This window comes from Lycium ferocissimum, chromosome 12, assembly GCF_029784015.1.
Source record: "Lycium ferocissimum isolate CSIRO_LF1 chromosome 12, AGI_CSIRO_Lferr_CH_V1, whole genome shotgun sequence".
Taxonomy (NCBI): Eukaryota; Viridiplantae; Streptophyta; class Magnoliopsida; order Solanales; family Solanaceae; genus Lycium; species Lycium ferocissimum.
This window is the reverse complement of record NC_081353.1, coordinates 54,117,389-54,189,477: the sequence shown is the minus strand read 5'-3', so window position 1 is coordinate 54,189,477 and position 72,089 is coordinate 54,117,389. Positions and strand designations below refer to the sequence as shown.

Sequence of the window (72,089 nt, the reverse complement as noted above, 5' to 3'; positions counted from 1 at the left end):
AGAAAGATCCATTCCGGAATCGTTGATTGTATGAAACTGATGTTTGATAAACTTTTTTACTTGAGTGATTGTGAGAAAGCCGATGTCGGAGGTTCAATTTCGAAATCATTGATAAGTGCATTGCATACATTCCCTCATATTCATGATGCATGGCCACTAGCCGGTAATTATCCAGTATCGTTAATTAGGCGACTCTTTTACTTGAGTGATTGTGAGAGGCCGATGACCGACGATCTATTCCAGCATCATTGTTGCATGGCCGATTCGGATGTTATTCCGGAATCGTTGTTAGTGTATGGGCTCCGCGGGTCCCCCAGAGTGGTGCCGGTGAGACTCCCCCTGTGACCAATTAGCCAGGGTCCCGTTTGTCTGTTGGGCAAAGATCCGGGGTGGGTGGCACTTAGACTTCGCGAGTCACACTGGGTTATGCTACCGAGACGTCGATATTTCCGTCCGGAGTACATGTGTACACCTCATTTGCATGGCATTATATCTCATCCATTCTATTATTGTATTGCACTGCACTATGACTTGATTGAGGTGTTGTGATGATTGGATTGTGATGACTCTATTATGACGATGGATTGTGATGATTCTATTGTGATGAGTGAATTGGATATATACATATTTCGGATTTGGTGAACTTGGGTTTAAAGGCTTTACGTAGGCAACGACGAATACTTGGTTGTGATCTTATTATCTTTTACTTGTTGGATTTCTTGCTATCTACTTATTTTCTGAATTGTGTTATCTATGCTTAGTCAGCCGATGATGCCTACCAGTACTGTTGTTTTTACTGACCTGCACTTGTTGCATTCTTTTGTGAATGCAGAGTATCAGGTCGGATCTACTTCTCTGACTCATGGCTGATCGACTCTTCAGCTTCCACTTGAGTTTTCCAGGTGAGCATGGCGTCCGCTGACCTCAAAGACTCTTCTATTGCTTATGTCTTGCTTTCCATTCAGAGACATGATTTGAGACTACTGGAGTGGATTTCATTTACTTCCGCACTTGTTAACATTATATTATATTGTGAGACTTGCGTTATTTTACTTTCTTCCACTATTTTCTATTATTGTGAATGTTGAGTTAAGGGTTCGCCTACCGAGATGGGAAAGGTAGGTGCCCGCATGACCTAATCTTTGAAATGGGTCGTGACAATTCAAGACCAAATGAGACCATGTTCTAGTCGAATCAACAGCATTCAATTTTTTTTTATGTCTATCACCAAACATGAACTAAAAAAAATTTCCATAATAATCAGAAGGAAGCTGGAAAATAACTTACTTATCACTAGCAACAAACCATTCAACAATAAGCAAAAGAAAAGCTGGAAATTAACTACCTATAACTAACAACAAACCATTCAACAATAAGAAAATGAAAGCTGGAAAATAACTACTTATCACTAACAACAAACCATTCAACAATAAGCAAAAGAAAAGCTGGAAATTAACTACTTATCACTAACAACAAACCATTCAACAATAAGCAAAAGAAAAGCTGGAAATTAACTACTTATCACTAACAACAAACCATTCAACAACAAGCAAATGCAAGCAAAGTTGACAGGAATTAAAAGGAAAACAATAAATAAAAAGAGTATTACCTTTCTTGGGCACGGTCAAGACCAAATGGGGATTTGAAAGGAATTCCCTCTCCAAACACAAGCCCAGCAACAAAACAAAATGAAGAAACAAGAATTTAGACTAGGTTTTTGAGCAAATCGAAACAACCTTAAAAGAAATTAAAATTTTAACTTTTGAGAACTTTTAAATCTCAGATTTCTTAACTCTTTTCCAGTCCCGACCTCCTTTCTCGTGGAAGGGGGGGGGGGGGGGGGGGGGGGGGGGGGTTATTTATAGAAACTCAGAATGCACATCAAGCTTACAACAATGGTGTGGGACTCCATAAATCCAAGCCCAAATCGCAAAGGAAGGGCTCAGATTCAAAGGTCACATGAAATCAACGGTCACAATCGCCTTTCATGACTGCAAATGAAGTAAAATAACAAACAAAATCGCAAATGGTACCTCATAGGGGCTATTTTTGATGAAAATCGAGCAAAATCGGGGGAAAAAGGACGAAGCTTTTAATGCTTCGTCCTCTCTCCAACCACCCACCAACGTTAACAGCCACAGTACGATGATTTTACCCGACGAGAGGGGTAGGAGGGGTAGGGAGTAGGGAGGCAAACCTTAGCTCTTTCGTAAAAAAATAACATGGAGGCCCCTTTATGTTGTCAATATACCGAGGGATTATTATATTGCATCTTGGGCTGGGTCAGCCTCTTTGTGGGCTGGTCCTGGCCCTATTTTTTTAAAAAAAAAAACTGAACCCTTTTCGTATATTATGCACGTATACGCGCATATATTGAGTGTGTACACACTCATAGGGAAAAACAAATAGTCCAGTAAAATAGGTTGCTACTTAAAGTACGCAATCGTAAAAAGAGATAATTAAAACGAGGGCGACAGAAGAAGTAATGAAATTAAAAAGAGTTTTGAAACCCATTTTGCAGACGATAACCTTAAATTGCTCTTTTAGTAATGAAAGATTGCAATTACAGTCAATCATTGTAATTAATTGCACAAATGCCCTGGCAATCAATTATTCGCAAGCGTAGCCTTATTCTGGTAGTTAAAAACCAATTAAGACTAATTTGCATCAACGTCCTTAATTAATCCGCCCATGACTTGGACATCTCAATTAAGGCTGTCCGGAGTTCAGAAATTTGCAAAATGATCCCAGCCGTATTGAACCATGAGTTGGCTAACCACGAGGCGGTCACTACTGCACAATAATAGTAACTGGGCTAGAAATCATAATAAAAAGTAATTTTGCTACAAGTGGAGAAAATATACCTATACAACAATAATTCAAGCTCGAGGGGTAAGAGCAACGAATTCTTTTAATTACTCAAGTCCCTTGGATAAAAATAAATGAATATGCCTTTTGCCTAACTTTTCTGATTTTTTGCTGAATTAAAGAACAATTATTTGAAATTGTATTGGCTACCAGGGAAATTATAGCAACTATTGTAAAATGCGGTAAAATGCAGGTAAACGTCTGGAATTAATAAAGCTTTGAAAAGTGTCTTCATTAATTTACGAAAGAAAAATGTTAACCTGAATAATTGTTTAAAATTATTCAGAAACCTCTGCGGGTGTATAAAATTGTCTTTTTCATTACGGAAAAGGGTCAAAAATACCCCTGAACTTTCAAACATTGTTCACTCATACCCTTCGTTACACTATTGGGCTAATTATACCCCTACCGTTATACTTTGGTGCAAATTTACCCCTGATTTAGATGGAGTGACACATGTCAGCCTCCTAATAAAATAACCCATCCCCAATTTTAATTAAAACCCACCTTTTATTTGACCCACTACCCAACTCGATTGCCCCTAAACTTATTCAACTGATAAACAACCAACCAAACACATCACAAACGTAGGACCCACACCAAACCCCTCATCATCTTCTTCATGATCAAGCGCCACCATCTTCTTAAAATAACCCGGGTGTTAAATGTTTTTTCTGGTTGAAATTAAATTTCATACAAACAAACAAACAAAAATAGCCCACTCAGAATTACTTTGTCAATCCAAATAGCCACTCAACTTCTCCCATTTTCCATTCTTTACAATCGTCACAGGTTAGTTATCGTTAAACCTTTTCTTAATCTTTCAAGTTCTTTAACGGAGGAACCAAAGCTCTGGAATTTCTGGAGCCAAGGTTTATGATGGAGCATTCATTAGTACCAGAAATAAGGATTTTGAGCATTGTGCTAAATGGGTTGATTCGAGCAGTGTGTTAATTCTAGTACTTCGGATGTTATGCTTGATGCATACAATTTTACAACTGTACTTAAATGTTTGTTTGTTGAAAGACATCTTACAACATAAACATTTCAAGCACAAAGTAATGGTGGCTTTGAAGTGACGGATGTCTTTGCAGAATCGCCGGTGGTGAGCGGCGGAGGATAGTGGCACTTGATGATAAAGAAGATGATGAGCGGTTTGGTGTGGGTCCTACGTTTGTGATGTGTGTGGTTGGTTGTTTATCAGTTGAATAAGTTTAGGGGTAATCCGGTCGGGTAGTGCGTCAAATGAAGGGTGGGTTTTAATTAAAATTGGGGATGGGTTATTTTATTAGGAGGCTGACATGTGTCACTCCATCTAGATCATGGGTAAATTTGCACCAAAGTATAACGGTAGGGGTATAATTAGCCCAATGGTATAACGAAGGGTATGAGTGAACAATATTTGAAAGTTCAGGGGTATTTTTGACCCTTTTCCATTTTTATTATCCAAGGACCTTGAGTAAATAAAGTAAATTATGGGAGGTCAAAAATCAGGTGTCAACAACACCCAGCCTGGATAAACAATTGCAGTAGTGAATTCAATTCTAGGCCATTATTCCTTCCCTTTAAGGCATAGGCAAACCACTCTCCCTTACCTGAAACCTTTGTGAATCCCAATATTATGAGGGGAAGGTCCAAGAAAATGGAAGCAAGAGTTTCAGGCCTTTGAAAGGGAAACAGGATAGGGTGGGTTCATCACCTCCCCATCTCCTTTTCTTGAGTCTTCTTTCAGCAAAAAGGGATCTTGGGCTCCACTGGTCACTACCTCCAACTCATGCCCAGGCTAACCTTTTTCTCTCCTAAAACCCTTTCCCCTATCTTAATGTCCTCACCCTAATCATCCAATGACAATATTAGACGTCTTAAGCAGACTTACACACATTCAACCCTGTCACCCCTTCCTACTTAAACAGACTCAGTGGTCCAGGTCTATAGGCTCTTGATGATTAAAGTTAGTGGTAAATGCTAGGGGCAGACTTCTCAGAGGCACAACATCAAGCAGTGGCAAACTAGCTAGCTCATGAGGACTAGATTCAGGTTTCAGAGACTGCTGACATCAAATCCAAATGCAAGCACTTGGCACAAGCATTCTCTTAGACACACAATAGGTGAGAACCAACTGATCAATCTTAACATCTCTAAACTGAACCAAAAAGAAAAAGGCAAGGGGAGAGACTCTTGTTCCTTATCATAACAGAATTCAAAGGAAGGACACACCCTTTTGTTTATCAGGATCAGACCATACAAGTAAGACAAAATTCAACATCAAGTGAAACATGGAGGCCACACGATAGTTTAGGAGGATTTTGAAAGCAAAAGAAGTCAAACAAAGAAAAGAGACACTATCACTGTTACGCCCCTCGTTTTCGCCATAGTAGTACTTATGGTTCCTAGTCGGGTGTGCCTTGAGAATAGAGACTCGTGTCCCAGTTTCGGAGGTAGAAAGTGCCTTACCCTGTGTACAAATGTACTCGCATGTATTCCTGGTAACTTACAGGATTATAAGTTGAACGAATCGAATCGACGCAATCTGAACTGAATCAGAAAATTCTGCAGACATCAGTCAGTGTTGACGGCCCGGCACTGTGCACCGTCAACATGTTTCTGCAATCAGAGATCTGTAGCTGTAAGTCGACGGGTTATCGACCCGCTCGTCAAACCGCCTCTCTGGAACTTTCCAGTTCCAGCTATAAATAGACGACCCTTGTTCTTATTTTTTATATCCCACCTTCTCCACAAGTTCTGAAAACTCTAGAATATTCCCTCTACTATATTAACACAAATCCAAGGGGGAAATCAAAGATCAAACACTAACAATCAAGTGTATAGGTGCTCACTAGGGTTTGTAGAGTGAAGGATTCCTTTTTGTGTTGATGTTAGGGTTTTCTCAAGTGGAGTATCTTCATCCAAAGACCATTCCTACATAATCAAAGGTGAGTTTTATACTTATTTCATGTTATTAAAGGTATTGAGTGGTTGAAAGAATGAATTAGAGAAGGAAGTAAAAATGTAAAAAGAAAAGAAAATCAGCAATCAAGGAGGTCCTCCAGCAGCTGATGTCGAGGCTTGGTTCGTTCTGGCCATCTTGGCCCTTCAAAGGGTAGTCTGGATATGAAGGCGTGCCTGATAGAGCTCTATTCTGACAAGTACCGGGTCTGTTTCTTCTAGGATTCTAGACAAATGCTTATCCGTGCCTTCCAAGCATTCTTTCATGAGTTGCTCTCCTTGGGCTTCCTGAGAAGGTGTGGGCTCTAGCACCTGTGTGAGAGCCAAGTGTCCTTGTAGCCACGCACGATATTCGGGGTCACACCCCACTTCGAACCTGTCAGAAGCCAGAGTTTCTAGGCCCCAACTCACTCGGCCATTCCGTTCCCTAAGGATTACTCCAGCGTGCCTGATTTTCTGCTCAGTTTGTTCGATGATAAATTGCTCAGAGTTTCCTACCTGAGGGATCACTTACCTCCTATCGAATTGCCTTCAAACCCTGGACGGGTAGTATGGATGGATTCCTCGAATCCCGACTAGTGGTACAAATGGACAATTCTTGCCTCGAACTACCACAGTCTCGCATATAAAGTCGGGGAACATCCAGCGGATTCGATCTTCAGTCAAGTCGGTAAAGAATTAAACCCAGTAATTTTTGGTCGTATAACCGAGATTGGGGCAGTAATTCACAAGGCGGTCTATTCGGTTCTGCCGGCTCTAACCCTGAACCTCTTTGGACATGTTAAGGTATTTGATAATCGACCACTGCAGCAGCATATTGCACCCTTGGAAGTATCAGAAATGATTTTGGCATTTGTCGAGAGCTCGGAAGATGTCAGCCAATATGATAGGTGCAAGGTCAAAATATCTCATCTCTTGATCTTTGGTTTTCTCGTTGAAGATTGTATAGGCCAGGTATATCACCTTGGTGTCTATAGCCAATGACTCGTCCTGTGGGAAAATTATAATGCCTAACAAGGCTATGGCGAAGGCTAAAGATCTAGCGGCTTCCTACTCTCCTCGGCTCCTGAATTCTATCTAATATAGGGTGTATCCGGTGACGTCTACGAATGTGCAGTACAGATCCCTGAAGGCTACAGTGGGCCCTTGTACCCAGGACGCTTCGATCAGGGAAAGAAATCCCATAATCTAGCCGACGGTGGGCCTGTGTGGCAATAACAGATTGTGGTCCGGCTTGTGTCGCCTCCTCATACAGGTTCCATTATTATCTATAGCGTCCCTAATCTCTTCTAGGGTAGGAGTCATTTCGATATCACCGAAACGGAACAATATTTCTTTGTTATCCCAGAATTCCGCCAATACCTCTATCTGCTTCGGGCGACCTTTCATCGTCATAAGAGAGGGTAAGTGGCCTAAAGTGCAGTTGATTGTCCTTTGGTGAGTATCCCCCAACCATTCAAACCAGGCCCTCAGCAATTCTAGAGCCTCAGTGACGATGTCAAAATGGATTCTTCGTTCCATCTAACAAACAAAACACGGTTAGGATTCCCCCTAACCCCATAGGATCAATGGTTCATTACATTGGCATAAACATGTTTCCACGTAACACATAGATGAGATGCGGTGTTTTTCGGGTCATAGACCGTCCGAACATGGGGTAGTCATTCTTAATGAGCTTTAGGCAGGTCTGAGATACCCAAGGCCCATCTAGGTATAAATGCTCTAGTTCAGTAGGGATTTGGCGTAGCTCTATCCTAGTTTTTCTAGAGTGGTTTTTCACGAATGACCGGGAACCCGAGCGGACAACTAGGGTTGAACCGTTAGGGCTGTTGGACGACCGCGTACCAACCTCGCCTCATAACGGTTCCAAGAGAAAATTTTGATTTTATAGTGAAGAAACGACCGCGTGCAGTCGCCTTTGGAACAAAGTGTAAAATAAATGCCAGAAGTGGCGGAGTTATGATATGCATGCAATGATAGCTAATAATTGCGGGAAAAGTAAACACATAAGGAGTTTATAACAGATATATTCATATTATCTTTATGGAATCCTTATGGTTAGAACCTTTAAGTCCCCAGTGGAGTCGCTATCTATAAGGATTCGCTTTTTTGCGCTGGTTTAGGGCGCAAGAAGGCTACTACGAACTCGTTGACGCTCTTTCGGGCTTGTTTTGAAAAAGAGTCGCCACCTAATTTTTAGGAAATTAGAAAAAATCAATTTTGAATGGTTTATTCAAATGCAGTGAGAAAACCTTCGTAATCCAGAGTTCTAGGTAAGGGTTCTGATGATCCCCTGGGGAAGGTGTTAGGCACCCCAGTATTAAGGATCCGTACTATATGGTTGACCTTCGAATTCCAGTGTATGAGTATTTGTTTAAATTGCTTATTTCGTGCTTATTTTCTTTTTAAAAAGAACTGTCATGCATATCATATGTTTTATGGAAAAATTTGAATATATTTCCTTTATATATAGGGTATCGTAGTTCCAAATTTATAATATCCGTGTATAAATATACTCCCTTTATGTATAAGGAGTATTTATGTTTATTATAAATGAGCCTTGATTTATAAATTAAGTCCTTATTATACTCATACACTTGGCTCGGGTTAATTCGTATCGGTACGTTCAGCCTTATCTGGAATTACGAATTGATTTTTATACGTTATAAGGGCGTTTTCATATCTAAAAATGAGAATATATTGTCTGAAAATACTCATTTATTTGGGTCTGCTTTGGTCCAAAACAGCATCACATCTCTGGAGTCCCTTTTTATACTTTAAACAAAAACAGATTTTGCAATTTTGTAGAAGAACACCTGGTTTTAGATTCAAAATTGATCCAATTCTTGTCAAAGATTTACCATTTTTATTTAGTGAGAAGTCTATAAGTTGGGGCCATTAACATTGAACCCGTTTATTGAAAGCTAAGTCGGAAAAATCCTTTATGGTAGAAAAAAATTGATTGAGTTAATAATTCACTTTTGAAACAATTCTTACTATAAGACGTGACTACCATTTAAGACTTTAGGAAAAAATCAATTATGGTTTAGGCCTTTTGAGGAAAAAACAGTTTGGTGAGATTCCAATTTTATACTTAGTTATATAAACGTCATGTTTAAGTCCCTGATTTTTTAAAACACGCACGGGGACCTAAAGTCGACTAAACGGCACAAGAACCGTTGTCCTAAGACGTCTAATTCCGACCATAAATTTTTTTCCACTATAATATGAGTTTGCATACACATCTTTATAAATACATCAAATTGAAAATAAATTTACAAAAAATGCAAGGAGACAGGGTTAGACTAGGGGTGTACCAAGCCCCCAATTGGTCATTTTCACTCGTGACTGGGCCTTCTACGTGCCTCACTATCTTCCTTTCGTCTTCTCGGACTCTATTTTGAAGTAGTATTCCTACTTAGGCCTTAGGCCCAAGAGGGTGATTTCATGCATTTTTTTACCCTCGCGTGATAGGAGAGGGGGGGGGGGGAGGAAGAAAAGAAAGAAAACACCGATTAGTTTATAATCGCTGAACTTATCACTGAGGTAAATCACTAAAGTTAAATACGCACACATGGATGATGTAGAATATCCACGTGTGTGTGTGTATATATATATATATATATATAAGGCAGCCTACACTTGTTCCATACTTGCCCCTTTTGCCTACTCTAAACAAAGCTCAAGTTATTCTAAGACTTAGGCATGGCATGGGGAGTAGATCTGGATCCCGTATATCCGATGTCGCACAAAGTTTAAAGGGTTTCGAGGAACCCCGGGCATGGCTAACACCGGGAGATTAAGACAACCCCGAATTACCACGCTTGGCCTTAGATTTATTGGGCCTTATTGAGAGTGGACAGAGAGAGTACAGAATCAAAGGCTATGGACACACAAATAATCTACTAATAGCTTAAATGAGCAGTCATGGGCACTGGACAGGCATATACATTGAAACAATTCTCTTAGAGAAAATTAGACATCACAACACAACACTTGACCAAATCAAATACAACTTCTTTTAAAAGGGAAAAGGCAAGCAGTACCAGCAGTTGTAACAGAAATACAGAGAAAGGAGACAAACAGTTTCCAAGAGAGAAATGCAACAAACCAAAACATGCATAGGCCCCCAAAACAGTCTAGCCAAATGACAGCCAATCTCAAAAAGATTTACAAGCATCTCATGTTTAGCAGGGAATTCTAATCTAAACCTCAACAGGACTAAACTTAGGCTGGCATGTCCAGCAGGCATATTAAAGTGAAAAAGGTGCACATGATCTAATGTAGGCAACAATGTTGAACAAAATGCAATACTCACTCATAAGAAAGCATACAAAGTTATTTCAACAGGAGGAAGAGAAGTAGAAGGGAGAGAAACAAGTAAAAAGCAAACAAGAAGGTCTTATAAAACACACAGGGAACCAATGACACAAAGTGGTATGGGAGGCACCCCGTCATACTAGAGATTAAAGAGGGCAGAAGCAAGGCCACAAAAGAAGTTTGCAGGCATAAGACAAATACAGGTCCTGGGGCCAGGAATCACACATACTAATGCAGCAGCCAAAACAAAATCAAAACATGATAAAGAAAAGGTTTCACTCCTCAGATGTAAAACAGGAAAGTTTGAATGACAATATCACATAGGTATAGGGTGAGTAAGATACACAGCTAGGGAGATGCAAAACAACTCATGACAGCTTGATTCTAATCCTATGCAAAGGGAGGGGTCAAGACAAGATACAGCCATGGACAAGTGGAGGTTCAGACAATACTTTAGACCAGTCTCAAACCAAAACAAAGCTCAGGAACCCCTAGACCCTGCAGGACAAAGGTCTTTAAGCTAGAAAAGAGCAAAAGAGGTCACACAACACCCAGCCTGAATAAACATTTGATGTAGTGAATTCAATTCTAGGCCATTGTTCCTTCCCTTCAAGGCATAGTCAAACCACTCTCCCTTACCTGAAACCTTTGTGAGTCCCAAGATTATAAGGGAAAGGTCCAAGAAAATAGAGGCAAGAGTTTCAGGCCCCTGAAAGGGAAATAGGATAGGGTGGGGTCATCACCTTCCCATCTCCTTTTCCTGAATCTCCTTTCAATAAAAAGGGATCCTGGGCTCCACTGATCACTACCTCCAGCTCATGCCCAGGCTCACCTTTTCCTATCCTAAAACCCTTTCCCCCATCTTAATGTCCTCACCCTAATCATCCAGTGACAACACTAGAGGCCTTAGGCAGACTTACACACATTCAACCCTGTCACCCCTTCCTACTTAAACAAACTCAGTGATCATGGTCTATAGGCTCCTGATGATTGAATTTAGTGGTAAATGCTAGGGGCAGACTTCTCAGAGGCACAACATCAAGCAGTGGCAAACTAGCTAGTTCATGAGGACTAGATTCAGGTTTCAGAGACTGTTGACATCAAATCCAAATGCAAGCACTAGGCACAAGCATTCTCTTAGACACACAATAGGTGAGAACCAACTGATCAATCTTAACATCTCTAAATTGAACCAAAAAGAAAAAGGCAAGGGGATAAACTCTTGTTCCTAATCACAACAGAATTCAAAAGAAAGGACACACCCTTTTGTTTATCAGGATCAGACCACACAAGTAAGACAAAATTCAACATCAAGTGAAACATGGAGTCCACAAGATAGTTTAGAGGGATTTTGAAAGTAAAAGAGGTCAACCAAAGAAAAGAGGCACTCTCAGTTTGAAGAATGTAAATCCGTGTAACACAAGAAGAAGCTTTAGACTGAAAATAAGCAAAGTAGAAGAAAAGCACAGGTCAAAACACATAGTTTTATACATGCACAAACCCAGACTCGGCAATGCTCCAGGTAGAAATGGAGCCCACCAATCAAAACTAGTAGCCGAAAGCAGCCTACTGTGGAAGATCCTCGTCCCGTCTATCTACACCTGCCGGCATGAACGCAGTGTCCACAAGAAAAGACGTCATTACGAATAACGTACCGAGTATGTAAGGTGAAAATGTAATATAATAAATATATACTGCAGGGAAGAAGATAAGCATCAACTTGGTACTTGTGACTTACTAATGAGAATCTAGCATATATATCTCTCCATACTCTCATATCTTCAACTACATCTGTGTATAATACTGTGATCCTGACCTACGTATCCTTCTGGTACTATCTGCCCAATTGATCAGTGGTAACTTCCCAACCGGACGTAGCTCGGTGGTAATAACCTATCGTCCCAGCGCGTAGCTAAGGGTGTGTCTACACCGGTCGTAGACCAGTGGTAATTATAATCGACATCATAACCAAACTTCTACAAGTAATATCTATACACTTCTCATGGTCATCACATAAACCGTAGAGTTTACATAATCACATAAGACTTATAAGCACAGCTCAGGCCATTAATACTTCTTTCCGCTTGACTAGACAATAACCAAATCCTAAGATACAACATAAACCTCTCTTCGAACATTAAATACCTCATTAAGGATCCTCTACTAGCACTCTATTCATGTCCTATAAAACATTATTTAAGAACCTGTTCTTAAACTCGTTGGATTATTATTATGGAGCCATCATCATGAACACATCTCACCTTGAAGGAACAAAATCATAAGGTGAGATCAACATCAATGAATAACATCAATAGCCATGACACAAGTTCAATGATATCACAGGAACATCGAGAACTGTAAGCTTTAGTATTTTAGAAATAGGATTATTGAGGATATCATATATAGGTTCACAACAAAGGGATCATTCCTTAAGAAAGAAGGGTTTAGCCTTAACATACCTGGAAACTCACTTCTCGACTTTCCAACCTACCTCTTGCCTTGCAATCTATTTACGATCGCTTGTAGTCTCGTAATCCACATATAAAACCATTCATACTATTGTTAGGCTCACCATTATATACTTGTCTTAAGCCTTTAATTTACATCCATTTTGAATCTGCCGAAATTCGGACAGCATCTCCCTTATTTATATGCCTAGCCCGAAATCACAATACCAACAACCAACAACAACAACAACAATACCAACATCAACAACAACATTATTAACACCAATATACTCCATAAAATGTCTCACACGATGTTTACCCCATTTCTCAACCAACTAATTCGTTATACGACGATTTAATAACTCTATTTTCGTAAATAAATCGAAATCAATATCAATAAAGAGAGATCCATACCTTATTCTTTCTAGAACCGCAATATCTTCAATAGCTACTTTGAATCCAAGCCAAAATCCACCACAAAACGATACTATAATCGCAACTATACGCTATCCGGACCTAAATCCCGAGATTTCACTTGATTCGCGATAAAAATTAGTGGACGGAAGTTGGGGGAACTTTCCAGAGGATTTGGGAGAGTATTAGGGGTGTGTTGGATGAAAAATGAGGGGTAAATCCCCTTTTATAAAGTTCTAGAGTCGGTTTCCACCGACCTAGAATTTGCCCTTTGCGTTCGCGACCTTGGGTCACGTTCGCGAAGAGTAAATCCTTGCTCCTATTCGCGTTCGCGGCCCTTTAGTCGCATTCGCGCAGGGTAAATTTCTGCTCTGGTGGCCTAACTTGTAACGTTCATAACTCTCTACTCCGATGTCCTATCGACGAACGGTTTGTTGCGTTGGAAGCTAGACTTCATGAACTTCAATTTAGGCTTTTGTTTTTCTTCAAAACTCCTTATATACTAAAAAATATTCTTTCTCCAAGTTGGGCCAAAATTTTCCCTCATTTTCTTCAAAGTTCCAACAAATTTAATTTTCTTGATTCACTTGCCCTTGAATCCTTCCATAGCTTATTATATGAACTTAAACCCTCACAATCATAAGATAAGCGCATATAATCTCATATACCTCCTGAAAGGTAGCTCGAATCTCAACATACAAAACTACGGGGTGTAACACAAGACTTGCAGGTGTTCAGAGAAAATGGGAGCTCATGGTCTATGTTAAGCCTAGGACAATGAAGACTTAGTTATTTTTTATCAAAAACTTATCAAGAAAAGGAAGTTTGAAGTAAAACAGTTTCATAAATCAAGATTAATCTACATGTACGTTCAAAGAACACATATATCACAAGAAGGTCTATCAACCAAACAAGTTTAAAGAGACAACTTCTTTTTGAAAGTTCAGTAACAAAGCAAATATCTAAAACTGTTTCTTGTAATTTTCAAACTTGATCAACATTTTGACTTAAACAGCCTGGTCATGTTGTGAATGCAGACTAAATGGAATGGCATAAAAGGTGAGGACAAGAATGGACAGTGAAACAGTCAAAGCACAAAACCAATTCTCTTTACTTCTAGTATTAACTAGATGATCACAACAAAAGAAAAACCAGGCAAAGTGACACAAAATCTTGCTTAATTCCAAGTTGCTTACAGGTTTTCAGTGCTAGGTGGCTATATCCAATGAGAGAGACTTTATCACAATTCAAACAGACTGGGGGAATACAAGCAAGACACCATTGAAACAGTAGTCTAGACCACACACACAACTTGATCCTGTTAAAGAAAATTGTTTGTCTTAAGTGGTCACAACACACATGGACAAAGATCCTCCTCTTTTAAAGTCCACTATCACTTTACACTCTTTGTTTTAGCCAAATGAAAAGACTAGGTACCAAACTTGTGCCAGCTTTGTCAAAACTCCTCAACACTTAGTAAAAAAAAAATGATTCAAGAACAACCTTGACTCTTCACCCTTTGGCTAAGAAGAGTGGTTCAATCAAATGAGTAAAACGAAAAACAACTAGAGTTCAGTCCACATTTCAAATCATCCTCCTCAGTTTCCCCTTTATTCTATGTCTAGGTGGAGTAATTTTATATGGAAAACAACCTTCTTATAAGGAAAACACTCTAGACCACTTAGAAGAATCCAAACAAGTCATGACTGAGTCACATACACTTAAGAAAAACTCTAAGTGAGTTATTTCAGGGAGAAAAAGCAGCAGTTATCAAACAAAGAAAGAAAATAAGGAATTTGGTTAATTAGAAACACACCCAACCTGCTCCAGTTACAGGTTTAGATCAAGTAAGTTCCCCAATTCCACTCAACATGATCAAACAAATTCAAGAGAAAGGGGCCAGAACCCCATCATGAACAGACAAACCCAAAGAAGAAAAGGAAACAAGTAAGTGTAAATACAGTTTTGAAAGAAGAAGAAGAAGAAGAAGAAGAAGAAGAAGAAGAAAAATATGGACAGCACCTATACCAGGCACAAGCAATCTCAACTCAACCAAAACCAACCTCTCATGGACCAAATTACACCAAACAGGACACAAACATGAATCACAAAGAATACCAATTCCTAGGGGCTAATTATCAGAGAGGCTAGACTGTAACCATAACTACCCTCGCCATGGACCATCAGTTGCAAAACTAAAAGTAAAGACTATAGACATTCCAAGTCAAGACATGAACCTATCTCTAATACAAGCCTCAGTCAAGCAGAACAAACAAGACATAGACAGATATCAGTAAAAGGAACTCCATTAAACTACTGTTTTTTTTTTCTACATTCAACGCAGGTCCCATGCTCACTAGCTCAAGAAGAAAGGCAAAAGCTTAAACTGATTCACTTCTTCCTCAAAGCCCATTTTTATCTATAAAAGAAAACCAAAGAAAAACGTAGGGAATACAATGGTCCAAGTTCAAACGAGTTCTACCAATGTCTATATCAAATTAGGCTAGACTAAGCTACAAGGATACAAACAGAAATCAACCAACAATGTCACCAAGTAGTTAACACCAGCTCCCAGCCTAAACAAACTACCATTATTTGCATAATCAGCTAGCAGAGAACATAATAACTATAAGACATAACTAAAACAAGTATTAAAAGGCTGAAATTAAAATAAAAGAAATAACAAGAGCAAGTGTTACCTTTTGTGGACATGGCCAAGACCAAAAGTGAACTTAGATAGCACCTCTTCCAAGACTCAAGCCCAGAATGCCAAGAAAGTAAAAAAAAAAAACAACAAATTTTAGATCTAGGTTTTCGAGCAAAATCAAAGAAACCTTAAGAACTTTGAACAAAATTTCAACTTTTAAGGATTGATATCTCAACCCTTAGTATTTTCTTAGTTTTTTCTGACCTCTTTCTTTCGTGAATAGGGGTTTCCATTTATAGAATCCCCAAAACGTTTGAAAACCACAAAAACTCGATGTGGGACTTGCAAGTTTGTGCAAGTCTCACACGTAAACCTGAATCAACAGCTCAGATCTAAAGCATAAACGAAATCAAAGGTTCAAACATCTAAAATCTACAGATTCATATAAATAAAGGGGGTGGGTATACCTTTGGGATCTGTTTCGCCTGAATTTAGGGAGAGAAGGACAAAGCATTGAATGCTTTGCCTCCTCCCTACTTCATATCGTTGGGACACGTCGTTAAACAGTGGCGGTAGGTGGTGGAGGACAGGAGCGATGCTAGGGTTTCACCCTAGCCGCCTCCTTTTCTCTTGTTTACTCCGAGGCCCCTATGCCAAATAAAAATGAGCGGGGGAGGAGTATAAGACTCCCCCCTTCCTTTTAATTGTTAAGTGGGCCAGGTCATGGTCCATTTGGACTGGGCCTAGTCCATCCGTTTTTTAAAAGGGCTTGGTCTCATATATATATACATGTGTGTATATGCACCATGTATATATCAATATGCACCATGTATATTGATATATACATGGTATATATACATACATATATATAGAGGGTGGGGAAAAAAACTAATACATAATTAAATAATGAAAAAACTAATTGTTAGTCCAATAGGACTTAAATAGTTTAAGAATACAAACCCTTAAAATAAAAGCAAAAATCATTTTGCAGATGTCGGTCTTCGAGTTAAGAAAATTAATCGATTACGCAAGCGCGCCTTTGGATCAGGATTTAAAGGGTAAAATGTTCATTCTTTTTAATTACTCAAAATGCCTTGGACAATAAAACTGGAATAAAATTGCTCATTAATATAATTTTTCTGGTTTAATTTAACTAAATGAATAATTATCCAAAAATTTCTTGCCCTTTTGAGTAATTGCCATAAAAATTTCTTCAATAAATGAATTTCCACAAAAATTAAAATACTTCAAATGTTTCTTTATCAACTCAAAAGGGTGACATGTAGTCCCAAATAATTTCATAAAATCACCTAGACCCCTTTTGAGGTGCACAACTGATTTTATTTATTGTCCAAGGACTCCGAGCATTTAAAATAGACTTCGGGTGGTCAAAAATTAGGTGTCAACACTTATATTAAATTTTCATCTGGGGAATGCCCCGACGTACTTGTGATGGAGCTCGAGGTGGACTTGATCAGAAGTTAGTATACGATAGCTTAGTTTAGTTTTACTTTTGTTTTCTTTTTGACATTTTTAGAAAGGGTCGACAAACTCGAGCCATTATGTGCGCGTGCTTGCTTGTTTGAGCTTACCTGATTGAGTTTCCATTTAAGCCAATACGAAGTCAATAAAGCGACCGTGCTAGAACCACAGGACTCGAGAGATTCCTCACACCTTCCCCTCGATCAACAAAATTCCTTAACCGAAACCTCTGTCGCTGGTCAGTTTTAGAGTCAAACTTGTTCTTAAAATGGAAAACTATTTTAAGGTGACTTGGCACATCGAAACCCATTGTCAAGTGGCTATTCTTGTTATTTCTTAAATAATCCCTTTTGAAACACATTTTGGTCACTTTCGATTTGAAAATCCTTTTTAACTTAATATATAAATCATTTTTGTGGGAAAAAAGGGTGTGACAAGAGTGATATAGTAAAATTATTATTTTATTTTGACTCCTTAACAGTCGTGTTAATTTAATAATGTAACAAGTAAAAATGGACGGATGTAGAATAATCATAATCGTATAAAAAGAAAGGAAGGCGTCTCTCTTATTTGAAGCAGAAAAAGACATTTTCCTTTAAGCAAAACGAAAGAAAGAAAGAAGAAATATGTCTCATTTACTTTTAATTTATGACAGATTTTTCTGAGTAATCAAACAAGAATCGACAAACCCTTTCCCAGGACAGCGACAATTTTCTGATCAACTAATTACTGCCAAATTTTATTTGCTTTTCTTTTCCCTTCACTTTTAATTTACTGTGTTGTGAATAGTGATTGTTCTACGTTTGAGCTGATGTGTCAGCCTTGTCATTCGCTCTATCATCATTTCAAATTTCAATGGTCTCGTTTCTGTGCTGTCTACCAAAGCCATCAATTCTTTGTTCTTTCTTATTTACTTCAACCGTCCCTATCTTATTTTCCTTCAATTTTTCTTTACTGAAAACGAAAATTATTTTGGACAATGAGCTTTCACAAGATAGGAGTATCATTTATTTTGGAGACTTCGATCCATCATTGTCTTACTATCTCCTAAAGCGCATGTTTTCTTTCCTTTTCCACACACTTACCATAACAATCCGGTGATTCCCATTGCATTTTACCCCGCCCAACTCCAAAGCTAGCGTGTGCTCGTGATCTGTGCATGAGGGGAGGCGCGGGTTCAAAATACGAAGAAGAAAACACGCGAAGAAGCCAAAGGGAATTCAATATCAATTACATATACATAAAAAAATAATTTTAATCGTGTATAAACGATGTAAATTTCTGTCGAAGGGGGTTCGATACCCCCTCGGCCGTACCTGGCTCTGCCCCTAAGTGGAGCTAGTTCGGACTTAGGACTGTTTGGTTCGGTGACTAAGTTATTCCAAGATTATAGTCCCCGGATTATAATTCTTGGATTAATTTATTCCACCTGGGAGATGAAATAAAATAACACTAAGTTTTGACGGGATCTGTAGGATAAAGTTTGAACTAAATTTATATAGTACTTTATTTGGTTGAAGGTATAAATTTGTCCTTTCAAACAATCTATAAATTTAATACCAAACTTAATCCTAAGATATCCCATAAACCAAACGGACTTGGGGGTTATTTGATACCAAGGATAATAAAAGATTAATCTAAAAATAAAACGTAAGATCAGGAAGGCAATAGAACGTCACATAATTTAGGGTGTAAATAATACGATAAAATTAAGTCCAGGAGGGTAATAGGACCTTCGCATAATTTAGATGTATAACTGAAGACGGTTCTTATGCCTTATCCCATTAATATCTTTAACTAATTTTCTTAATGGATGTGCCACGTCCTAAAAATTAATTTATTTTAAAATGGAGGAAGTAGTATGCTAACGAAGTCATTAGTAAAATTAGAAAAACAGGAACAATGCTAATATACTATAATTACTACAGTATAATGTATATACTGCACTACATGTGAACCTCTTTTTACCAATACCAAGGCTAGGCCTAATTATACATGTACACAGAAGACTGCTATTTTATTTTTAGCCCCAGAATTTTTGTGGAAAAATTATTTCCCGAACACAATCGAAATCGAAATTTCGTATTTAGAGGTCGTTGTAGAACTACCACAAAATATAAATTTATGCTACATTCGTTTTCGCTATTACAAAGTAAAAATAGAAACTTTAATACTACTTTGTGAGGTTTGTAGGGTCATGATCATTGGTGAGTGATCAGATATGCTAGGTAGTTCGTATTCAACAGTTACATGGCCCCATTTCATCATCCACTCCATATTCCCAAATGCCCTTTCAGATTTTTTAATGTCTGGGGGGAGCATAGCCAATTCCTTGATATTGTTGAGGATGTATGGCATAAGAGGGTTGCAAGTAACAAGATGAGCAACATATAGGCAAAACTGAAAACATTGAAACCGAGATTGAAACACCTTAACCAGGAGGAGTTTAAAAACATCACGCAGAAACTGGAAAAGGCAAGGTGTAAATTAGCATACATCCAAAAGGAAGCCAGCACAATACGCATCTGCCCTACAGGATCAGGAAAAGTTCGTATTACAAGAGATGGAGAAGTGGTCTATGATAGAGGAGAACATTATGAGACAAAAGTCACGAGCTCGATGGATTAAATTGGGAGATGCCAACACTAAGTACTTTTCAGCAGTCCTTAAGGAAAGGACACAAAGAAAAATGATCCTTTGAACTTACGTCTATCAGTGGAGTTCGACTAGTAGAGCAGGAAGCTATTAAAGAGGAAATCATTGGCTTTTACAAGAAACTCATGGGCACGTCATTTTGCATCCTTACCAACGTCAACAAAGAAGTCATGAAGAGAGGTCAGGCCTTACCCAAAATCGGAAATTTGAATTTGATTGCGGGAGTTGCGATAAAGTACGGACTGACTTAAATGCTATAGGGGATGACAAAGCCCCAGGGATAGATGGCTACAACTCAGTCTTCTTTAAGAAGACATGGTCTATTATTAGAACAGAAGTTACAGAAGCAGTTAAAGAGTTCTTCAGGTATGGTAAAATGTATAGACCTATTAACTGCACAATTGTTACCCTTGTCCCTAAGAATTCAAAACCGAAATTTACAATAAAGGAATACGGAGCCAATACTTGCACAGCTTGCTCGATTCTGTACAAACTCATTGGCAAGATTTTAGCTAATCGCCATGCAAATGGTGATGCCTAGTATTATACGTGAAGCACGGGCGGGTTTATACAGCGGAAAATAGGGGACAACATTATTCTGGCTCATGAGTTGATAAAAGGCTATAAGAGGAAAGCTATATCTCCAAGGTGTATGATTAAAATTGACTTACAAAAAGCCTACGACTCCTTGGAATGGATATATTTGAAGCAAGTCATAGCAGAAATTGGGTTCCCGAGCAATTCATTGAATGGACTATGGAGTGTGTGCAAACATTGAGCTATAGCTTTCTCGCCAAACGGTGAGCCAACTAAGCCATTTGAAGCTGACCAAGGGACTGAGACAAGGGGACCCCATGTCCCCGTTCATTCGCCATAGGAATGGAGTATCTCGGATGAGACAACTTTATGGGCTACCTCAAATCAAGTCATTTCATTTCCACCTAGATGTGCTAAACTTAACATTAGCCATCTATGCTTTGCGGACGACTTGCTTCTATTTGCCGGGGGGTGATGCAAAATGTCTGTCATTCCTTTACATCGGTGCTTACCGAGTTTTCTCGAGTTCGAGTTGCAAGCCAATCTTGGCAAAAGTGCGGTCTATTTTGGTGGAGTCCGACAATAGAAGCCAGAACAAGATATTACGCACGGGATATAGTTATGGGGAACTTCCATTTAAGTACCTAGGAGTACCACTTGCAACTAAGAAGATCTCTTTACTCCAATGGCAGCCCCTCGTGGACAAGATCACTTCTAGAATCTCATCTTGGACTGCAAAGAACCTGTCCTATGCGGGGGGCGGGCTCGGCTAATCCGGTCGGTTCTCTTTGGGATTCAATCATCTTTTGAGCTCGACTCTTCTCCATTCCGGCCCAAGATCCTATACCTCGTTGATGCTCATTGCGGGGAGCTTTTTATGGTCGGGGCCGGATCCATCACCAAAAGGCCTTTGGTAGCATGGGAGTCGGTGTGTACTCCAAAATGTACGGGTGGGCTTAATCTCACTAATGTCGTTTTTGTGGAATAAGGCGCCTTAACTAAGACATACCGGGACATAGCTCACAAACAAGATAAGCTATGGATTCGATGGGTTCATATTTACTATGTCAAAGGTCGGTTGATAGATACTATACGGAGGTGCAGACAGGCATCTTTGGTTGCTAAGGAAGATTTTTGAGTGTAAAGATAAGGCTCGACAAGCTGAGATCATCGGTAGTGTGAAAAGCTTGATACGACGGATATACTATCGGCTAATGCCTCGTACCTCGAGTTCCTGGAAAGCTATTATGTACAAGAATGCGGCAAGACCTAAAGCAAGGTTCGCACACGTTGCTCATGCTTTAGGAAGGATGACAACCTCGATAGATTGGTGAAATGGGGAGTTCAAGTGGACTAGAAGTGTGGATTGTGCCATAAGCGTCTTGAATCTAAGGAACACTTATATGTGCCTTGTGAATATGCTAGAATATATGGCTTAAAATGGAGCAATTTGGATGGGAATCTTTGCCGACACGGTTAACTTGGGAGCAGCACATACATGGATGATTGCAAACTCAAAAGGTAACTCCCAACGTGCAAATTTTCGAATGATTTATTTGTGTGTATGGTATATGGATGGAACGAAATGGACGAATCTTTGAGAAAAGGAGCCGAGAATGGAATATTGTTGCAAAAGAGATTGCTTATGTCACCTGCGTTCGAGCCCCAACCAGAATTAGGCCACTAGTACTCAACCTCAAATTTTAGCTTATATGTTTGCTCAAGAGTTTTATTTAGAAAGGCAAGCTGTGTGTAGCTGTGCCTAGATTTGTAAGGACTCACTTTGGTGATTAATATAAAAACTTAGTTACCAAAAAAAAAAATAGAAACTTTACTACTTTACGATTTATTTGTGTTTAGTACGAAGAAAAATAAATATCTCAAATTGAATTAATAATATCTCAAGTTAAGGTTAAAATAATCAAATTCCACAAAAAGTTATAGTGGGATAATAAGTTATCTTTCATTCTAAATAAAAAAATTCGAGTTGAAGCTGTGAGAATGTATTTCCTTTTTTATGACATTTTTATTCTCAAATAAAAGAGTTAGGGTGCAAATTTGAATTAGTTAAACTGGAAAAAAAAAACATATGAAAAAAGGAAAAGAATAGAATGAAGTAAATTTGATAGACAGTGAATCTTGAATTTGCGTGTTAGCCAAGAGCTTTCGACTACTCGAAAAAACAAAGAACAGTTAAAACAACTAACGTTTGGATTCATGAAAAAAAACAAAGAACAGTTAAAACAACTAAACGACGATTATAGACAAAAGCTGCGCAACAAAAAAAAAGAAAACAAAAAGACGAAGACATAGACAAAAGCTGCGAGAAAACAAAAAGACGAAGAGGTAAAAGATAAAGGAACGGCAGATATGTGAAAGTGAGTTGTCGGTGAATTTGGAAGAGAGGTGACAAAAGACACTATCAAATCATCAGATAGGAAGGGACAGGACGCACCCCCTTGTAACAATAGACACACGCACGTGAAACTTTAGTTTTTTGTCTCACCCTTCAATAGTATAAAGTACATTTTTTATTGTAATATTGTGCTGGTATGAAAACTATACTTAGAAAAGAAATGAATTTATTGTGATGCAGCGGATGTGATTGTTTTCTCCCATAATTAAAGATCTTGGATTTGAGTTTTGAGTACGAAAAAATTTTTGATAGGAAACTTTTTTTATCGAATGGGACCCTAAGCGATGTGAATCCTAATATTATCGGATTCCAATGCGAATACTGGACACTGGATAAAAATCTTTAAAAAAGAAAAAAATGAATGTGATGGGAGCATTGAACTTGAACGGAAAAACTTAACAGGGACAGTTCATAAGCAACCGAGGGAGGTACTTCTTCACTTAAAAAGAGGATTAGTTTAGTTATTACTCCTTTCGTCCCGTAATAAATGTCATTTTAACCAAAAAAAATTATCCCTTTAATAAATGTTACCACAGTAAATCAAGACATAAATTGACTAATTTTTTCAATTTTACCCTTAGACAAAAAAACAAGTTAAAGTGACATCTAAATGATGATTTGAAGACCACATAAAAACTTAGTATTGTTGGATTCTCAATGTCAAAAAGTTCACTACTTGTGCATGCTTTAATCAAGAGAAAAAGTAATTTATTTTTATTATATAGGGATAATTAGGTAAATTTCACTGAGCATTATTGGTTCTTAATATGCGTGTTTTTAGTTAGTGTGACACTTATTATGCGATAGAGGGAGTAGTACTTACTATAGTACTAGTTTATGTTTACAGCTTTTTTATTTCATTAAGTTACGGAGTACTTAATTCTATGACTAAGCCTGTTAACCGGGCAGGTTAAAATCGGTAAACCGGTAACCAAAACCGGTAAAATCGACTTGGGAAGCGCTATTTCGGTATCTGATTTAACAATTGCGAAGCGTAATATACGTGTAGGTTACGCCTTTATTTTCGCGAACGTTAACCGGTAAATTTTCAAATTTTTTTTTAATTCTTTGGAATATAGACGTTATTGGGCCGTTGCCCAACGATCCAAATTGATAAAATGATCGTTGGCAACGGCCAAAAATCACATTTTTGGACCCCCTCCACCCCCCCCCAAAACTTTTATTTTTAACACTTTAATCCCTTTCTCACTCTTATATAAATTCCTCTCCATTTTATTTTCATCCACACCAATTTTCTCTTCTCAAATCTCAAATTCTCTCAATTATTAGCTACTTTAAAATTACAAGTTCTTTCAAATTCTCAATTATTAGCTATTTTATAATTTGCAATTATACAAAAATAAAGTGTTGGTGGGGTTGGCGGATTTGCAAGTCTAGCCGCCTTCAATTCAACATTTGTTATGGCGGAATTTATTTCGACAATTTGGTACCTTCGTTGCAGCTCTATTTTTAATTTTCGCAATTAAATTTTCACAATTTGTTTTCTTGCTATTTATTTGCTTGCGATTTAATTATGTCTAAGAGAGTTAGAAGAGGCAGTAGTAGTGGGGGGAGGAGAAATACGGAGGAAACATTTGTGCCGGAAACGGAAACGTATATGATAGGTTAAGTTTACATTACTCAAAATAATCCAATTTTAGATCATCAAGCATTAGAACACCAATTTGGCCCAACCTATAATGAAGTTGTTGATGATAATGACATTGCTGACGAAACACTATCACCGGAAAATCCGATAGGAGATACACAACAAGCACAACAATCACAAACACAACAAAAACCAACAAAAATTCGTACGTCAACCTCTAAAATTTTGAATTTTATGACTAGAGATAGGGAGAAAGAAATAGTCACATGTAATTTACGTAAAAAAAAATATATTTCAATTCAAGTGTAGGAACAATAAGGGTGGGGGAACGGGTTCATTGAGGACTCATTTATTGACTATACATAAGGACGTTTGGGTAGAGGAAACGGGTTCCTAGGGGGTACTCAACGAACAATAGACCCACATACCGAAAAAACTTTTAGTTACAACAAAAAGAAAGACTATGTAGAGATAGCTAAAATGGTAGCTTATGATTGTTTACCATTTTCCATTCCTTCGGGGCCAGATTTTGTTACTTATATTCAACGTAGTTATCATCCGATGTTTGAGGGTATTCCTAGAAGTACTTGTAGAGCGGATATTATTTATTTATATAAAAAAAAATATAGATTTTGTTTGCGTCATGCACTTAATTCTTTAAATTGTAATGTTTCTCTTACCACCGATAGTAGTCTTAATCTTCATAAGTTAGAATTTTTTGCTATTACATGTCATTGGATAGATGATAATTGGGCCATGCAAAAAAGAATTATAGCTTATTTATATGATGAAGGAAAAGGTCGTCATAACGGTAAATTTTTAGCCGAGAGAATAACAACTATGAAATTTTTTTAAATTTACAAAAAAATAATTTATATTGCTTTAGATAATGCTACTAATAACACAAGCGCGGTTGACCTTATAAAAAGGGAATTAAAACCTCCATCAGCGGATATTTTTCATGTAAGATGTAGTTGTCACATTTTAAACTTGATTGTTAAAGATGGTTTTTCCTTATTTGATGATCATATTCAAAAGATTAGAGATGCTGTTGCTTTTCTTTTTTGTAATTCAAGTAAGGCTAAAATGAGAGATTTTAAAAATCAATGTGAGAATCTTGGTCTTAGACCTAGGAAAATTCAAGTTGAAGTTGATACTAGGTGGAACTATACTTACATTATGTTGCAACAAGCATATGAATATAGGATTGCCATACAAAATGCTCATAACAATCACAATAAAGAGGTTTCGGAGTGGTTATTTGATAGCGATTAGGAAGATGTTTTGGAATGTAAAGCACTTTTAGAACATTTTTATAATGCTACTCTCGCTTTTTCTAGACAATTTTATCCCGCAGTTACTGAAATTTTAGAATACTTGCCCGAAATAGCTAGAGTTTTATTTGAGTATAAGGCAAACCTGGTTATCAAGCGGTTGTTCATTCTATGAGAAAAAATTTAAGAAGTATTATTTTTCCATACCAACTTTATTCATATTGGGTTCTATTTTAAATCCTTGTCTTAAAACTTCTTATATCATTCAATTGGTTAGACAAATTTATTAATATTTAGAAATTACCACCAAGGAACCATCACAGTTTGAGGCCCAGAGAGCTATAGAAATTGAGCTTAAAAAAGTTTTTGAATATTATTCTAAGTTGGAAGAAAGTGTTACTCCCGTTGCTCCACCACCTAGTACTTCTACTTCTCAAAATAAAGGAAAAGGCGTGTCAAGTTTAGATGTTTTTCGGAGAAAATCTTCTTCTACTACTCAAATTATTGCAAACCTTGATGAACTTCACTTTTATTTGTCGCGGCCATTGGTGCAAATGACCGTGCCCGAAGTGGATGTCTTAGGATTGTGGAAGAAATTCAAGGTGAATTATCCCGTACTTGCAAGAATGGCTCGGGATATACTTAATGTTCAAATATCAACCGTGACCTCAGAAAGTGTATTTAGCCAAGGAAGACAACAAATTGGAGACCATAGATATATGTTATCTGGATTTAGCTTGCAAGTACTAGATTGCATTCACGATTGGATTCGATCGGAGCGGCACAACCAAAGGCTAGAGGTGAGGCAAGGCGAAGAGGAAGAGAATGAATTTTTAATAGCAAGTGAAGCGGACTAATTTGAAGATGGAAGATACCCCAATGGATGAATATAATATAGATGAAATTAGTGAAATGGTGCTTACAATGTAATTTTATTCTTGTACTACTTAGTTGCAACTCATGTATTATTTGCAAGTTAAAAAAAAAAATTACAACTTGCAAATAAATGTTATCCGTTAATAAATAAAAAAATATGGCTCATTGAGCTTTCTTCTATTTACTTGTGTTCATATTCTTACTTATATTAATGAATAAAAATTATGGCTCATTGAGCTTTCTTCTATTTACTTGTGTTCATATTCTTACTTATATTAAGTTAAGAAAATACCTACAATATACTTAGAATATACTTATAATATACATCTACTTAAATTAAAAAATAGAAAGTTAATAACTATATATATTTATAAATATACAATCTTGAATTTTATAATACTCATGAGTTATTACTAAATATAAAATTTAAGTAATACATATAACCTAAATATATACCTACAATATACTTATAACATACTTATAATATACATATACTTAAGTTATAAAATAGAAAGTTATATACTTAGAAAAAAAAATCTTGAATTTTTATAATACTCATAAGTTGTTACTTGTTAGTAAATACCAAATATATAAACTTAAGTAATATATATATATATATATATATATATATATATATATATATATATATATATATACACACATATATATATATACACACACACACACACACACACACACACATATATATATATATATATATATATATATATATATATATATATATATATATATATATATATATATATACACACATACATACATACATACATATATATACACTTATAGTAACATAACATGACATATATAAATATACTTAAGTTAAAAATATACAATCTTGAGTTTCTTAATACTTATAACCTTGATATATATAAAACTCACACACACACACACACACATATATATATATACAAACTAATAAATTATGGTGTTAATTTATGTGTAAAATACGTCATTACCGGTTTCGGGTCGGTTAGAGCCAAACCGACCGGCTAACCGGTAACCGTCAACTTTACCGGTTCGGAAATCGGTAACCAGAACCGGTTCCGGTTCGGGGTCAACCAGTTGACAGGCCTCCCTATGACTTACAGCCTGTTTGGATAGTTATTGCCCACAACTGTTATATTGTATTGTGCTGTTAATTTAAATATAAGATTTGTTTTAATTGTTACTTAATACTGTATTGTATCATTAAATTCATAACGAACGATTTGGTGTGATCGCGTCATTATCTTATCTTTTTTTCTTACTTTGTCTTTCTCTATTATCCAATAATTCTATTTTATCTAATACCATACCTTTTTATAGTAGTTCTATCCCGTACCCTATTTTTTTTGTAGGTTTATTCTTCAAATTGATGATGTTTGATACTATGTAATGACGAGAAATAATTCAATCTATCCAAACGTTTTATGCATCAAAATAATAGAATATGATACGATACAACATAGTACAAGATAACACGTTACATTATGAAACTATATGTAACAACCATCCAAACAAATTAAAGTGTTAGTATTTAGATCAATTTGCTCGTATCTTGACTATTTTACATATATACTATTTCCTGCCATATCCAATAACTTTTTCTATTTATAATTTAAATACATAAAAAGAAACCACCGTAGTACTTTTTATTTTCATTGAAATTCAACCTAAAACCTCATATTTTTCACCCACGTTCCTAGATTACCACCACACCTTTGGATTGATTAATAAGTTACACTTCTCCATTTCATTTAGTGTGAATATATCTTATTTGTAATTTTAAATAATATATAGTTACAAACTCATGTTATTAAAGGAAAAAATAAAAAGTTCTAAAAAATGTTAACGAATTGTTGAAATCCTTCAACCTTTAACGTACGTCTTGATGGAGATAATGAGCATTTTAATATCATATTAAAGTTCCATATTCATTCATCAGTCAATGACCATAAAGATGTAACCATTTTCACACGTTTTGGTGCCATAACATGGCAATTACTTTTGTCCTTCCACTATCTCATTACTCATATGAGTTGTGGAGGAATGTGGTTTTATTTTTCTTTGTAACCTCTTACTCATAATTCCCCCATATTTTTCATATTTACATCACTTTAATACCCAACTAATCCACTCTTTCATCCAATTCAATTCACAAAAATGAATTCTTCAACTATAGATAGTTTGTCATCCTTACCTTATGGGTGTGAGAAAAATATTGGAGAGTTCTTGAAAAAGTGAGGATAAAAGAGAGTAATTTTATGTTGAAGGAATGTGTTCTTGTTGGTGGAGCTTTGAGGAAGGTGTTCTTTTTGGTGGAGCTTTGGACTCAACATCTTATCCAGAGTTGTTTAAGTCACACAACGTTAAGAAATTTGTTGTTTATTGGAGGGACAAGTCGAGTTATCTTCTTTGGACCAAGTAAAATTATCTTACAGTTGAGCTTGAATCTCTTTAAAGAGAGCGAGATATCCGCGCCTCAGCCTGAAGAATATTTATTTGCTTTGTTCTTCATTTTTCCATTTTGTTTTTCAACTGTAATTTATTGTAATTTGTGGTATATTCACCAACATGTCTCATATTGGAAATCTGGTACTCTCTCTGTCAAAATTTATGTGTCATATATAGTTTGGATTTCGAGAGTCAAATTCTTTAATTTTGATCATAAATTCAGACATACAACTTTAAGTCTTTTAAAAAAAATCTATATATTTGAAAATTACGTAAAAAATATTATAAAAATAATAATTAGTAATTTAAAATATTTAAAATTCATATGAAAAACTAAGATCAACGAAAAATATTTTTAACTCTTGAAATCTGAAATACCTTAAGAAAGAATCTTTTGATAACGAACACGATATTTCTTTAATGGACCTACTTGCTAAGAATTTTAAACTTGAATGATTAAACTGAAGAATAATAATAGTAATACTAACAATAAATGCACCAGTTGAATATATTTAAGGCCTGCTTTACCGTAGTTTAGTTGATTTTTCCTTATTCTCTTTCCATAAGAATTCCTTAACCTCCTGCTAAAATTTTGCTTTCTTAATCTTTACTGTTCCAGTCTTTCAGATAAGCATTTGGAACAATTGTCCCTGTGTCACTAACTATTGTTCCTTTATTCCAAAGAGTTGCTCCTTTTTTGTTGCCATTTTTTAATTGGATCACCCAAAAACTTAAAAACAACAGAATAAGACTACAGAAAGGCCAAAAGAAGCTTCTTTTCTGCATTAACAAAACCCCTGGTGGCCTGAACCAAAACCAAAGTTGCTTTTTTCTCTGTCACTTGCTCAATATTTTCTTGTGAATTTTTTTTCCTTTTCTTTTAAGCTGTATTTGTCCATGTCTATACCAGTAGCACATGATTACATTGGTTTATCAGAAACTACTTCTTCTTCTTCTTCATCTTCATCACCTACTGATTGTGAGGATCTTGAAAAAAATAATGTTATGAAGCTAAAGGAGACTGAGTTGAGACTTGGGTTGCCAGGTTCTTGGTCACCAGAGAGAAAAGCAGCAAGTGGATTGTCTCTTTTTGGGAAAGATTTGGAAGATAAGAATACTACCCCTTTGAAGAGGGGATTTTCTTATAACATTGATGTCTCTAAGAAAGATCATAAGGCTGGTCTTCAAGCTAAAAGGCCTGTTGAAGAAAAAAAGTCTACTCCAGCTAATGGAAATGGTGTTGTTTCTCATGCTTCTAAGTAAGTTTGCCTTTTTCTTGTTATAAATTGTCTGGTACTTTGTTTTGCATGTTGATAGGAAAAAAAGGGGAGAAAAACAGTCTTTGTGACCTACAAAAAGTTATGTGCCATAGCATATTGTATTTAATGAATTTCAAGTGGAGTGGAATCAAGGCATAACTATTGTTGTTGACATAGGTTTCTCTTTTTTTGGTGTAATTGAATTGGATGGACTTGCAATCTGAGGCCTGGCTCTACCATTACAAGATGCTAATGTACCCCTGCTAATTTTTTTCTAGTACCAAGACCAAATATATTCACTTAATAATTTACTCCGTGTATCCCACTTTATGTGATACAGTTACTGTTTGGAGAGTCAAATGAGTTTTTCCTACATTGTGATTTGTTGTATGCCTTTTAGATATTTTGAAGGGTTAATACTTTTTATTTGGTTTCTATTTATGTAAATTTTATTTAATAAAACTTGAAGATTCATGTTCCAATTCGCATTGTAAATTAGATAATATGACCCTTATGAATTATGGAGGGAGTATATTATCGAGTCTTTTTGCTGCTGAGTCACTGCAAGAGGCCTGAAGGGGTGAAATTGACCTGTTCCCCTGCTACTTTTTGTAATTCTAGAACACATATCCTTACAAATAGCATGAATATATTGAGTCTTGTTGCTGCGTCTTGTATAATTTGGTTATGGATTTCTACTATTAGCCGAATAACTGGATTACTGTTATGTTGTGTATTAGGGCACAAGTTGTGGGATGGCCACCAATTAGATCATTCCGCAAGAACACCCTCGCCACCAATTCGTCAAAGAATAACGAGACTGAGGGAAAATCAGGGAGAGAGTGTCTTTATGTTAAAGTTAGCATGGATGGTGCTCCATACCTGAGAAAAGTCGATGTCAAAACGTACACCAATTATGCAGAGCTCTCATCAGCTCTTGAGAAAATGTTCAGCTGCTTTACCATTGGTATAAATCTCTCTCTTTATGGAACGTAAAGATCAAACACTCATGCATTGTTTTGGGAGGCATCAAATTTCCAACATGAAAAATATCTGCTATTTTCATTCAAATTAGGGGGATAACTTTTGGCTGGAGCAACCAAAAATTGTCATCTTTCTCAATTCCCATTTTTGCACTTCATTTTCTTGCTTTACTTTTCATCGGTTAAGTCTGTGATTAGTAGGATAACAGTGGTCTTTATTGGAACCAATACATTATCTTTGTTATCCTGTTCTCTTTTTTTTTGTTTGTTCCTTTAAAATAAGAATTTGACTATTACTCCGTATGTAGTATGAAGCTTGATAGCATGCTTCTTAGGTTCATGCAGAGGGGTGCAGCCTCTTTTTTCCTTTTCTCTCTATCAGTTTCATCACTTGTTATAGTAGAACACCACAATCTTATGAAACATTGAAACTGATAAGCATTAGTTTCATGTATCCATCTTAGTGATACATGTTTTCGGTAACCGTGTTCAGGGCAGTGCACCTCTGACGGGCTTCCTGAGCGAGAGGGGCTTACTGAAAGTCACTTGATGGATCTTCTTAATGGTTCCGAGTATGTGCTGACTTATGAAGATAAGGATGGGGATTGGATGCTTGTCGGTGATGTTCCTTGGGAGTAAGTTTTTCTTCCAATTATGCAACATTCTTTTCTATGATTCAAAAATGAATTAAGTGATTTTTTGTCAAGTTTGCTCTATTTGGATGGCTTGCATTCCGTGTTATCAAAGGCGAAAAGCGTTAGAAAACACTCCAGGTCCATAGGGGCTTTTATTTAGAAAGTGCAATTAAAGTTTGGGCTTTAGTTAGAAAAGGCACAACGAAGAACAATAACAAAAATGTATATTTAGTACAAGCAAAAGTGACAACTTCATTCATAGTAATTTTATTCACAACTAATATATCTTTTTGCCAATCATATTTGTTGTTTAGTACTGCTCTATTCAAGATAGAACTTACGGGCAATGAGGCGCATAACTTAGTGCGTTGCCTACATCGAAGCGCAACCTAAGTGTGGGAAAGCGCCTATCCTGAGCTTTAGGGCTTAAGCGCGCCTCAAATGATCCTTTGGGAACACTACTTACATCGGGGAAAATATGTTGTTACATTCGAATATGTTGTTGCAACGTAACAATAGCAGCTTGGACTCTACATTAGGTTTTTTCTTTTCTGATTTTTTCCTTGTTCTATATCAATCTTTTCCCCTGTTTCAGATCTTCAAATCAGGATCCAGATTGGTTGATGTTTTAAATGCTCAATTCATCATCTATGCATCTACTTACTGTTTGATTTGGATATTGAAATAGGATGTTCATAGACTCATGCAAGAGACTGCGGATAATGAAAAGCTCAGAGGCAATTGGACTAGGTATCTCCTATCCGTGATATCTTGTGCTATATGCAATGTACCACTTGCTTGTGCCTACGCCTGCAATTATGTTATGACAACTCGCCCCTTGCACGGGGAAAACTGTCTTATAGTCCCGTATAACAAAAATCCCTTCTTTTTTACATTGCATGGATCGTTGGATAATTAAAGTGTCTCTTTCTGAGCTTGTTAACTTTAAATTGGGTTTGGAATGACTCAATTGAATCTCTTGCTTTGCAGCTCCAAGGGCCATAAGCAACTGCAAGAACCAAATTGTTGCCTGAAGTTGCTCTGAAGACAGGAAGATTCATACAATGGGAAAAGCTTGTGTAAAAAATTATCCTTCTTATCTAACATAGCATATGGGTTTAGCTTAAATATGTAGCATTCCATGAAGGGAAGAACTGCCTTGTCAGAATATACGATCAACTATATCCAGATTTTTGTAGGCTGAAAATATATCTCTGTTGAAATTGTTAAGTGCTAACCTTTTATTTTTATTTTTATTGTCTTGTACTTCTAATGGTGGATTAAAATGAGCTTAAATGAAATGACATGGACAATGAAGATTCATAATAATGGTACTTCTGGACTGATGGCTAGGTTGTCGGTGGCTGAAAAATGTAGTACCCTTCAATAGGATATTGCATATGTAATGAGTTTCAAGTGAAATGGAATCAAGGTTACTAGGCTTAAGTCGCTTAACAAACTCTTTAACCTTTTGAATAGGCAGTCCATGTTGAAGAGTACACTTAAGAAGTGTCAAGATATCGTCACCAAATACTCAAAAACCATACACGCATGTTGCCTATTTGGACCTGAGTGCGTAAAATGGTCCACTAACCTCCGCTGAGGTGACCACACTCTGAAGATTAAATGAAACGATAGGTAACCATTGTTAAACTCGTTTCTTGTCTAATGCAATAATAACATCAGTATCCAAGTTAAAGCAATCAATAGCAATTTATATGAGAACAGGTTTGCTCATAAAATTTGGTGTTACCCATTTGACAAAATATTTCCCCACTGAAGATCCAATGGTGCAATGCAAGAATGATATTTTATCTTTTACCCTAACTCCACTCATACTATTTTTAGGTTTACCATTCAAATTGCGGACGGGTAACATTATGTAAGGACATAAAAGGATACAATCTATTCAAATGTTATATTTATCAAAACAATACAACAAGATATAATACAACACAACATAATACATACATTATGATCCAAACAGAGTGCAAGGATACTGCTTAGTTAAACAAAGAAATAGTATAGAATTATGAGTTGGAAAACTGCTTTAAGACCTTCGTGGTTGGTTCAACCTGTTTTTCCCAACTTTGGGTCGCCGAAACTTTGGTGGTTCCCGACCATCTTCTCTCTGCCTTTGAAGCTTCGACTCCTCCCTCTCGAATCGTTCCAAACATCGCCAGTACTGAATCGCTACATTTATCACCTTCTTCATACTCACTGAGTTTTGACCTGAAAAACCCTTGTACTGAAAATACTCTTCTCCTAACTCTTCCCACAATCCTGAGTTCCGCATATGGTCTATAGATCTCTTCAAAACATATCGATCCAACGGCTCGTCCACCCAAAGGAAGTGGCGGATCTCCTCGGATGCAAAGTCTCCCAACATATGGTGAGGGACTCTACGATCAGGCCTTGGTATTTTGTTTGTGTACATGTCAAGACCCTTGTATACTTGCATTTTATCTGAGTTGATGATTTTAGGGAAGAAATGAGTGGCTAAGTCGATTGAGAACTTGAATTTTCCAGCAGCAGTGGGCCCCTTTACGACGACTATTTTCTCTTTTGTGTGTTTATGGCAAAATTCTCCGTCAGAAGAAGACTTCTTCATACTTTGTTAGTTGTGGAGTGTCTGTTCTCTTCTTGTTATTTGGTAAAGTTGAAGATACAAAAATTGAGAAAAAGACCAAAATAGTACATTATCTTTGGGTTTGGACATAAAATTATACATATTCTTTCACACGAAAGACTAATAAGACATTATGTTTGCGTAAGTATGCGACTTTTAGTCAAACTCCTAAATATTTTTTTAGAAATTTAATGAAAAAGAACAAAAATGCCCCTGAACTTTTAGAAAAGATATAAAAATACCCTTTATTCATCTATTTTGCTAAAACTACCCCTCAATTCAACTTTTTGGCTCATTTATTCCCTTTGACTAACGGACAACACTAATTTTTTTTTAAAAAAATATTTAAATTACACATGACATTTTATTACTGAAAAATTGATTTATTTTTTTAAAAAGAAATCTGAAAAATCGTTATTTGTAGAATAAGGAAAAATAATTTTTCAAACCCCATTTTTTTAAAAAACAAATGTAGTAAGCCTTTTATATATATATAAAAAAAAACAGAATTGGATTTTCATTAAAACATGTGGAATTTTTTTAAATTTGGAAAACTTTTTTTTAACGGGTGGAAACCCCATTTTTTTTTGAAAATTCAATTTTTAAATATGAAAAACTGATTGTTTTTTTAAGTAAAATGTGCAAAAATAATACTCCATAATTTTCTTCTAGATTTAAAAAAAGACAGCCGCTTTTTTTTTTTTAAACACGCTTTTTCCATAAAAAATTTAATTTTTTTTTCGTGATTTTTATAAAAATCAGCTTTTTGCATTTTGAAAATAAAAATAAAAATTAGTGTCGTCCGTTAGTCTAAGGACATAAATCAGCCAAAAAGTTGAATTGAGGGATAGTTTTAGCAAAATAGATGAATAAAGGGTATTTTTATATCTTTTCTAAAAGTTCAGGGGCATTTTTGCCCTTTTCCGTTATATTTTAAAAAGATATTTGGGACTTTGACTAAAAGTGCACCACTTATGCAAACATAATGTACTATTAGTGCTCCATGTGAAAAAATATGTATAATTTTAGGTTCAAACTCAAAGATAATGTACTATTTTGGTCCTTTTCTCTACAAAAATTACAAGGAGAAACAAGAAAAGAAAGAAGATTGAAGGGTTGAGAGTCTGATAGGCTTCTATTTGGGCCATTCTAAATTTTGGCCCTACAGAACTGAATCAAACATTTGCATTGTTGTCCTTCTTTAATTCATGTCCCAAAAAATATTTTCGTAGGACATAAATTTATATTCTTGTATCATAATATTCACAAGTTATGCATTGATATGACTTCAGTTTCTAAAGAACTTACCCCCACTGGACCGGCTGCCAAAGGAAAGATTAAAGACCAGCCCATTTTAAGGACAAAATTAAAGATCGACCATTTCAAGAATAAAACGTCCAATTTTATGCATTTTAATTGGGTCATTTACACTTTTTCGTCCTATTTTGTGCTAGTCTTTAATTTTTGTCCTCAAGATAAAAAACTTTTTCGGCGCATAAGTTTATATTTTTACATTATAATATCCCACAAGTTATGTCCCGTGCCTTTAAAGAACTTATGCCCCTGCTAGGCATAGTTCAATTTTAAAGGACAAAAGTTAAAGACCAGTCCATTTGACAGAGGGAGTAATTTGAGATACTCCGTTTCAATTTAAGTGTCTTACTTTCATTTTTGGTTATCCCCAAAAAGAGCACATTTTTCTATATTTACTAAGTTGACAATTTAAACATACTACATGACACTTTTATAACCATAAGATTTAACGGACATTTTAGTACATTATACACATTTTTAATTTATAACTACAAGATTCAGAAGTCTCTATTTTATTTTTTAATTTTCTAGCCTAGTCAAACTAAATCACTTAAATGGGGACGGACGGAGCAATTTAAAATTTTGTATATATGCATGAATACCAACTCTTGTACAATTGTTTTCGTCACTGTGGGGGTAGCTGATAGTTGAGAGCATTTAAACTCATTAAAAACAATACGATACGCATTACATCATCTTCAATTCTTCATTATACCGTACCATTTCTTCCTCCTTAGAATTAGCTTGAGAGACAATGGCTTCACCAATGGACTTTGATCAGCCTCCCAATTCACCTGTTTCTTCAGCTCCATCTTTCGCCATAAGACCAAATAATCATAACACCACCTTCTTGAGAAGTATTTCCACAAAAGAACCCTCAAATTTCACCGAAGAACTAACGTATAGCCCGCCACGCTTAAGCACTTCAGTTCTTCCTTCCAATACATACAACCCTCAGCCTTCAACTCCTCGCCTTTCGTTCACACTCAACAACAAGCCCACAAAGTCTGTCGACGATCATGACTTTCATCATCAAACCACTTATAGGTGCATTTCATCTGTCCTTAAAAAGGACGGACAGATCTTGTCCGTGGCTTTATACAACGGCCTTGTGTACACGGGATCTCAGGCAAATGTAATACGCGTGTGGAAGTTGCCTGAGTTTACTGAGTGTGATCATCTTAAGACGAGAGCGTCTATGGTGGTTTCGTTACAAGTGTCGAATGATATAGTTTATGCTGCCTATGCTGATTGTAAGATTAGGGTGTGGCGTAGGACTTGGGAAGGAGCTATCAAGCATGTTCGAGTTGCGACTATTCCGAAGGTTGGAAGTTATGTCCGGAGCTATATCTCTGGTAGAGATAAGATGGTAAAGTTTTTCTATCCTAAATATTTGTCGTTTTAAGAAATTGAATTTGTTTCAAAATATTTGACGTTTTAGAAAAACATCAAGCATGTATTATCTTTTTGTTCGAATTCATCGTTATTGCTTTAACAAGTGGAGTATTGGTTATTAAGTGAGATGTTTAAGCAAGAGATAAAGGATAATTTGCGATTGATGTCATTTCTAAAATGTGTGTAAAAAGTTTAAAAAACAAATAATATGAACCGAATGTAATACTTATACAGTGCTCCCTCCGTTCAGTTTTACTTGTTCAGTATATCAAAAATAGATGTACACTTTTAGTTGTTTAGTTTAGAAAATCAAGAGTATATTTACCATTTCGTGCCTATTTTACCCTTGTTATTAATTATTGGATTGAAAACCTCAAGGAATTGTTAGTGGCTGCACAACTTTTAAAGTATGTTTGATTTTTATAATATTAGGGGTGATATAGTAAAATTGTTACTCATTTTATTTACTGCTCTTTAAGGGGTGTGCCAAGTCAAATATAAACAAGTAAATATGAACCGGGGAGTACTACATTTATTCTTATTTTGCTTTGGAGTAGTTAACTATTAATGCACATGCTTTAATATTGGTAGAACGTACTGTGAGCCTGGCATACTGCTTCTCTCACTCTGTAATCCTCTACCAGAGTAACATGCTGTAGGGAAATTTTGTTATGCATGGTAACCTTTTTATCAGCCTGTTATATGATTCTATTTTTCTTTCTTAATCATACATCGTTGAGTTTTTATAAAAACCAAATATAGATTAGGATTATGTGACAAAAGATGGTCCAACATAGCCTGTAGTGTTAGTGTTATGATTTCATTCAAATTCAATATTTTTTGTTCAAACTCTCTCTCTCTCTCTCTCTCTCTCTCTATATATATATATATATATATATATATATATATATATATGTGTGTGTGTGTGTGTGTGTGTGTTAAAATATTAATTAAAGTACATATAATACATTTCAAACCCAATGAATTAAATGATATATTGTGACAAAAGTTTCAACTTGACCTATAACCTATAAAGGTCAAATGTTGAATTTGTTTCCGGCTTTCCCCATATATGTAGTGTTGCATCATAGAGTGATGTATCGTAAAAAATGCTGCCTTTGATTTCTTGTATTGCCATAGCCCATGAGGTATAAGTTTCCATGACAAATTAAATCATTTTTTCTCCTTTCCCTTCTACACCTAGTAATCTACTATAAAGCCTCTCTTCTCATTTTTTGGATCTGTATATACACATAAATAGCTATGATTTTGAAGGGAGTATGGACTTGTATGCTTAAATGTTATTGATAGAAAGCCTTTTTTGGTGCATAAATCAGGGATATGCATTTACGGATGGTAGGCATGTTTTGCACCGACACTTATATTTTGCTAACAAGTTGAACTGTCTTTTTCTGTCTTAAAATTTTATTAAACTTATTTATCTGTTCAAAAGTATCTGTATTTGGTTTGAGTTTGGACTGGAAAAGAGTTGAATCCACTATTGCTTTAGACATTTTTTAGCACTGTATTAAACATTGACTTGGACAGTTCTGGGAGCATATTTATTACACATGCAACTACTGCTTTGTGATTAAAGCACTGCAGCATCTAATTTAAGCCCTTTGCTAGCCTCTAATTTAATGCATACTTGAAGCCTTGAGATGCTTTGTCTAACCAGAATAGTAGTTCATAATCTTCACTTTACTGTGTAGCTAGAAAAATTAATGTCTTTATTGAATTATGACAGATGAAGCATATGGGACCAATATCTTCACTGGCAATTAACATATCAGATGACATTCTTTATTCAGCTTCCCTTGATAAAACAGTAAAAGTATGGCGAATTTCGGACCTCAAGTGCATAGAAACAATCCAAGCCCATAACGATCCGATAAACGCCATTGTTGTTGGTGACGATGGTGTCCTTTATACTGCTTCTGATGATGCCACGGTTCGAGTATGGAGACGAAATTTCTGCAGTGGAGATAGGCCACATTCCCTCACTGTGACTCTACCAGCAAAATGTTCACCAGTAAAGACATTAGCCTTAACAAATGATGGTGGGGTACTTTATGGAGGGTGCAGTGATGGTTACATTCATTATTGGCTGAAAGGTTTGTTAGGATTTGCCCTGAATTTCTTACCTTATTTGGATTCTACTATAACTGTGTTTTACATAAAAAAAGGTTCAATATTTATCCCTTCTTGGAGGGGAAGTTTTGCACCTCTATAAATTGAGGATCTTTCCTTCATACGGCAAGTCGGCAACACAATAGCACATCCGCAATATAATCCTTTAGGTTAAAGAGTTTTGTTTAGGGGGAGATTATATTCGCGATAATTCTATATTTTCTTTTATTTTAATTTTTCATATTTAGGTTAATCGACCAAACCAACTTGGAGTATTATACTCTTTTTCTAGTATAATAGTCTTTGTTGTCCAATTTATTATCGTTCAAAATTTACAATTATTAGCTTCAACATGACGTCTTGTTATTTTGATCCCAACAAGGTTGGTTCTCAGGGCAATTACAATATGGTGGTGCACTTCTTGGACACACACATGCTGTGATGTGCTTGGCCAGTATTGCTAATTATTTGGTCAGTGGCTCAGCTGACTCAACATGCAGGGTGTGGTTGAGGGAGCAACAAGATTGTCAACATGTTTGTGTGGCCATTTTGCAAGGTCACAGAGGGCCTATTAGGTGTGTTACCGCATTCCCTGGACGAGTGAACGAGGAGACCGAAGATGGTTGCACCATTTGCACAGGAAGTCTTGATGGAGTCCTCAAGATGTGGCGTGTGAGACGCACCAGCTGTAGCTATAACAAAGGTTCTTCACAGAATGTTTGTGAATATTTTGAGATTGCTTAAATCAGGACGACCCGAGATTGCTTAAATCAGGACGACCCTTTAATTTTTCCAGCGAGATGTGTTATTTCTAACCATAGACGGATCCAAAATTTAAATAACGGTGCAGACATAGTATTAGTATCACTGACTGTCCAATTGTTTGTGACCATATTTAGCTACACAGTCGCCCTGTTTTCAACTTTGACATAGAGAGAGTAGAAGAGGCCAATGAATTCTTTACACCCTGTCTTCACAGATTATAGTTCAACTTTCCTTTTAATTTGTATTAATATCTAAATTTTCTATCGGTTGACTCTGTAATTCACTATATATAGTTTTTCTATTTTTACCATTGAGTGGTTGCTCATTGTACTGAATCCATATCAAATAATATTTCCGCGGAGTTTATGTTTTCCTTACTAACAATTTAAAGCTTTTAAAGACAATTTACACAATTCAATACAGTACCAGAGTAAACGGCCCCATTTAAACAGTATAACAACACGAAACATTAGTGAAAATGTATGCCCTGCCACTTCAATATTTAGTCAGCTTCGTGACATTCTTGATCGAAGAAATTAAAGTAAAACACTAGGACACTAACAGAGTGGGAGAACTTGCCAAGCTACTAAACATGTTAGAAATGAAGCAAGCAAATTGTCTGCTTGAGCCAAATGCATTAGCTGAGTTTCAAAGTAGGCTTAATGATCGATCACCTGATACCGTTCCCGACTGTTATCCCCGATTAGCAAAGGGCCTGAGAAACTTTCTACTTATGAGTAGCTGGTATAGAATCAATGGGTGATGGTTGGTTATAATTTTGAATTCGTTATAATATGTTTGCTCTAGTTTTGGTTGTTTTTGATGTTGAAAACGTTACATCTCGATCGGAAAAAAACCAAGAGAAAAAGAAAGAATCAGAATTGATCGATAGATTTCTCGGAACAAACAAAAAGAAAACTAAAGATGAAACATAAATCATGGATCAATCCGGATTATGAACCATAAAAGCACCCCATTAAACCGATTACAATAATACCAGTTACAGCACCCATTATCCAAAGAGGAATACTTCCAGTAGCGTTGTCCATTTAGCCCACTTCGCTCCAAATTTTAACTAGTGGTCATGCTAGAGACATGACCTCAAACAGTAATTGTCATAGTTCTATCATATCTTTTATTTCATTTCTTCTGAAACAATCTCAAACACTTTTTGACTATCGATCTACTACCAGAAATTCAATGCATAATCTCAACACTCAATGTATATTTCTGAATAATATTTTTCTTTCCAAGAATAAAGTTTCAGCTCCTGTAAGTTTGTTGCTGGCTTTATTGTGGCTGCAACTGTAATTCCCTTCCTGTACCAGAATCCCAGTGATTGCTGTGAGATTGTCTTCGCTTTCGCAGCTGATAAATAGAGTAACATAGTAACTTTAAACCGACTAGGATTGCTATAATTATCAGAGCCGAGAATATAAGTGATTTGATTGAAGAGTGCTTGCACCCAAATATGATGCTTAGACACACCATAGGGCTATTTGTCGGGGAAGTGACAAATTCAGAATTTAGACGCGGTGAATTTTGAATTGAGAGAGCGCGTACTGAAATCAAGATTGGGTATAGTCTTTCATAAATGGTTAGCCCTTCCCCCTTGCACATAAATATGAAGAAGCTTTTCTGATTACTGTACGTATTCCTAACTTGCTCATTGATTGATACCATTTGGTCACGACATTTTCTCCTGAATCAAGTATAGCATTCTTGAAATTTGTGTCAAAAGTTGGCAAAAGAAAAAGTTTCTTTCCATGGAATAGTTCTGTCTGTATGATTGTGGCGTACCTTTTGCAGATACCGTATTAATTAGTATGTGTATTATACTCCATCCTTTCCAAAATGCTTGTCGCTAACTATTTTTTAAGTAGTAAACTATATAACTTTGACTAAGCGAGTTTAAGCATATTATTTTTTATTTGATATGAGAAAAATTGGAATAAATGCTTTTCGGATAGTTTTTGCATATCTAAATTTTAATTTATAAATATTGAATTAATTATAATCTAATTCAATTTTAGCTCAAAAAATTAGTAAAGTTGACTCTTGTGAAGCGAAATGTGGCAACAACTTTGGCACGGATGGAGTAGTAAAGATCATATGTATGATCTTCTCATTGCTTTCTCCTATAATTAACTCGAAAGTAAGAGAATTAAAGCATATGCATTTTCGCTAGTGTTTGAAGTTTCTGAAAAGTAACTAATCATATGTATTTCATACGATAAATTTATGGGGAATCTTTGAAAAAGAATTTCCTTTATGAGAAATAAAATATACTCCACAATCCACATGCTATCTTTGGGATCTACTTTTTGATTCTACACTGTTTCTCAAGATTTTATTCATTAATCTAATTAAGGAAAAGGTCCATATATACCCCTCAACTATTCGAAATTGCACGTATTTGTCCGTCGTTTAAAGGTCGGTTCACTTATGCCCTTAATGTTACGTTTTGGTTCACCCATGCCCTTGAGTTAACGGAAACCTGAAAAAAATATTAGAGGGCAAATTTGTGCAGTTCCACATAGTATAGGGGCATATTTGATCCACTGAAATTCCTAAATATTATGGCACAAAAACAACAATATGACACAAAATATCACTGCATTCCAAAACATAAAAAACATTTGCAATTACAATCCATGCATCTAACATTACATTACATCTAAATTATACAACTAAAAGATCAAATGCAATTACAACCATCTGTTAAAGATTATTTTCACAAACAAGAGCACCATTTTATCTTTTTAAAAGATTTGTTTTACTAATAATGATATCTTTTTTTTTTGTCAATTTGTTGATGACCTGGATAGATCTTTCTAGATATTTTTCGTCTTCCCAGTCCCAATATCTAAACGATAATGCATGCAACAACTGCATATTGTACCAATAGTTCTTAGATTTTTTTTTGTAGTGCACTTTATGCTAGTCAATGATTTTTTGGTACTGTATTTTGAAACTCCACACTTATCGTGTAACCCACACTTTGCTCTCTTATTCTTTCACTTGTTTATGAAATGTCAGAAGCTTTGAGTTCTTCAAATAGTTTTGGAAGGGTTCGTCACTCCATCTCACATCATGGACTCCAAATAATTCTACTAAATTTATGTTATGCGTGGAATTCGCGAAAGGGCTGCATCACATTAAATTTTATGTAAGACCATATAAATCCCTAATATGTAATATTCTCTCTATTATTGCTATCAAAATTTCTGCACTGCGGGAGATGTTTTTTCAGGTGTCATAAGTCTAATGTAAGTTATCTCTTTTTCCTTGTGATTTTTTTGTATGTATCCGTAATGAATTTTTTTTATGTTTATGTTTTGTGCGGCGTGCATTATCGTATAGATATTGGGATTGGGAAGACGAAAAATATCTAGAAAGAACTATCCAGGTCATCAACATATTGAAAAAAGAAGAATATATTATCATTAGTAAAACAAATCTTTTGAAAAGGTAAAATGGTGCTCTTGTTTGTGAAAACAATCTTTAAAAGATGGTTGTAATTGCATTTGATCTTTTAGATGTATAATTTAGATGTAATGTAATGGTGGATGCATGGATTGTAATTGCAAATGTTTTTTATATTTTGGAATGCAGTGATATTTTGTGTCATATTATTGTTTTTGTGTCATAATATTTAGAAATTTCAGTGGATCAAATATGCCCTATACTATGCGGAACTGTACAAATTTGCCCTCCAATTTTTTTGTCAGGTTTCCGTTAACTCAAGGGTATGGGTGAACCAAAACGTAACGTTAGGGGTATGAGTGAACTGACCTTTAAACGACGGGCAAATACGTGCAATTTCGAATAGTTGAGGGGCATATATGGACCTTTTCCAATCTAATTAAGATGATTCTTGGCTGAAGAGGCCGACCCACATGAAAGGTGGGAGTGCACGCGCACTCGTTAGCTTCGAAATAATTATGTAAATATATGTGTATATACCTTGAGAAATTAGTATATATTTAATTGTGTACTCTAACAAACAAAAGTGTCTTTAGGGCACGTTGGTTGTAATCTGTTTCCCTTACATGTCACCCAGGATAGAAACCGAATGTCACTTTTAATTATTTTTTGAGCCTCTTTTTAGGAAAACAATAAGTGCTTTAAATGAGCTCCTCCAGATTCGAACATGCACCGTTAACATTTGTTGCACAGCCTTAGCCACTGAGCTATATCTTTCATTTGCTTCACTGTGTTAAATTTTATTTATTACTAAAAAATCATATTTGACCTATATACTTGTTTTTCGCCATTGCTACGCTATTAGTGACTGGTCCGACACACTATTATCCCTCAGTCGTCATTAAAATTTTTGTTGGTGTTTGTGTTAAGATAATGGTTCCCCCGCTGTCTTAAAATCTTGGGTCCGCCTCTGCTTGGCTAACTGAGATAATATTTCATATGCTTACTCAACTAAAATGTAGTTCACTCAGAAAGTCACTCAACTTTGTTTTCTAATCCAAAATAAGGGTATTTCACTCCATTTTTTTTGCGCCGGTTTACCCTTCTTTTGGGGTGGTCTTTAATTTTTGGCCTTCGCCTAATACCCCGAGGTTCTGGGTTCGAACCCGAGCTCAGTAAAAAAAAAAGAATTTTGCAAGGCAGAATTTTAAGGCAGAATTTTGCCTGAATTGAAAAACTCTACCTTAAGGTAGAGTTTGAAACTCTGGCTTGCGATTTTTTTTTTTAATTTTTGACGGAGGTTCGAAAATGGATTTTTAGCGAAGGGAAAAAATTAAAGAGCACCCCCGCCGAAGGTCAATCCTGCAAATTTCCCATTTCACTCAGAAAGTCACTCAACTTTATTTTCTAGCCCAAAAGTTACTTAACTATTGGTATTCACTTAGAAAGCCACCTAACTTATTTAAGTGTTTTTTTCTTTAAAATTTGCTAACATGAAATTTTATTTAAAGCCAAACTTTAAGAAATAAAAAGATATGCATTTTAAACATTTTATTAACCCGCTCCACTTGACCCAACCTGATAAAAATATATTGACCAAAAGCCAATGAATACAACTTACATAAAGTGACAAAAATTATATTGAAAATATCTTAATTTTTAGGGTGTCGTCGAAGGTATTCCATTGTAAAATTGAGACGTAATTAACCTATATGTTAGTTTAAATATACACCGAATATGCGGAATGTGTTGATACATATAATGCCAATAAACTGCAGTGCAAAACTGACATGTTAACAACTTTTCTTTTAAGTAATTTTTGCCTAGCTTATTTATCTTATATACATAATTCTTTTTCAACGGAATAAAAACATAAATTATATTGAAAATAACCAAGAAGTTGTTTGCCCTTACGTAGAAACTAATTTGCAAACAATACCGAAAATAGTACAATATTTGTGTGTAAGTTGTATCTGTTGGCTCTTGGTCAATATATTTTTAGCAGGTCGGGTCAATAAAATGGTTAAAATGCATGTCTTCATATTTCTTAAAAAATTGGCTTTAAATAAAAATTTCATGTCAACAAAATTTAATTAAAAAATCACTTAAATAGGTTGGGTAACTTTCTAAGTGATACCAATAGTTAAGAGACTTTTGGGTTGAAAAACAAAGTTGAGTGACTTTCTGAGTGAATTACTCTTAGCTGAGTAACTTTTGAGTTAGAAAACAAAGTTGAGTGATTTTCTGAATGAACTGCCCTTAATTGTGTAACCATTTAAGAGATATTATCTCTGCTTGGCTTTTATCTCTTTGATCTTTACAGGTGCATTACAAACTTACTATCGTTGTATACAAAATTCCTTAGCTTACCTGTGCAATGTTTATCGGGGCGAGTTATTTTGTCACTAAAGATTCATCTTTCGTCACCAAAAATCATCCGTGACGAAAAAAATTTGGTCAACCATTTGTCTCTAAATGTAGGTCGCTAAATGTATACAGAGACAACTTAGTGTATCGTCTCTAAATGAAGTTAATGAAATTCCATTTTGTCCCCAAAGGCATACTATTTATGACGAACTTGTTCGTCGAAAAAAAAAATTGTGGTTGGTAGTGTGTTTTTGTCACTAAAAAGGCAATTAATGCCGATGAAATAACCTTGTCACTAACTTCTATTTTAATTAGTGACAATCACGATTGTATTTAAAGTCAAATGTAATTTGTAGCGGAAAAACTGTAATTTTGTCACTAAAAGCTATCTTTTATATACAAAAAATATTTCGTCATTAAATATACAAATTGGTGACTAAAAAAATCTTGTAGTTGAAAACTATCATGTCGTCGCAATATTTATATTGCTTTCACCAACAAAACAGAATTGCCACTATAAATTGTGATTATTAGTGACGATTATAATTGTCATCTTAATTCGTACTCAATAAACTGATTTCAGGATAAATTATTGTCACCAAATATAATCATTTACTACGAACTAATTTGTTGGTGACGAAAACATGATTCTCCTAAAAATGGTACTAATTTATTCATTATGTCAAAATTAACCCCTTAAGGATTAAAAAAAATAGAATCCATTGTATAAAGTTATTAAGTCAACTAAGCAAATATATAGTTTATTCTTCCTTTTTAGTAACTAGCGGTTTATTGCATTAATCACCAGTAGATAATTACAAAACTTGTAGCAAGCCAAACTCAGCCTGCTACTCCTGAATAACCCAATCTAAGACTATGCTAACTAGTAAAGCAGTTGATATACAGCCTACATACAGCCTTTAGAAGCTCTCACATTACAAACATACACAATTTCTCTGGCTATAGTATTCCACGTTCTCCTCTCTTTTTCGAAGATTCTCTGATTTCTCTCGGTCCACACAGCATAGATAAATTCTGCATAAGCCATCCTAAAAATAGTTGCCCGCTGAGATTTCCCTTTGCTGTTACATATGATGCTTTGGATATGTTGGTCCCAATCACTAGTCTGGTTTGCCCGTCTCTGTTGCCACTGCATTACTCTCTCCCAAACTTGTCTTGCATAACCACAACTAAAAAATAGGTGGTTCGCGGATTCCGGGTGACTTTGACACATTGCACATTCTGGCTTAGCTTCCCAACCCCACTTTGCCAGCCTATCTGCTGTGAGTAGTCTGTCTTGTAACTGCAGCCACATGATAAAGATAGCTTTTGGCCTTGCTGAATTCCTGAACATGAGGGATTTCCATGGTACTCTTTGCTGATTTCCCAAGAGTAAATGATATAGTTGTCTTATCATACCCTTACTAGTTGTAGCTTGAAGATGAACTTGTTCAATCAGTTATCTAGATGCCAATATTTTCTTTACCATCCAACTTGCTTGCTGAGGTAGGAGAGCACTATGAAAAGGTTGATGTTTTATGTAATAGGTATGGACCCATCTGATCCATTACTTGTCTTGTTTATGCTCCAGATCCCAGCAAGTCCTGGCTATTGTTGCTTTGTTCCACAGTTGGAGGTTTGTCAAATTCAATCCTCCTACTGCCTTAGGGGTGTATACTCTTTCCCATGCAACTAGTGCCTTTTTTTTTTGATATAGTACTAGTGCCAGCCCACACATAACTTCTACAATAAGCATCAATAACTTTAAGTGACTTAGAGAGGATAACAAATAGTTGTGCCCAGTATGCCTGATTACCAAATGTCACTGATTGAACTAATAGAACTCGACCAGCATATGAAAGTTTCTTGGCAGTCCAAGTGGATATCCTTGCAGTGATTTTTTGAATAAGGGGAAACCATTGAACAGTGGTTAGCTTCTAGTAGATAGTGGAATGCCAAGGTACTTGAATGGTAATTCACCCGTAGAGTATCCAAGTTGGTTCACAATAGCCTTCTGAACAGATTGGGATGTACGTCCAAAGTAAATGGAACTCTTCCCTAGATTAGCTTGCAATCCGGATGCCTTAGAAAACACCTCAAAGCAGTTTTGCAATGCAATCACAGAAGTAAGATCAGCCCTAGGAAAAACAAGCAAATCATCAGTAAAGCTAAGGTGTGTGATCCCCAATCTGGCACATTTTGCAACCTATAATCTTTACAACTCTTAAGGCCATTAAGACTCCTACTAAGGGATTCCATTGCTAGTGCAGGTCAGTACAAAAACACAGTACTGGTAGGTATCATCGGCCGACTAAGTATAGCTAACACAATTCAGACAATAAAGTAGGATGGACAGATAAATCAACAAGTATAAGTCAAACACAATCAGAATCAAGTATCCGTCATCACCTAGGTTGAAGCATCTAAACCCAAGTATGTCCAGTCTCCATATATATTCAATCTGAAAATCAAACTACACAAGTACAACACCTAGTCATCACAATATAAGCCAAGATGCAATGCAATGCAGTGTACACATGTACGCCGGACGAAAGTATCGACGTCCCGGTAGCACAACCCAAGGTGACTCGCAAAGTCTAAGTGGTACTCATCCCGGATCTTTGCCCAACAGACAGACGAGACCCGGATCTTTGCCCATGGGGGTTCTCACCAGCACCACCCTGGGGGACCCGTAGACTCCATGCACTCACTCAATCCACGATTCCGGGACTAACATCGGATATCGAACTCTCACATCACTCTTATTTAAAAACCGAGCCAAGCTCATCACAATGTTTCACCAAGTACCAACAGTGTATCAACAGTATATTATGAAGAATGAGAATGAGTGCAATGCATGTGTCAACATTAAGAATCAGCTCAATATCACAAGTACCAACATGGGTATGCCAACAATATATCAGTGTCACAAGTACCAACAAAGGTACGCCAACAATATCATCAATAACTACACAGGTCATACGGAACTCTATCCTCGTATCAACGTCAAAAGTAAGGTACCACCATATCACAACCAAGATGTAACAACAGTTCCCAAACTCTAATAACAACACGTGGCATCAAGTCAACAGAATAGAAAAATCAAGTCACAACACAACGCGGTGGCTAGCCCCAATCATGCAACACGGCCCAACCTAAGATAATATCCAACCCAACTTCATACCTGAAGGTTTACATGCTTTCTCTGACAATATAATCTAAATATATGCTTCGCTACACGAAGTCTTACCAAGGGTAAGTCATAACCTACCTGGATGGCCGAACAATAACCACCAACAATCACTCTTTTGCCTTGCCCTTCCGTTGAGCCTCAAGATCAAAGAAGTCTAGGAATATTCGAGATATAGATTAGAAATCATGAAGAACGATACCTATATTGCTATCATTCAAACTAGGTCAAAATCAACCCTAGAATTTGGGGAAACGGGCCCTACAAGGTCAAAACGGAAAATTCGGAAGTAAAATATCAAATTAAGCACTAGGTGATCAAAACCTATCAACTAATTGCTAGATTAACTCAAAGATTCCCCCAATTTCGAAATTCAAGTAAAACCCCCAATTTTGAGTATAAACCCTAACTCTTTGATTTAAGGATTCAACACTAATAATGGAAGATATATGCTTAATAACCTTAGTGTTACACCTCGGCCATTTCGTGACGTTGTGTCGTGAATGGACTGACGTCGGTCAAGGCGGACACGAGACCTTCACGACTACAAGAGGGTGATTGGCAGCCTTAATGTATATACGATAAGATTTTTAAGTCATAGGACTTGGCGAAACTAGGTTCGTCATGAAAGCGAAGCATAAGTTATGTTTGGGAAGGATTTTGTCACACCCCGACCTTATGCGGGGTGTGATGGGCACCCGACCCTCCTTAGAGTCGAGCGAACCCTTAAATGTTCGCGTTACTAAAAACTTCGTCATTTTCGAAAATTTTTAAGAAACATGAAACTTTTCAAACAATAATCATTATACGAAAATACATACTCTTTTAACATTTACAAATTATTCGCACTTCCCGACGCACTATCCACGGGACCTTGTCTCGCAAAGTCTCTAAGATATACAAATACCATGACATAAGTGCTTGACTCGGCAACACTCCGAACTAAAATGGAGCTCACGATCCCGCGGGGCAACTTCTAGCAAAGTCTTCTCTTCATACGGGTGCACACTGCGTGGCATGAAACGCAGCCCCCGAAGAAGGAGGGTCGATCGGAATATGCGCGAGTATGTAAAGCGATAACAAGTAAAAATCATAGCTTAATTTAGGAGGGAGAGAAATCACAATCCGCTCATTACCTGCACCTTCACTTAAGAGAAAACATAGATAAATACACGAGTCTCAACAAGCTTTAAGTAAGTAATCGCAATCCAACTAACGAATCCGAATAAATAATGTAATCTAGCACACCTCTCTAAAGAAGTAATGCAATACATCACATGCGCCGCTTCCGGCAAAATAATGATAACAATAATAGTAATAACAATAGTAATAACAATGATAATAATAATACTAGTAATCCCCTTCGGGTGTGCGGTTCCGACATACGTCTATCCGGCCCTTCGGACATGCGCGTCCGGAATAAAATGATGGCCCCTTCGGGCATGCCGGGTCCAACATACGTCTATCCCGGGGCCCCGACATAATAATCCTAGCCCCCTTCGGGCATGTCACTCGTGGCATACGGCTACCCCGGCCCGCCGGGGCATGCCACTCGTGACATAATACTAATCCTAGCCCCTTCGGGCATAATAATAATAGTAATAATAATAATAATAAAATCTCACCCCCTTTGGAGTGGTTTTGGAAAATCTGAATAATAAGATATCGCGCTCCTTCGGAGTGGTTTTGAAAAGTTTTATAAAATATCACACTCCGCCGGAGTGGTTTTGAAAAGTTTTATAAAATATCACACTCCTTAGGAGTGGTTTTGAAAAGTTTTATAAAATATCACTTAATAGTTAGGGCAATAGCCAAAAGTTTTCCTTCAATTGTGGTACAAAAACAAGTCAAATAAACGGATGGCGGAGATCGGGAATAGCGGGTCCGCCACGAGTCAACGGAGGTGGCGTACTCGAATTACATATACTAAGCTTAATGGAGTCATTTATGGAAGTTTCAAGGCAATTCAATTACATTATGCAAGTTATAGGTGTTTGAGCATTTTTCCAACAAGTTATAAAGATCCTAATTCAATCATCTTGAATGAATAGTGCTCAAATTCGGACTTAGATTTCTATGAAGCGAGAATAACCCCGAGGCTCAAATCCAAACCTAGCACACCTAGGACATGCCAAAAGAAGGAAAGGGGTAGCTTTACATACCTTACGGACGACTTATGCTCGCTTTATCTCCAATCCCGTTTCGCCTAGAATACGCAAATGGTCACATTTACCGGTTACTATTCATGAGACTTTAACTTTCAATCTTGGTTTAATACTTGTCTACCAAAATTCCGGCAGCACCTCCCCTATAAATACGACACCCGAGAATTAAACTCGGCTCAAAACAATCCACAACAACCCAATGTAGCCAACATCAATAACAATATTGATAGGCAATTCAAGATGTCCCAACCAACATCCGATCTCGTCCGAAGCCTTCCAACTCAACTAGAACAACAACAACACACTTTCCTCTTTCAAATGCATCAAGTAAAACAACAATTCTATATGTTAACAACATCATTTCCATCAACACAAGAAACTATATTGAAATCACACTATGTTCTAAATCAGCCCACAACCATTATGACTTAGGGCTGTGCATGTTAACGGTTAAACCAATAACCCGAACCGATTATTGGGTTATTGGGTTAATGGTTCGGGTTAATGGATTACCGGTTCGGGTACCGGGTGGTGTTTTTGGGTTATTGGCTTATTGGGTCGGGTCGCGGGTGGACCATTTTTTTTAACGGGTTACCCGATAACCCGATAAGAATTTAATTAATTACACTTCTACCCTTTCATATATATTAACTTACATCCAAAAAACTTTTACAGCACAAAGTTAAAGTTGACCTTCAACTCGTACATGGTAAAATTCCTACTCACTAACTTGTATAAGTCAAACTAGGAGCAACTATTACATTAAAAAAAAAAAACAGCCGAGTTTCAATCAACTACACTTAGCTAGGGATAGCAATTCATAGCAAGAGCTCTCTTGCCATTTGAAGTTGTTCGCCTTGGATGTGAATATGTTGTGCAATCTCTCAGCAAAGTCTATCGGAAGAAAGCGAGTATTTTGAAATCCGAGTAGGTTCCTTTCTCTCCAAACCAATGCCACTAGCATACCAAAAATACGAAGAAGTAATGGAGCGGTGGCACGATTTGTGTCTAGCAATGTGTGAGATCCATTTGATTTCATTTTGCCAGCCCCTATTCTTCTAGTGTACCCCGGCCATACCAACAATCTGCCACGTCCTTTTGTGATGGAGCATTCAAAATAAAGATGGGAAAATGTTTCTTGGGTCGCCTACGAAGATGCAATCGGTGGCACTTGAATGCCAAATTTTAAAAAGTCTATCAACAATTGCTAACTACTTTGTATTCCGGTGCAAAGTGTGAATTTGTATACTGCGATGGACATTTGGTTGCAGCATAATACTTTTCCATGTAACTTTGATTTATATGCTTGAAAAAATACATATATATGCTTCAAGGCAAAGTTTGCCCATAAGGCATAAGTATGCCCCCATCGGCATAAGTTTAGTAAATCCTTAACAAGTTTATGCCGATGGGGGCATACTTTTAAAAGCAAACTTTTATGCCGGACCGGCATAACTTTGTGAAGGAATTATCAAAGTTATGCCGGACCCGCATACTTATGCCAAGTCCCATAAGGCATGAGTATGCCGGGTCCGGCATAAAATTTGTAATTCCTTAACAAAAGTATGCCGGGTCCGGCATAACTTTGGTAATTATAAAGGGGTTTTCAAGTTGGTCCAAAGTCACAGTTTCAGCTACACATCAAGAGGTTGTCCATCTCAATGTCGTTCAAAGCAGATGAACCTTTCTATAACAAAGACATCGAAGGTGAATCAATCCCATAAATTCCATCAAAGGAGATGTTGCATTGACTTCTCATTGAAAAACATCAAACCGGATTACCTACGGGATCACGGTGCAATATGTTCTACTTGATGAGAAGACCCGGAAGGAGCGATGGTATGAAAGATTATAACATTCAACGGATACGGGGAAAGATACATGGTGACTAACCAAAGCAAAACGCGACATTGTGTTCCTCACAAAGTTATGATCAAAGTTATGCCGGTGGGGGCATATTTTTAATGGGCAAACTTTTATGCCGGACCCGGCATAACTTTGTGAAGGAATTATCAAAGTTATCGGACCGGCATACTTATGCCAAATACGCACAAGGCATAAGTATGCGGGTCCAACTTTGATAATTCTTAACAAAAATATGTCGGCGGCATAGCGAAATTTAAACTTGCCTTGCGAATTTTTTTTAAAATTTTGACTGCGCGTGGGTTCGAACCTGGAACCTATGGGTGTTAGCCGAAGGGCAAATTTTAAAGATTTCAAATATGAGGGCAAAATTTAAAGACCACCCCAAAGAAGGGCAATTGCGAATTGCCCATTGTGCATTCTTGAATTTTTGGTGTTGTGGTCTTGCATTTTTATGAGATTAAATGGAAGGAGAAATTTACTACTTGTTTCCTTTTAGAATGTCATAAGCTAGTTTATTCTTGGAGTTGAAGAGAAGCTGGAAAGCGATTTGCTTGTACACTTTGTGATCTTGGATCTACACTATTCATTAATTTTACTTTTTTTAATTACGAGGAGTATAGATTAGTATACTATTCGGTGGTCGTTGGGAAATTATACAAAGTCATGAGTGTTATCTTTGCTAAATCATTGGAAAAAGTAGTTTCGAAACAATTAAAACGGTGTGCATTATCATACGTTATCATTGCTAGGTAATTCGAAAAGGTTGGTGGTTTTGCCTTTGTCCGGCTGCCTTGCCGCCCACGGTCACAACGATCACGATGCACGGCATTGTTTTGAGTATGATAGAGCCATAACAAATCATTAAATTTCTTGTAGTAGTAAATGTAACTTAAGATTATTCTTGGATCTTGGTACAAGAAGTGGTTCCCGTGCATGATTTTGCTTGTACAAAGTGGTCAAGCCATTTTTTTGTTGTGTGAAATCTTAACGGTTAAACCGATAACCGAACCGATAACATACAACAACCGATTAACCGATAACCCATTAACCGATATTTTAACGGTTCTTTAACGGTTTAACATATCTACAAACCGATAACCAATAAGTTAAACCGATAATTTTGAAACCCGAACCGAACCGACCGATATGCAGCCCTATTATGACTTCCATTTGGATAATCAAACCTTCATTGTCATCACATAATCCACAACAATCAAAATACTTAAGAAAATTGATTCATCCCTTTCCATACTATACCACAACCACACGGCCTCAACATATAGTCCATATTTTTCATGAATTTAATTCCCTCATTCCTACACACCACAACATACACAACCATACATAACATATAAAAGAAGATTAAATTCTTACCCTTTTCCAACTTTTCCACTTGCCAAAAGAAGCTCTTTCTTGCCATGATATTTATACCACTTTGTAGAGAATCTTGAACTTAGCGAGAATACAAACAAATTATAATTTTGAATCAAAGTTGAAGGCTTCAAGATTTCTCTTTTTTTCTCTTCTTTCTTCTTTGAAATTTACGGGAAATTTGTGGAGCTTTTTGCTGAAATAAAATGAAGTTTTCGTCCCTTTTAAAAAAGCGCAACGTCGGTTTCTGTAGCTACGATCTTGTCTTTGCTACAAAGATCTGCTAATCCAAAATGCATGTCATGAGATAGGTTGAAATTAGAGCTGAATGGGGCAAAGATCTTCAAAGCCAAGGCTACAAACCAACCACCATGCTTTTAAACTCACAAATTTTCTTTGTTTGAAACAGGGACAGATGTTATCTTCAAATCAAAGGCTTCAAAGCCCGAATATTCAAAAGGTGCATTTCCTTAAATTGCCGATGCATAAGGCAATGCCACAACCAAGTTGCAGGTACCTTTTTGGAGGATGCAGGTCAACATTATTAGAGTTATAAGTGCAGGACCCACCTGAAGAATGGGATAATTATGCAGTTCATCAGGACCCTCCTGGATAATGGGATCTACCTTTAGCAACGTTTAGAGTCTTTCAGTTTAACCCCTAGGAGACGCACTTCCTAGTGTGGGTGTTTCCAGTTCCGCTTTTAGGAGACGCACTTCCTACTTGAAACTTTGGTTTGTTTTACATTAATTTATAATTCTGTTAACACTGACAAATTTTTCCTGGTGCAAACTGGGGCAGAAAAATTTTGTTCGTATTTTTTGTCTTTGATAATGTGCGGGACCACTTTGAAGAATGGGAAGAAAGTCGGGACCCTTTGAAAAATGGGAAACAAGTCGGGACCCTTTGAAGAATGGGAAGCAAGTCGGGACCGAAGAATGAAGAATGGGAACAAGTTAGGACCCGCCTGAAGAATGGGAAGAAAGTCAGGACCCGCCTGAAGAATGGGAACAAGTCAGGACCCGCCTGAAGAAGAAAGTCAGGACCCGCCTGAAGAATGGGAAGCAAGTCAGGACCCGCCTGAAAAATGGGAAGCAAGTCAGGACCCGCCTGAAGAATGGGAACAAGTCAGGACCCGCCTGAAGAATGGGAAGCAAGTCAGGACCCGCCTGAAGAATGGGAACAAGTCAGGACCCGCCTGAAGAAGAAAGTCAGGACCCGCCTGAAAAATGGGAAGCAAGTCAGGACCCGCCTGAAGAATGGGAACAAGTCAGGACTCGCCTGAAGAATGGAAGCAAGTCAGGACCCGCCTGAACAATGGGAAGAAATTCAGGACCCACCTGAAGAATGGGAAGAAAGTCAGGACCCGCCTGAAGAATGGTATGATCAGGAACCCGCCTGGAGAATAGGGCCACCTTTCAATTTCAAGTTCAGGAATCCGCCTGGATAATAGGGACATCTTTCAATTTCAAGTTCAGGAGCCCGCCTGAAGAATAGGGTGTACTTTCAGTTAGAAGTAGCAGGAGCCCGCCTGAACAATAGGGTCAACATTCAACTGCTTTTCAATTTCAAGATCAGGACCCCGCCTGAAGCATGAAGTTTACTTTCAAGTTCAATTCGAGATCGAAGTGTTTATCTCACACTTGGGAAAACATGAAGATTCGGGTCAAGATTCAAGAGAAGCTCCATAGCTAGGATCCTGTGCTTGTATTTTCTTTTTCACTTTGTCTTTCATTTGATGTAATAATAGGACCGCGGACCGGAGCCTCGACAGGACCTCGCTCGACTATTCACCTCAATATGTTTCATGTCCCTTCTTACTCTTGAACTACACGGTCGTTACAAAAGGTGACATGGGGTCACCTTGTCTCAAACCTCTTTCAGCATTGAAAGGTTTAGTAGGTTCTGTAGACACGTGATTTTTGACCCTCCCCGGGTGTTTCACCTTCTAGTATCTAAATTTTCCTTTAAATATGATTTGGACATTTTATTTGGTTTTATTTTTGTTTAGTAGGTCTTATTTGAATATTCAAAAATCACAAAAATAGAGTCACAGTTTAGGATATATGTTTAGTTTCGTTTTATTTTTATTAGTACAAAAAGAAAAAAAAAATGTCCGAAAATGTGTTATCTATTTTTAGTTTAATTTCCAAGTTAAAAGTTTTAATAAATAAATATAGAGCAAGTACATATTTTAATCTTGCTATTTTAATTTAGTAGGAATAGTATATTTTATGTCCTCATTTGTTAATCATATGTTATTTCACGCATAGGAACAGATAAAAGGAAAGGGGTGGGGACCGCTCAATTTTAAGTACCTCACCTACACACACATGCCACATACACCCTTTATAGATATATATTTTTCTTAAAATAACAAAAAAGAACAAAAAAAAAAAAAAAAAAGCAAATTCTCTTTACATTATAAAAAGGGAAAACTACGTATATATACATGTTAAGGAGAAATATTTACGAAACGTAACGACAGTTTTCCTTATTTACAAAACATAACGATATATTACGAAACATGACGGATTTTCATATATTTTTCGTTTTTTTATTTTTTTTTCCTAAAATATATATATTTTTTATAAAAAAATATATTTTTTTAAAAATATTTTTATTTTTTAAAAAATAATTTTTATATATATTTTTTAAAATTTTTAAATTTTTTTTTGGCTCAAAGGCTTAAAAAATTACCTCAAATTTACGTATGAAAGTTGTATGAAAAATGTATGAAATATGTATGTGTGAGCGAAATTTTTAATATAATTTTCATATACAAAATTTTGAGCGAAAACTTTAAGCCTTGAATATTGTATGAAAATTGTTACAATGTTATTGTAGTTGTATTAATTTTTCAGAAACCTAATATGAACTTTATATACAAAAAATGTGAATGAAATTCTAAGTCTTGAGGGAGATATACACATTTCATACTATTCTCATGCATAAAATTTTGAGCGTAATGTTTAAGCCTTGATCAAGGTATACACATTTCATACGTTCTTCATACATAAAATTTGAGCGAACTTTTTAAGCCTTGAGCAAGATATACACATTTCATACACAAAAATTTGAGCGATTATTTTAAGTCTTGAATATTGTATCAAAGTTGTATACAATGTTATTGTAGTTGTATTAATTTTACATAACATGAACTTTATACACGGAAATGTGAGCGAAATTTTAAGACATGAGCAAGATACAAATTTCATATTGTTTTCATACACACAATTTTGAGCGAATTTTTTAATCCTTGAACGAGATATACATATTTCATACATTTTTCATACCGTTTTCATACACTAAATTTTGAGCAAACTTTTTAAGTCTTGAGCGAGATATACACATTTCATATGACTTTCATACATAAGTTTTTGAGCAAAAAAAAATATTAATTTAAAAAAAAAAATTAAAAAAATTTAAAAAATATTTTTTAAAAAAATGATTTTTTAAAAAAATAAAAAATAATTTTTAAAAATATATTTTAAAAAAAAAATAATTTAAAAAATATAAAGCACATTTTGTATAGGATTTGTAATGTTATGTTTTGTAAATATAAAACTATCGTCACGTTTCGTAAATATTTCTCCTTAAGATGTATATATATGTCAAAGTTATAAAAATCCATCTGCATCATTCCAAGGCCCATGATCCAAAAGCCTTTTCATCATTTTTCACACCCTACCTACATATTATAAATTGGACAAAACCCTAGAAAAGAAGGACTTAACCTATACTACTAATCAGCCGAATAGACCTAGCAGCTAGGATAAAAGATCAGGGTCGCAGTAGCTACGAAATGAAAAAAACACCCTCTCTTCTCTAATCATCTTCCCCATAAGAAACAAAAATGATTACATTCAAAGGGACAAATTAAGGATGGCATATACACACAATCACATTCACGATTTTGGAGGTCAAAAACAAAAAGGTACTCACTGGTCATCAAACACCGTGAAACTCACCATTTTCAGCCACGTAAAAGAACCCATAAGCTCACCCTTTTAATTCAACCATGAGACATCCAAAACATACCATTAAAATACCACCTCTTTCAGCCTCCAAAACCATCGTTTTTTCCGTTGTTTGGTCGATTTCTAAAAGGCGAAAGGTTCTGTCCATGTTTTGAAGTTCTTGGTTCGAGCTCCGTTTGACTGTTGAGGTCGTCCGTCGAGGTTTTCGTGCAAATAGCAGCTCCGTCCAGACTTGTAAATTCAAAGTTCTTATATAAAGGTCTATTCTTTACTTATATTTTTCTAGGTTATATATTTGAATGAACCTACTTTCATTAAACTAACCTGTGTTTCCTTGAGAAACTGAAATTCCTGTTCCAGTTTTATTTCATGTTAATTGCTGAATGGTTTTACTATGCGTATGTTCAAATTTGGCCATTATTAATGTACGGATATTACATGGGTTTGCACCTCGACTATAAATGTTAATGTTAGACTAGGATAATATTAATTGAGCCATGGGTCATTTTGGTTTGGAATACTTTTTATTTGACTTACGTGATTTCATTTGGGTTTGGGATACTTTTATTTGACTTATATGATTTGCAATTTTAATGATTAAAAATGCCAAAGTCATGAGTGAATGAATCTGCATGTGATGACTAGAATTATTATTACTTCTCATTAAATGGAATAACGTTAATGACCCCTTTTATTATTTCTAAATTTACATCTCTCTATGTTGTTCAAATTATGTCATTTGCTTTTCTTTGAAGGTCTTGCCAAATACAATTTTTTAAGATGCCACTTGATAGTAGAACCTCATAAAAGAATAACTTTGGGCCTGGACCAATATTAAGGCCCAATTAATTAAGTGGTGAGATGAGTAAGACGAGATGACCCACTTTTATTATTTCTAAATTTACATCTCTATGTTGTTCAAATTAATTATTTCAAATTTCGTTGCTATTGAAAGAAAAGAGTGGTAAAACCAATTGTAAGGGAGCGAGATGAGTTGCGAATTTATTCAAAACCCGTTGTCAAAAGAGTGAAAATTAATCAATATAATGATAAGTCTCGGATTTTAGAGACAAATAATTGCCTTTAACGCTAGATAGGCTTTAGGCATGTTTCAAGACGTTTGTTTCGATTAAGAATGCGGTTACGCATCTTATTTTCGAGACGTTTAAACAACTCAAGGATGCGGTTACGCACCTTGGCCAATGTCGTTTTAATAATTAATCTTGTTTCGATTGAGAATGCGGTTACGCATCTTATTTTCGAGACGCTTCAATAACTCAAGGATGCGGTTACGCACCTTGGCCACTGTCGTTTTAATAATTAATCTTGTTTCGATTAAGAATGCGGTTACGCATCTTGTTTTCGAGACACCTAAAAGATCCAGAATGCGGTTACGCATCCGAGTTAAGACTAATAAATGTTCAACAATAAAAGTACGAGCAAATCAAGGCTCAGATACATAATATATCCAAAGATTAGTTTAAGCTAAGTATAAGTCGATAAAGCGACCGTGCTAGAACCACGGGACTCGGGGAATGCCTAACACCTTCTCCCCGATCAACAGAATTCCTTACCCGGTCTTTTGTTTTCGCGGACCATAATAAAAGAGTCATTTCCTTTTGATTAGGGATTCATAAGGTGGCTTGGAACACCAAAACTCAATTCCAAGTGGCGACTCTGTAAATAAAATAATCCCTTTTCAAAACCGTCACTTCAAATGGAAAAACCCTTTAATAATAAAACCTTTGTGCGTTTATCGCGCGGGGGCGCAAAAAAGGGGTGTGACATCTCTGGCGACTCTGCTGGGGATAACCAGAATTCGAGCTTTGTGATATTGCCTTATACTTGGCTTTTGTTATTATTATTTGGATTTGTTGTGTGTTGTTGGGCCTAATGTGCTAATTGCCGTTTATTTACAACTTTGATATTGTTGAACTGTATTATAAAATGTCTTCTCTTGCGCACCCCTCTGAATCTCTGAAACACTTCACACACAGTCACAGGAATGCAGTTATGCATCCTACTTCTGTCAAGATAAAGCCGGAGCGTCTTGGTGCCCGGTGAAGGATTTTAGTCACACATGTTAGGCGGGACAGGATAAGCAATGAAGTCGGAATAGCACTGCTACCGACAGTATTGCCCCTCCCCGGCTCGAGTTGTCCGCTCGGGTTAGCCAGTCTAGACACCGTTTTCCATTAGGTTTTAAACCTAGCAGAACTGAAACGCAGACATGATTATCCCTAGTAGGATCCGCTTATATGCATCACTTGCATTTGACTTAGTGGGACTTGGCACAGGGGTCGGGTCCGTCTAGGACAGGTATCCCTTTTTCTGACCGACCTGTGCATCTCATGTGCTATTTGCAATATTATTTTTAAGGCTTGCTTGATTGTTGATCGGCTTTAGGCTAACTAGTGAAATAGAAGAGAGAGAAGCATTCATCTGACTTTTTACGCACCCATTTTCCTTAAACCTCTAATTTGTCTGGCTCTTGCTAAAAATAAGAAAAGAAGAGTTCAATTCGAGACGAGTTTATTAATTAATTAATTAATTTATTTTAAAAAACAACTTAGCAGTCCAATCTGGACGAACTACGCACACCTGATTCCCGTCCCTCGGGATGACGATACGTAGGCAGCCCATATCGGGTTCGGTGATCCTTATTCAAAAAATATAAAAAAAAAAAGTGTTTTTATTTTATATTAGAAAATCCGAAAAACAAAGGAGATAGTTTTATAAAAAAATAATAATAAAAGGGGGAAGATTCCTTTTTAACGCCCTATCCAAAAGAAAAGGAAAACGCAAAAAGTTTTTACTACGAGTAGTATTTTTAGCAGGGTTTCTTTGGAGGAAATTTTACAATCAAAATCCAAAAAGATTTTTTTTTTTTCAAGTTTATGTAGTTTTTTTTCTCTTCCTAAATTTCAAAAAAAAAAAAAAAAAAAAGAAGAGAAAATTCGAAACAATTTTGTTGATTACTTTTTGCCGAAACTTCCCGAACTACGCAAAGATCTGATTCATGTCCCAGCATGATACGTAGGCAACCCAAGTCGGGTTCGATCGAATTATTTTCAAAAAAATCCAAAAAAGAGTAGTGAAAGAGTGGAGAGAAAGGAAAAAAGAGTAGTGAAAGAAAGGAAAAGAAAGATGAGTGAACCGAGAGGTGTGGAAAGCAAAAAATGAAAGAGAGGAAGGCCAAATTGAGCGAAAATGGGGATGATGCCAAAATGACATTGTTACCCTTAGAATCATTCTAGAACTAATAATCGTGGATATGTTTCTTGCACGCGGTTCCCTAACTCAATCGTTTTTTATTCATGATGTTTGATTTTAGAAGGTGGTTGGTTTGTGGTTTCAAAACTGGCGACTCATCCTTACAACACAAGGTCAAAACCCAAAAAGGCAATGGCGATCAACGAGGACACTGGGTTGGTTGACGTTAGAGCTCAAATACCGTTGGTTGACCAAAACTCGAGGTTAGCCGAAGAAGTGAGAATGTTAAAACAACACATAGCAAACATGTATCGGGCTTGGATGATTGGTCAGGCACCTCCTCCACCGCCTCCTGGCTTCCCCGATATTTTCCCTAATGTGCCGACCTCAACCCGAGCTCCACTTACTGTGCCTGGTGATCCATCTAACAGTGGGCCCATGTTCAAAACCCCTAATGCTCAACCCTATACTCCAGAACCAACTTTAAATGTCTCTAATCCATATGGTTATAACCCTCACCTTGAGCTTCCCGTTAACACTAAAGAACTTGATAAGACCGTGGATGATGAGGAAATGACTAGAAAGATGAAAAGCTTGGAGCAATCCATAAGAAACTTGCAAGGTCAGGAAGGTCATAAGAGTGTTTCATACAAAGACTTGTGCATGTTTCCTAATGTTCACTTGCCCTCTGGTTTTAAGACTCCAAAGTTTGACAAGTATGATGGGCATGGTGATCCTGTGGCCCATTTGAAGAGGTATTGCAATCAATTGAGAGGAGCTGGAGGTAAGGACGAAATGCTTATGGCCTACTTTAGTGACAGCTTAACAGGAATAGCCTCGGATTGGTTCACTGATCAGGACGTCATTAAGTGGCATATTTGGGATGACATGGCTCAAGAGTTTGTGCGACAATTTCAGTATAATATAGACATTACTCCAGATAAAATGTCCATGACCAAGGTGCAGAAGAAATCTACAGAAAGTTTTAGGGAATTCGCCATTAGGTGGAGAGAGCAGGCTGCTAGAGTAAAGCCTCCAATGACAGAAGGTGAGGTGGTGGATACTTTTCTCCAAGCCCAAACTGAAGAATACTATCAACACATGCTCCAGTACTGGGCAAACCGTTCACTGAGGTCATTAAGATGGGGGAAATGATAGAAATCAAAACAGGACGTATCATGAGTTTTGCTGACATGAAAGTAAATGCTGAATTAACTCAAAATGGTTCAGGAAGCTGAGCGACATGAGGGAAAATGATGATGTATCCATGATTATACCAGAAGCGCGACGAGGTGTGAGCGGTCCATCTCGCTCATATACCCAGCCACAACCTCAAGTCTATTCCCAAACTCCATACACTCAACCTCAGCATTACTTTCCTCCACAAGACCCTCAATATTCCATGTCACCTCTCCAGTACTTTGCCTGTGGTGCACAGCCATATGTTCAACCATATCCTTACCAACAATGGTGTGCACCAGCTCCACAGGGTTCTTACCCCCCACAAGCATATCGACCTCGTACCAGCTCTAACTTTCGACCTAGGCCAGAATACAAGAAAGAGAGACAACAGAGAAGGGAGGCCTCTGGAAAACTTCCCGGGCTATCAGTCTCAGTTCCAGAAGTTGATAAGGATGAATTGGTTAAAGGGACCCAGAACTTGTTTGCTGAGAATAATTTGATTCAAACTGATAATGGTTCTAGTAATGCTTATGTGAAACTTAGTGGCTAAGATGACAGCTTTGCGATTGATAAGTCGCTCCTTTCCCACTGGGAAGGAGTCTTGGTAGTTTGTTTTGATGTTCTTTCTGTTATTCGGGTTATTCTAGGGTTGTAATCCAGATTTATTTGCTTGTTTTAATGTCCAAAACCCTTCTATCATTTTGTTTAAAAAAAAAAAAAAAGAGTTTTTGTTTTGTCATTTCCTAGTATATTTTCTTTAGTTTTTCTTTTGTATAGTTCTTTTCAGGCTGGTTCTAGTGACATGACATGCATGCGGATATTTTTAGCCGGATCTTGAAGGCCAGTTTAATTACGAAATAAATGCACCCAAAAGATTGAAATTGGTGAAGAAAAACATGTGAGGAAATAGTAGAGTGCTGAAACCTTTTGAGACTAAGCTGAAGTCTGGCTTGAATGAAATTAAGGCGATCACTTTGGGAATCATGAGAATGGTACTAGTGTATAACAAAATGTTCATCCCAAGTGATTTGAAGTGGGTCAATATCAAGAGAAGTCAAAAGCAAGTTCACTCCAATTAACTTAAGTCATCCATTGTAAAGAGATACTGTATGATTTTCACTTCTCATTTTCGAATCGCATGATTTGTACTTGACATTTTAAAGGATTGGTATGACGAAGGCATTTCATTCTGCTATCTGAATATTGTGTCACCCTTTGCTACCCCTTTTGAGCCTTAGTTTTATTTTCTTTCATACCCCTCTTTTGGAATCAAAGTACAGTACAAAAAAAAAAAAAAGTCGGAAGAGAAAAAGTGAAAAGGTAAGGAGAAAGTCAAAATGAAGAGAAAAGAGTTGACAAAAAAAAAAAAAAAAAAAAACAAAAAAAAAACAAAAAAAAAAAAAAACAAAAAAAAAAAAACGAAGAGAAACACAGAAGAAATGAGCTTCATGAACTACGTTCGACCTGATTCTTGTTTCGGCAGGATACGTAGGCAACCCTACTGCAGGGTTCGGTCCAACCAAAGAAAAATTCAAAATTCCCCGTTTCAAAGAAACTGGGGCAGAAGTTGTTTTTAATTTTTTGAGTCGGTTCCAAAAGTTGTAAGTCCCAACCCTTCTATTTTAGTGTTTTCTTTGAGCCTTCATGTAGTCATTTTCTTTCTAACCCTGTCCAAAAGCCACGTTACAACCAAAAGAAAGACCTTTAGATCAATCTTTGAGAATGACAAGTCAAACATGCTTTGATGGTGATTATCATACAAGGAACAATGTCATGTTACTTATGCAAGGAATGGAAAATCAAAAGTGAAAGATGAGAGAGTCTTATCAGTGAAAACCCTTACGGGCACCATAAGGCGACTGTGAGTGAGTGAAAGAACAAAATGAGAGAGTCTTATCGGTGAAAACCCTTACGGGCACCATAAGGCGACGGTGAGTGGTTGAAAGAACAAAATGATAGAGTCTTATCGGTGAAAACCCTTACGGGCACCATAAGGCGATGGTGAGTGAGAGAAAGAACCAAATGAGAAAGGGTTGTTGATTGGCACCACTAGCCGAAAGAGGATCGATGATGTCGATGTAGTTTTTGAAATTTAGAAGCCCGATTTGGAAGTCCAAGTGTATGACACGAGTTGAAGGTTAGATTGGTTGAAGAGGTCAGGCCGCTTAATCCAAAATGCATGTCATGATCATTGGATCCGGCTACCACATTCAGATAAGTGTCATTCTTTTTAGTCTTTCCTCAAGAGGGACGTTTCTTATTGAATACTATTTCTTTTAATTTCTACATCATTTTTTTTCCTCTTTCTTCGTTTCTTGAGTCAGTCCATGTCGAAACAAGCAAGAAGGGACTTCAAAATCGCTACCGGCTTCTCTAATTGCATAAAGCAAAGTTTGGCCGGATCATTAAAGTGACGAGATTTAAGCAAAAGTTACATGCACAACAAGTTTGTTGATGATTGATAGACATTTGGATTCATGGTTAACACAAAGGTCGGTGATTGTTGAAATGCGAGTACAGTACATTAATTGTGAGGTTGGAGGTTTGAGATGTCTCCAATGAAAAAGGTTATTGAGATAGGTTGAAATTAGAGCTGAATGGGGCAAAGATCTTCAAAGCCAAGGCTACAAACCAACCACCATGCTTTTAAACTCACAAATTTTCTTTGTTTGAAACAGGGACAGATGTTATCTTCAAATCAAAGGCTTCAAAGCCCGAATATTCAAAAGGTGCATTTCCTTAAATTGCCGATGCATAAGGTAATGCCACAACCAAGTTGCAGACCTTTTTGGAGGATGCAGGTCAACATTATTAGAGTTATAAGTGCAGGACCCACCTGAAGAATGGGATGATTATGCAGTTCATCAGGACCCTCCTGGATAATGGGATCTACCTTTAGCAACGTTTAGAGTCTTTCAGTTTAACCCCTAGGAGACGCACTTCCTAGTGTGGGTGTTTCCAGTTCCGCTTTTAGGAGACGCACTTCCTACTTGAAACTTTGGTTTGTTTTACATTAATTTATAATTCTGTTAACACTGACAAATTTTTCCTGGTGCAAACTGGGGCAGAAAAATTTTGTTCGTATTTTTTGTCTTTGATAATGTGCAGGACCCGCCTGAAGAATGGGAAGAAAGTCAGGACCCGCCTGAAGAATGGGAACAAGTCAGGACCCGCCTGAAGAATGGGAACAAGTCAGGACCCGCCTGAAGAATGGGAAGCAAGTCAGGACCCGCCTGAAGAATGGGAAGAAAGTCAGGACCCGCCTGAAGAATGGGAACAAGTCAGGACCCGCCCTGAAGAAGAAAGTCGGGACCCGCCGAAGAATGGGAAGCAAGTCGGGACCCGCGAAAATGGGAAGCAAGTCGGGACCCGCCCGAAGAATGGGAACAAGTCGGGACCCGCCCGAAGAATGGGAAGCAAGTCGGGACCCGCGAAGAATGGGAAGAAAGTCGGGACCCGCACGAAGAATGGGAACAAGTCGGGACCCCCGAAGAATGGGAAGAAAGTCGGGGACCCGACCCGGAAGAATGGGAAGCAAGTCAGGACCCGCCTGAAAAATGGGAAGCAAGTCAGGACCCGCCTGAAGAATGGGAACAAGTCAGGACCCGCCTGAAGAATGGGAAGCAAGTCAGGACCCCCGAAGAATGGGAACAAGTCGGGACCCTTTGAAGAATGGGAAAAGTCGGGACCGCCCGAAAATGGGAAGCAAGTCGGGGACCCGACCCCCGAAGAAGGCAAGTCGGGACTCGCCTGAAGAATGGAAGCAAGTCGGGACCACCCGAGAGAATGGGAAGATCGGGACCCTCTTGGAGAATGGGAAGAAAGTCGGGACCCGAAGAATGGTATGATCGGGAACCCCTTGGAGAATAGGGCCACCTTTCATTTTTCAAGTTCATGACATCTTTCATTTTCAAGTTCATGATCTCAGAAATTTGAAGAACTGGTCAATGTTACTTGGGGATTTTAATTTCAAGCTCAGGAGCCCGCCTGAAGAATAAGGTGTACTTTCAGTTGGTTTCAGATTCAATTGGAAGTAGCAGGAGCCCGCCTGAAGAATAGGGTATACTTTTAGTTGCTTTTCAATTTCAAGATCGGGACCCCGCCGAAGCATGAAGTTTACTTTCGAGTTCAATTCGAGATCCGAGCGCTTATCCCATCACTTGGGAAAGCATGAAGATTCAAGTCAAGATTCGATGTAATAACAAGAAGCCGCAGACTAGGATCCTCGTGCTTGTATTTTCTTTTTCACTTTGACTTTCATTTGATGTAATAATGTTCCACACCCATCTTACTCTTGAACTCGCTCGACTATTCTCTTATAACCCGAGATATGTATGATTTCATGTCGCCCTTTTACTTTCCCCCTCCTTTTAAATAATGGTCGGGTCAAACTAGTCTCTTTCTCTACTTGTTTGTCTGAAAACTCTTCTTTCGATTGAAAGGTTTAGTAGGTTCCAGTAGACACGTGATTTTTGACCCTCGGGTGTTTCACCTTTTTTATCTAAATTTTCCTTTAAATATGATTTGGACATTTTTTTGGTTTTATTTTTATTTTAGTAGGTTTTGTTTGAATATTCAAAAATCGCAAAAAAGAGTCACATTTTAGGATATATGTTTAGTTTCGTTTTTTTTTTTTTAATTAGTACAAAAAGAAAGAAAATGTCCGAAAATATGTTATCTATTTTTAGTTTAATTTCCAAGTTAAAAGTTTTAATAAATAAATATAGAGCAAGTACATATTTTAATCTTGCTATTTTAATTTAGTAGGAATAGTATATTTTATATTCTCATTTGTTAATTATATGTTATTTCACCACGGATAAAAGGAAAGGGGTGGGGACCGCTTAATTTTAATACCGCATCTACACACACATACCACATGCACCCTTTTATGTATTTTTTCTTAAAATAACAACAAAACAATAAAAAACAAAAATGCCCTTTTCCTTTTTTTTTTTTTTAAACGAAAGAAGAGAAAACCCATCTGCACCCACTTTTCAAGGCCCATTACCCAAAGCCTCTTTCTATGCACAATATATATAAAGACTATGACCTAAACCATAGGAATTTAGACAAAAACACAATAGAGAATAGACACACACAATGATAATCAGCCGCAATACAGAATACATCTAAAAAGCTAGAAATTTTAAAAAAAAAAAAAAAGAGATCAACGATTAGAAGGGAAGAACTAAGAACAGCAGCCACGGACTGTTTTTTCTCTAGGTGACAATTTTTTGTTTATTTTCTAGAAAACTTCACTAACACCACCTTTTCTCTACCCAAAATTCCAACTCAAAACAGACCAGCTGTCACACCCCTTTTTTTCCTCTCTTAATGGATTTTAAAAGGGTTTTTCCAATTGAAGTGACGTTTTGAGAAGCGATTATTTATTTTTTACAGAGTCGCCACTTGAAATTGAGTTTTGGTGTTCCAAGTCACCTTATTGAATCCCTAATCAAAAGGAAATGACTCTATTTATTATTGGTCCGCGAAAACAAAAGACCGGGTAAAGAATTTTGTTGACCGGAGAGAAGGTATTAGGCATTCCCCGAGTCCCGTGGTTCTAGCATGGTTGCTTTTATTGACTAATATTCGGCTTAAATTAATCTTGGATAAAATCATGCTTGCCTTAATTCTTAACTACGTTTTCCCAGTTTATTCGCTTAAACTGTGACTTATATTTTTGGCCTAGCAGCATGACCGTACACAGAGCTTTTTTATAAGAGTCGACCAAGGAGCGTATCCGCACACGTGGTTGAACTCGAATTGATTTAATTTATTGCGGTCTTCTCTTTTATATACTTTATTATTTTTCTGCGACATACAACTCGTCTCACTCCCTCACACATATTCTTTCCGCTCTTTCTTTTATTTGACAACGTAATTGAAATAAATTTGTATCCCATCTCGCCCAAACTCGAAAGGATATTTCTTTTTAATAAGAAAACCAACACAACGCTTGGCCAAGGCTAATTGAATCCACTGCTTGCCCGATTATAACGTTAAAAATACTAACGAAACTATAATCAAATTTATTCATCACACCCAACTAATTTTAATCAAATAAAATGGAACATGCATTTATCTCAAAGAACAAAAAAACACTTAAAGCATGAAGTCTCCAACGCCATATGATAAATAAGTACACATTGAAGTTGTGTGCTGTTAAACATGCATATTAAATTTAAAATAAATATTTTGGACCGTTTAATACAAGTAATAAACTTTTAATGTCTTAGTAATCTCAATAGCTAACGATAACAGAGACATGCTATACATTTAAACACTTGAAAATAATACACATATCAATGACATAAATTCTTAATCACGTAACTAATAATTTGTTACTCATTGACTTGTTTTACATCCTGAAACTTAAAAAAAAAACTATCCACTTAGACATCTATTTCATTTAACTCAAAAGTTCCTAATCAATAAATATTAGGGCAAAGATTTAAACATGTAGACAGGAAACCCCATATGAAATATTAAAGATAGAAAATAGCGAGAAAGAATTTTCAAATTCTTTCGATTAACAACGGAAAGCAAGTACAATCTACAGATTTCCAAAGCTAGCAAAGCTAACTTTAAAGCCACGAACTCGAAGCCGCGAGTGAAAACCTCAAACTCCAACTTACTGTTCTATGCTTTGTGCGTGTGTTTTTGTCTACATTCTGTTTATTTTTTGGGTGTCCCCTCTTTGTTCTGTGTTGTGGGTTTATATTTATGTTGTGTGTTGTGTGAGTGCGTGCAGCATATTAAAAGGGACGTGAAGGAGCAGGAGTTGGGGAAGTGGCGTTGGGTAGTTAGTTTAGGATGGGTTTTTAGAGACGTTAGGGAGAATGGAAAGCTAAAGGATAATGTTGTGGAGTGATTTAAGGGACAAGGGTTTAAGGGGATTAGGAATGGGATTTTGGGAGGCTAGCTATGGTTGAGAGTAGGGGTGGCAAACGGGTGGGTCGAGTCGGATATGGGTCGGGTCGAAAATGGGTTGACAAAAAACGGATCAGTTATCCGACCCGCCCATATTTAACACGGTTAAAAATGGGTTACCCGTCGGATAATATGGATATCCATATTATCCAAAGCTACTTCAAAAATGTTGGCTTCATGTAGCCAATATGGAGAAGATTAATTTACCATTTTGTCCACAAATCCAATCCCTAGTACATAGTTGCACCTCAACATTTGTGGGAAAAGTAGAACTTCGAACCTTTTCAATGACACGACCTCAAAGAAAATCTTTTTTGAAAAATATCCACCCAACCCCACCCCCCCACCACCCACTCCCCAACCAAATCCCGGCCCACCCAACGATCGCCCTCGAACGCACTTCATTACCTACCCACCCCAACTCCATCCATCCTACACCACCGCTCCACCCAACCCTCACCCACCCCCCCCTTCCAAAGCGTCTATTTCATATATGACTACTTTGTACTTTGAAGACAACCCCAAAAAGTGACTATGTTTGTAAACTAGCCATTTTTTAAAAGTGACAAAAATGGCTATTTTTGTAAATTGACCATTTTTATAAAGTGACATAAAAATGGTTATTTTTGCAAAAATTTATTTCTTGGAAAACGACCGAAAATGCAAATTTGCAAAAATAAGCAACTTTTTTGTCATTTTTCAAAAAATGGCCACTTTACAAAAGTAGCCATTTTTGTGCCACTTTAAAAAAATGGCTACTTTACAAAATTGACCACTATCTTGGAAATGGCACATTTCGAAAATGGTTATTTTAATACTTTCACAAAGATGCTATTTTAAAAAATGGCTACTTTTGCAAAGCGATTAGTTTTTAAAGTAACTACTTTCACAAAATGACTATTCATGAAAATTGACTACTTTCAAAAAGTGACTATTTTTAAAAAGTATCTACTTTCACAAAGTGGCTATTTTCTAAAAGTGACTAATTTTACAAAGTGATTTGTTTTCTTAAGTGAATACTTTTGCAAAACAACTATTTTTGAAAAGTAGCTACTTTTCGCAAGTAATATTTTGAAAAAGCGGCTACTTTTGTAATGTCATTACTTTTGCAAAGTTGCTATTTTTGAAAGTTACTACTTTCACAAAATGTCTAGTTTTGCAAAGTTGAGAGATAGGGGTGGTGGTGGGGAGGTGAGAGGTAAGGGTTGGGGGTAGGTGGTGATAGGGGAGGGGTGGGTTGGGTGGTTATAGTGGTGGGGAGGGAGGTAGTGGGGGTGGGGGTAGGAGGGGGTGGTTAAGAAACTTGTTTTCTAGAGAAAATATTTTCCAAAACATTTTGACCAACCAAACATGAGAAAACGGGAAACATTTCCTTCATACCAAACACACTCTATATGTTGTGGGTTTTATCCATTTTACCCATTAATTTACCCATATTTTAAGTGGATAATATGGGTTGACTCATATTGGACCCATATTAAATGGATAGGGTATCCAACCCATTTAAAATGGGTTGGATCGGGCGGATAACCATATTTTTAACCCATTTTGCCACCTCTAGTTGAGAGACGTGAGAGTGAGTTCTTTGGTGAGGTTTAGGTTAGGGTGAGAATTTGTAGGGATAAAGGAGATGTGCAGGTGAGGTAATTAGAACTTTTTTAGGAAAATCTTTTCTTTTTTTTATTTGTTTTGTTTTGCTTAAAAGATATATCATAAAAATATTAACTAACCATCTTTAGACTACTAAAAATATAGAAAAGTCAAATAGCTAATCCAAAATAAAATATAACTAAGAAAACTACTAGAAATCACTAGCTTATTTATTAAAATCTAAATTAGAAGAAAAATATATTTTTTTGTAAATTTTCTTTTCTTTTTAAAACAAAACTTATCCTAAAATGTGACTCTATTTTTGTAGTTTTCAATAAACCTACTTAAAAATTTGATAAAAACCAGAATATATAATTTAGACTTTAAAGAAATATTTAAACACTAAAATGACGTAAAACTTAAGTTTGGTAAAAAATTAGGTGTTCACAGAATGTCCCTCTTTGCTTGGAAACATGAAGAGTTTTCAAGCAAAGAAGTGAATACTGTGACCGATTTTTGACCTGACAATTATCTGAAAGGCGAAAAAAAATAATAGAAAAGGATGTGACAGAGTCATGGTTTTGGGCAACCTACATATCTCGGGTTATAAGAGAATCAGGTCACGTGTAGTTCTAGTGGGTAGAAGGATGGAATGATGAGTTGGAGAATCGAGTGAGGTTCCTTCGAGGTTCCGGTCCGTGGCTCCTGTTATTACATAAAAAGAATGAAAAATACAACAAAAGACGAA

At 36.6% G+C, this 72,089-nt stretch overlaps 4 protein-coding genes and 1 long non-coding RNA gene across 11 annotated transcripts; 4 read left to right on the top strand and 1 right to left on the bottom strand.

The window, feature by feature from the left end:
- The first annotated feature begins 29,497 nt into the window (after positions 1-29,497).
- On the top strand, positions 29,498-33,052 carry LOC132040320 (auxin-responsive protein IAA27-like). 2 transcript variants are annotated; one of them, XM_059430960.1, is made up of 5 exons: positions 29,499-30,204; positions 30,945-31,171; positions 31,681-31,822; positions 32,511-32,572; positions 32,813-33,052. In XM_059430960.1, the coding sequence occupies exons 1-5, from the start codon at positions 29,843-29,845 to the stop codon at positions 32,854-32,856; spliced, it is 837 nt and encodes a 278-aa protein (XP_059286943.1). In that variant the 5' UTR covers positions 29,499-29,842; the 3' UTR covers positions 32,857-33,052. The 2 variants fall into 2 exon arrangements, with proteins under 2 accessions (XP_059286944.1, XP_059286943.1); XM_059430961.1 differs by lacking the exon at positions 32,511-32,572 and having other exon boundaries at positions 29,498-30,204.
- An 820-nt stretch (positions 33,053-33,872) lies between these two features.
- On the bottom strand, positions 33,873-34,451 carry LOC132039454 (uncharacterized). The gene has a single exon (XM_059429932.1). It carries the CDS (start codon positions 34,431-34,433, stop codon positions 33,873-33,875), a length of 561 nt encoding a protein of 186 aa, XP_059285915.1. The 5' UTR covers positions 34,434-34,451.
- Positions 34,452-36,401: 1,950 nt separating this feature from the next.
- On the top strand, positions 36,402-40,428 carry LOC132040698 (protein JINGUBANG-like). 2 transcript variants are annotated; one of them, XM_059431356.1, is made up of 3 exons: positions 36,402-37,134; positions 38,908-39,274; positions 39,685-40,428. In XM_059431356.1, exons 1-3 carry the CDS (start codon positions 36,520-36,522, stop codon positions 40,032-40,034), a joined length of 1,332 nt encoding a protein of 443 aa, XP_059287339.1. In that variant the 5' UTR covers positions 36,402-36,519; the 3' UTR covers positions 40,035-40,428. The 2 variants fall into 2 exon arrangements, with proteins under 2 accessions (XP_059287339.1, XP_059287338.1); XM_059431355.1 differs by having other exon boundaries at positions 39,673-40,428.
- Positions 40,429-55,347: 14,919 nt separating this feature from the next.
- Positions 55,348-56,260, top strand: LOC132039776 (uncharacterized). 5 transcript variants are annotated; one of them, XR_009410476.1, is made up of 3 exons: positions 55,348-55,425; positions 55,480-55,680; positions 55,800-56,260. It is a non-coding gene; the product is annotated as an uncharacterized LOC132039776 (long non-coding RNA). The 5 variants fall into 5 exon arrangements; XR_009410478.1 differs by having other exon boundaries at positions 55,380-55,425; positions 55,480-55,538; XR_009410479.1 differs by lacking the exon at positions 55,480-55,680 and having other exon boundaries at positions 55,396-55,425.
- Positions 56,261-61,825: 5,565 nt separating this feature from the next.
- Positions 61,826-63,365, top strand: LOC132039453 (uncharacterized). The gene is made up of 2 exons (XM_059429931.1): positions 61,826-62,766; positions 62,864-63,365. Exons 1-2 carry the CDS (start codon positions 61,826-61,828, stop codon positions 63,363-63,365), a joined length of 1,443 nt encoding a protein of 480 aa, XP_059285914.1.
- Positions 63,366-72,089: the final 8,724 nt, after the last annotated feature.

What these genes read in the sequence shown, in the direction of transcription:
- LOC132040320 (XM_059430960.1), top strand. Translation starts at nt 29,843, where the DNA reads ATGTCTATACCAGTAGCACATGATTACATTGGTTTATCAGAAACTACT. An exon ending in GTTCAGCTGCTTTACCATTG is followed by an intron (nt 31,172 to 31,680) that starts GTATAAATCTCT and finishes AACCGTGTTCAG; the next exon opens with GGCAGTGCACCTCTGACGGG. An exon ending in CTCAGAGGCAATTGGACTAG is followed by an intron (nt 32,573 to 32,812) that starts GTATCTCCTATC and finishes CTTGCTTTGCAG; the next exon opens with CTCCAAGGGCCATAAGCAAC.
- LOC132039454 (XM_059429932.1), bottom strand. Translation starts at nt 34,433, where the DNA reads ATGAAGAAGTCTTCTTCTGACGGAGAATTTTGCCATAAACACACAAAA.
- LOC132040698 (XM_059431355.1), top strand. Translation starts at nt 36,520, where the DNA reads ATGGCTTCACCAATGGACTTTGATCAGCCTCCCAATTCACCTGTTTCT. An exon ending in TCTCTGGTAGAGATAAGATG is followed by an intron (nt 37,135 to 38,907) that starts GTAAAGTTTTTC and finishes GAATTATGACAG; the next exon opens with ATGAAGCATATGGGACCAAT. An exon ending in CATTCATTATTGGCTGAAAG is followed by an intron (nt 39,275 to 39,672) that starts GTTTGTTAGGAT and finishes GATCCCAACAAG; the next exon opens with GTTGGTTCTCAGGGCAATTA.
- LOC132039453 (XM_059429931.1), top strand. Translation starts at nt 61,826, where the DNA reads ATGGCGATCAACGAGGACACTGGGTTGGTTGACGTTAGAGCTCAAATA. An exon ending in TGGGCAAACCGTTCACTGAG is followed by an intron (nt 62,767 to 62,863) that starts GTCATTAAGATG and finishes AAAATGGTTCAG; the next exon opens with GAAGCTGAGCGACATGAGGG.